The 72,089-nt window shown below is 39.8% G+C and overlaps 3 protein-coding genes across 3 annotated transcripts; 2 read left to right on the top strand and 1 right to left on the bottom strand.

The window, feature by feature from the left end:
• Nucleotides 1-6,031: 6,031 nt before the first annotated feature.
• LOC123788842 (olfactory receptor 6V1-like) lies at nt 6,032-8,021 on the bottom strand. The gene has a single exon (XM_045792455.2). The coding sequence runs from the start codon at nt 7,335-7,337 to the stop codon at nt 6,390-6,392; it is 948 nt and encodes a 315-aa protein (XP_045648411.2). The 5' UTR covers nt 7,338-8,021; the 3' UTR covers nt 6,032-6,389.
• A 41,008-nt stretch (nt 8,022-49,029) lies between these two features.
• On the top strand, nt 49,030-55,086 carry PIP (prolactin induced protein). Its single transcript, XM_045793627.2, has 4 exons — nt 49,030-49,172; nt 50,782-50,887; nt 54,427-54,541; nt 54,860-55,086. Exons 1-4 carry the CDS (start codon nt 49,078-49,080, stop codon nt 54,970-54,972), a joined length of 429 nt encoding a protein of 142 aa, XP_045649583.1. The 5' UTR covers nt 49,030-49,077; the 3' UTR covers nt 54,973-55,086.
• Nucleotides 55,087-69,751: 14,665 nt separating this feature from the next.
• Nucleotides 69,752-70,747, top strand: TAS2R39 (taste 2 receptor member 39). Its single transcript, XM_045793684.2, has one exon. It carries the CDS (start codon nt 69,782-69,784, stop codon nt 70,745-70,747), a length of 966 nt encoding a protein of 321 aa, XP_045649640.2. The 5' UTR covers nt 69,752-69,781.
• Nucleotides 70,748-72,089: the final 1,342 nt, after the last annotated feature.

The following is a 72,089-nucleotide window of genomic DNA, read 5'->3' as shown; positions in this document are numbered from 1 at the left end:
TATTTTCTCTAGTTATGCTCTGCTCACAACCTTGAAGAGTAAATATTTGTAGAATAAATGGAAGGAGGTAAAAATAATTTTACTGATAATAATTTACCTTTACATATACATGTACATATACCAACGGACCACTAAGTAAGCCACAACTCCAAAGCTAGACACTTACATGTACATGTATATTATATACATATGTGTGTGTGTGTGTGTGTGTGTGTGTGTATTATTCACACTTTACAAACCACTTTATACATGTTTTCCATTTGGTTTTACCCTCGATAATTCAATTAAATAAAGATTTACTGATCACTCACCATGAGCAATTCACTCTGCTTAGCACTGGCTATTAAAGATCAAAGAAATGTGGATTCTAACCTCAAAGTTATTTCTCCATCTGTGAGACAGAGGAAAAGCAATAATGAATTCTAGCATATTTTGATAAGGGGTTCTTCTGCTTTTAACAAGTGCCATGAGAGCCCAGAAGGGAAATGCGAATTCTTGGGAGGCAGCTGGGCAGCGTTTCTAACTCACTAAGGAATAGGGGAAAAATAGTCGAGAAAAAAAAAAGAATAGGTCAAAGTGACGGCAGAACTACAATCGAATCTGGTTCTTCAAACTTCTTTTCCATCTCTCCATCTTCAGAAATTCTTCTTCCAGCTTGATCAAAGTTGTATTAATTAAAAGTTGGAATCTCCAGGATCTGAAGCCACTCTGTATAGACTCCTCCAGCATCTTATTCACTGTAAATCCATCCAGTTCTCATCAAGTGTATACACTTGTAATTGTAATAATTCTAGTAACTTCTTCATAACAATAGTTGTATGTTTAATATCCATCACTTGAAAGAAACATACTGTCAGAAAGCAACTATAGCTTCAGTGTCATTTTTTAAGATTTGTGCTTCATTTATCATAATAGTATCCACAAACATTTGAAAGACAGCAAATAACACTTGTACATGCAAGAAATATTTTTATTCAGTCCATACATAATGTTAATTGCCTGGTAGATTCACACTTCCTTTGCTACACATGTTACCCCCACCCCCACCCACTTGCTATCTGAAAGTAGAGCATTCCTATGAAAACTTTCTTAAGTAGAGCTGGCATAAAGCAAAGAAACAAATATCATTCATTTGTATGAAAAATTTTTTGAGCATTCCCAGATGCAAAAAATAATCTCTTAGGCTTTTCTGATACCTTAGGACACATTTTGCCAACAGATGCTCAAAATAAATTGAGATAAAGCACAGATGCTCACTCAGTTCAAATCTCCGGCAGCTTAATGCTGAGCTGCGGAGTGTGGTTTCCGGGGAAGGAGTTCAGTGGCACCACGTTCACTGCCTGGAGTGTGAGCTACCCTGTAACAGCTCGCTGCAAACAAATGCTGATGCTAGTTTCACTTTTCACCTTTTCTCATCAAAGTGAAAATCCTCTTCCAATTCCTTTAAGTTAGTGAAAACAGGTACCAACATAGGTCTTTCGTAAAAGCGAAATGGTGCAATGCAAACTTGCAAAAAGCAAGGGATGCTTGTAATACCATGTTTCCCAGGAGGTGGGAACAATTGATTTTGTTGTTAGTCTACATAAGGTCATTTGATAGAAGGTCATCTGATAGAAGGTAACAGCCTTCTCACTCCACACAAGTAGCTTTCAATGGAACATAATTGCAGAGGGGTAGGAGGACAAGAAAGATTATAATACCCAGAACTCATTTAAATATAGGTAGAAACAGTGGCAGGATTCCATGACTCTACAACGCCTGCCCTATCCCAAGGAACCCTCCGTTTGTCTGGCATTCCAGCCCCAGAAATACCATGTTCTAGTAAGCAACCTTTAGAAATACAGGGTTCTGAATGGCTGACGTAAGAAGCAGTTGTCATACTTGTGAATTCCAGTGGAAGCCAAGAAAACAGATGTATTTCTTACATTTCGGAGGACAAGGGAGAAGAAATTAAGAGTATGCAAGTTTTGATGAGGGAAGATAAAGGGATTGAATCATTTTTTAAATGGGTCCTGCAGCATAAAGGACCTGCATACATGGAATTTCAGAATTTTGGTAACGTGTAAAACCCTGTAAGGCCAAGTTAGAAAATTTCAATGTTGTCTATAGAGGACCATGTTCACATCAATCTAGTTCACCAATTCTTTAAGCTTTCAATTTCCTAATGTAAATATGTTTCTTGCAACAATGCCTCAGAGATACTGAAGAAACGTGGCAGTGGTCCAGTGGTCTGCTGGTAAATGTTTAACCACCTCTCTACTTGGAGCATTTACTGACCTCCAGATTTGCCAATTTCTCTGGTGTCACTTTTACACCCAGCCAGTCCAGTTTCAAACTACTAATATGACACAAACAACTTCAGCAGCATAGATAAAAGTAAAATGTAGTGAAATACTTAGGAGTTTTGAATTTTTATTAACTTTGTTTTTAACATAATCTCCTTGATGGTAAGTGTCTACTATTTAAATTTTAATAATGGTTCTGTTACATTCTTGAAAACTTAACAATCAGTTCTCAAGAGGGCTCCAGAGCATCACTGTAGCATTCCTCCTCTGGGTGTTCCCTTAGATCCTGTTCCCCATCCAACCCAGCATCTTATTCATTCTCTTTCCCCTGAGTCAGATACGTGCCAAGTCCTATAGAAGCAAACCCCATGGACTTGTCCTTTAACAGAACTGTTCCTAAGCTCTTTCTGAACTTAGGTCATGTTCAAAACCGCAAGCAATAAAATTCCAGCACTGAAGGGAAATAGTACTTTTTGTGAATGCAGTATAATTGCCCTACCATGCAAAGGTTTCCACAACACTGCCCTCTGTACCCACTCCCAAGTTTGTTGTAAAACAGTTGTGTCCTGTGATTTCAGGGAGTGGAGCACCCTTCAGAGGACACTTACAGATTCCCCAAGAGACTTGGATCTGATTTGTGAAAATATCTGTGATCACTCTCCAGAGTCATTCATTAATTCCATCCCCCTGTGCTTACGTTGCCCATACAATATGCCATTTTTATGTCTACATTATCTTACGTATCAGTTACTTCTCTCTGGAATTCACATTTCCCCTTCTCAGCCTGTGAAGCTGTTCTCTATACTTCAAAGCTCAACTCAAATGATACCGTGTTTGAGAATACTTTCAATTTAACCAAAGAAACGCAAACATTCCCTCCCTGTATTCCCAGAGCGCTTTGCATATTTCAGTCATGAACACAGTTTTGTTTTTCCACAAGAAATGCTCCTCGAGTTAGGTACCATGCCCTACATACCTTTGAATCTCCTGTGCCTAGAACATAGTAGATGTTCAATAAATGCTGTTGTCTTTAGTAATGAAGTTTGCAGATGAATTTGGAATATGAATAAACACTTCAACCTAAAACACGAAATTCATCCTCGTCGATAGTAACAGAAGTGGAGCAAACAAAGCATGAGAAGAACTTAATACCACTGCACTCTATCCCAGTTAGTTGCCAAAACTAGTTCCACAACCGGCCTTAAGACCCCCATAACAACAGGGACCAGAGGAAGCAATGTGGATGGTGAGAGGTCTAGAAATAGTTCCCTGGTGACATCTCACTCTAATATTTTCTAGGGGAATACGTCACCATCTTCACCTACTTGCTATTCTGTCTGTTAACTCAAATTTGTAGAATTTGGAGAACGGGCAAATGTTAAGAGTCACACTGAGGCTGGACATAGGGTTTCATCTTAAAATTGAGACCACCTCAGCAAAGAAAGGGGCTGCCTCACAGCTGGGAGTGTGCCATCCCTAGACTTGGTTCCACCAGGGCCTCTCTGCCACCCTGAGAAGTATGCTGCACAGGGGATGCCTGCACTCAGGGGAGATGTGCCTGGGTGGCCCACACACTCCCTTGCAATTCCAAGAGGCAATGATTTAGTCACATCATGACTCTAAACCTGGGGAGACTTAACTACACCCACTTTGACTTAGAACAGGTGTCCTTAAATTCCTTCCAGCAAGATGGAAAAGTTTGTCATCGGTATTTTCTGGGTTACGTCTATCCAGGAGCCTCATCTGACATTATGCACACCCAGGGTCCCTGTCACATTAAGACAAATGCACGGAACCGAAACATTTCCAGGTCATGTCCCCACAGGATTTGCACAGCGAATCGGAGGCTGGACCATCGGCCTAAAGTCTCTCTGGAAGCTTAAAGTCAGACTAGGATGAAAATCTTGGGGCCTAAATCCTGGTTACTGTCTCCAAAAATAGGCCCTGGGATGAAACTCCTCAAGGAAGGGGGCTCCTCCAGTGCCCTTCGCAGTGTTGACACTGAGACAAGGACTTCCTTACACAATTTCCTGATTGAATCTTCCACCAGCAGACCGTCTAGATCAGTGCTCCTCAAATATTAATGTGCATGTGACTCATCCAGGGGTCCCATGAAAATGCAGATTCTGATGCAGCAGGTCTGGGGTGGGGCCCGAGATTCTGCATTCTGTATTAGCAGAGATGCCAAAGGTGTGCCAAGGACCTCACTTGGGGGAGCTGGGGACCACAGGTAAGTTTGCCGGGAATGTCATGCCTGTGTGATGCTGTGTGATGGGGTGATTACTGTGGAGGCCTGAGGCTAGCTACACCTTCCCGATCTGACCAGAGATCTCACTGCTAAGACAACGCAATGAAAAAGAGGCAATAGATGGCTGCAGACTGTTGACTATGTTTAATTTTTTAAGGGACTGTGCAGAAATGAGAGAGTAGCAGCAGGAAGGAGACTCTCAGGAGGAACATCTGAGTGGATTTGTGTGCTGATTATTTTAGGAGGAGAAGCTGAAGGAAATCGTTTGCATATCAGAAGGAGATAATTGCTTCCCATTTAGTTCTTCAGTTTCTCACAAAGTTTTCGAGGAGAGTAGGTAATTAGTCCCTTGAGGGGTGGAGGAGAAAAAGTTCTCAAGATGAAAAACTGTTTTCCCTGCTGGCCTTACGGCACAATCAAAAGTATCTGCCCCCTTATGGAGAGGCCCACGAATGAGAATGTGTCCAATTGCAATTAAAAAAAAAAAAAAAGGCTTAATTGGAGGTCAAACTTCCTGGTCATAACCAGAGATGCATGCCTCTGGGTGGCACATCCCTGGACGTTTCCCCCTCCCTCACCCCTTACCTCACAGCTGTGGCTCTGTGGGGTGGCCCCTACACTGGCCTATCCACACTGCACATAAGGACCAGGACCTCTCCTCTAGATATCCTGTGGGCAGAGCTAGCTTCAGAAGTAGGAGGAAGTTTGCATTTACTCTTTGTCCTATTCTGCAAATCCCAGCCTAGTCCAGATTCAAGCTGGTACAAGAAATCAGACACTAAAAAAAAAAAAAAAAAAAAAAAAAAAAAAAAAAAAAAAAAAAAAAAAAGAAATCAGACACTAGAGCTATTCCCACTCCCACCATCTCCCCCTAATTTCCTAAACCATTCCCAGATTGTCAGGGAAAGCCTTCCCTCCACAACTCCAGTCCCACTCCATTTCTTCCTTCTCGGCTGGCTTCCACCATCTTTGCTTTACTATCAGGGCCCCCCTTCCAGGAAAGCCAACCTCAGAGGGCCCTTCCTCTGGAGATGGCTCTAAGATTCTATAGGATAAGAGAGGTATTAGCACTTGTAAGGGGGAAGGTAGCCAGTCTGGGAACAATGATCTAGCTTTCCCTTCTTTCTTGAGTGTACCAGAAGGATAAAGTTTAGGCCTGGGGCTCTCATGACCTCTCTGTGTAAGGGGCTGAGAAAGTGGCCCCCAAAGAGTCATTTCTGTTTAAAAGCAAGAGATTTTGAAGGGCTGGACAGGAGCAGTGGGCAGCCTGGGTATAAGTAGTGCTTCTACTTCAGGAGCAATCCCAGAGAATGGGTCCCAACGGGAGGCACAAAGTTTTTCTATTTGGGGGATACCAGCCCTCTCTGCTCTTCTCAGAGAAACTCCCACTTTCAGAACTCTATCCTAGATTCTGAAGCTAGTTCATGAGAAAGAAATACACCCCCAAAAAAGTTGCAGACAAATAAATGAAAAGGAATGTAAACAAAAGCATACAGCCAGACTGGGAAGGAGAGATTTTAATAACACATTTTTATAATAAGAGCCACATTTACTGAGTTTTTCTGTGTACCAAATCCTGGACTGAGAGTTTTATTTGGATAACCTCTTGGTTGATATTATCATACTGTTTTCACTCCAAAGCTCCTTCAAAATCATCTATTCCTTGTCTATCTCAGGCTCACAGATACTTGCCTTTGAAACATTCAGATGATGTGAGCTCGTTAGCTCTCTGTAGTGAGCAGACTTCTGTGGGGGTGAGGGAGCAGGACAGACTGAGAAGAAGGAGACTGAGGAGCTCCAGTGTGGGCAGTGGAGGGTCCTTACTCCTGTGACTTAATAGCTGCTCTTGGGCCTCCTCATCTGTGGGCTGCTGCATCTTTCAAGAGGAGCCTTTTGGTCATATCTTCAATGACCTCCTTGACCTTCATATTCCGGAAGGTGAAGATGAAGGGATTGAGGAAAGGGGTCACCACTGCAGTCATCAGAGCAACCACCTTGTTGAGGTGTGTGGAGAGGCCCTTGCCTGGCCTCACATAGATGAAGATGGCACTGCCATAGCCCAGAACCACCACAGTGAGGTGGGAGGCACAGGTGGAGAAGGCCTTCCACCGCCCAGAGAAGGAGGGGATGTGTAGCACTGTGGCCACAATGAGGACGTAGGACACTAGGATCAGCAGCATGGTGGCCAGCACAAAGAGCAAGGACAGGAAGAAGTCCATGCGCTCAATGTGGTGGGTATCAGAGCAGGAAAGCTTGAGAAGTGGGGCAGAGTCACAGAAATAGTGGTCAATGATGTCAGGGCCACAGAACCATAGCTGTGTTTTCTGTAGGGTGGGAGAGATGATGGAGAGGAAGCCGACCACCCAGCAGACCACCACCAGCTTCACACACACTGGACCATTCATGATGGTTGGGTAGTGCAGAGGGCGGCAGATGGCCACGTAGCGATCAAAGGCCATGACTGTTAGAATCAGGAAGTTGGTGGAACCCAAAGAGAAGTAAAAGAAAGACTGGGTGAGGCACTCGGCCAGGGAAATGGTCTTACGAGTGGATAGCAGATCTGCCAGCATCCTAGGAACCACAGTGGAAGTGACCAGCACCTCCAAGAGGGAGAAGTTGCAGAGGAAGAAGTACATGGGTGAGTGGAGGCGGGCATCAAGGCATATGAGGGTGATAATGGCCAGGTTCCCCAGTACTGTCAGCACATATATTGATAGGATGAAGGCAAACAGGAGGATCTGGAACTCATGGAGATGTGAAAATCCCAGCAGCACAAATTCCCTGATGACACTGAAGTTACTCATTGCACTTGATGCCAGTTCTCTGTACTACCTGTGAGAAGCCAGGAAATCTTAGTGGGAAGTTTCCAACAACCCCTGTCTTGACTATGCTCCCTGATGGCTGGCCTGACTCCCCAAGCATACTAACGTGTATGCATGGTAAATCCCAGAGTCTAGGAGTTGGACATCTCCACATTATCAACACTCCTAAACTCTTTCTCTATTGTATTCCATTATTCATCATTCCATTCAGTGCATTTGTTAAGCTCCAACTCTGTATAAGAGATTTGGTGGGTCTGATAAATACTTCCTAACTCCCATATTTAATGATCATTCCATCATAATAATACTTGATTTTAGCTGGGTTCTTTCCATGTGCCCAGAATTGTGCTAGGTATCTCATACATTACTTCTCTTCATCTTTTGTGCTCAAAATCATCTTCCCTGTGGTCACTGTAACATTTTAGGCTAAAAATAACCCATTTTTTAAATTGTTTCCACCCTTGACTACAAGGACTTCCAAGTTCTCCAACAGTTCTCATCTTTCCTTGTCTGGCTCCTAGTCCTCCTAAATATGGATATCACCACATTTCTTGTTCTTCTTTCATCTATTCTCTCCTTCAGAAATCTTGCTTCTTGAGTGATCTTGAAAATGTAAATGAATCTCAAATCTGCATTCTTGTTCTCAACCCACATCTCTGATTGCCTGCTGACCACCACAGTGTACTCACCATGTATAAAAATATGCACATAATCCTCCCCTCCCCCCAAGCCAGCATCATGTTCATGGTTCCCCAAACCCCCAGCCATTCAGGCTTGTCACCTGGAAGGGATCAATAGTTTTTTGGTTTTTCCCTTCCTTCTTCTAAGACACTTGAACAACCATCCTTAGAAAAATTCTTTAAACCACACAACTTTCTTTTTTCCATAGCCCCCAAGTTCAAGAATTTGTCTTCTCTTAATCATTGCAACAACATTCTATTCTTTGGTGGGGAGGGGCAGAGGGACAGGGAGTGAGACCATATTTAGCAAGCTCCACACCCAATGCAGAGCCCGATACAGAGCTCAATCTTACAACCCTGAGATCATGGCCTGAGCTGAAATCAAGAGTTGGATGCTTAACCAACTGAGCCATCCAGGTACCCCTGCAACAGCATTCTCAATGGCTTTCATATTTGTAGCTTTCTCTATATCCAACCTACGCATACACTACTATTATATTTAGGTTTCTAAAGTGTTATTCCACAGGCTGTTTTTTTTTTAATAATCTGAGGCAATGTAATTTCATTTATGCATTACTCTCAAAATCAATTAATCAAACTAGCTAGCCATCTACCTCCATATAGAAAAAGGCTACCAGGATGTATTTTAAATTATTAACAGTGGCTATCTTGAATGTGGATTATAGGCAGTTCAATGTATATCTATATTTATATCAATCTTTATCTTGTTTGTTTTCTAAATTCTTTTCTTTTAAATGTATATTTCTTCAATGACCAGGAAAAAAAAAAAAACAAACTTTTTTCAACACCAACAAGATCTCTTCCTTCTCTTGTCTGCTAAGTCAAGAACACACTCCCCCTGGCAATCCCAGCCCTGCATAGCTTTACCCACCTACCCCTCCAGACTTACCCTCACCTCTTTCTTTCCACACACTTAATGCTATCACCAGACTGGACCACTTGCTAGTCTCCAAATGTTAATTCCACCCTGCTTTGACAAACTTTTCCTTATTGTTCTCTACGCTTGGAATATCCTTCCTGCCTTCTTCACCTAACAAATTCTTGCCTACCCCGTTCAGGGACTGTCTCAAATGTCCCTCCTTTATGAAGCTTCATCCCCCATTCAGATGTGAACTCATTCTTCCTGGAATTCCCAACTGGGGAAGTTAGCATGTCTGCCTTGCATTTTAGTTATCCTTGCACCAGCCTTATTCCAAACACTTGTTTCTTAGTGGCAGCGCTCTCTTTTCCTCTTTATAGCCTCACAATACCTAGCAACATCTGACACAATGTAAGTACTTAGTAAATTTTAATTAAACAAATAAATGAGTACCTCTATTAAGTTTTCATTCTTAGTCCTGAGAAGAAAAGTTTGCCCAATGGAAACACATTTTCTTTAAATGATTATTTGTCTGTGTGCATTGTGGGCTTTAACAAGGTAATGAGGCAATAATGACCTAACAATTTCTTATCAGAAAGGTAAGACGAAACCAGGTGGTTTTCAGAATCCAATCCCAGAGGGTCTGGGCAGCACCCTTTAATCAAATACAGTACTATTTCCCCAGCAAAATACATGAATAGTCACACCAAATGGAACAGATAGAGGCTATAAATAGCCCCATTTTGGTAAGTTCAGATCAGGTTTAGCTGCCTAGTTAGTTCAACACAAAATGAGAAAAGAACTTCCAGTTGTTAGGACATTTTTTGATACAGCCTTGAGGATATGGAGTGGTGAATGGGGAGACCCCACTCACTGAGTGCCCCATGCACTGGTTTCTGTGCTGTGACAAGGCTGGGAGATGATGACGATCTCTACATCACGGGTGATAAAAAGTGAGGCTCAGGATATTTAAAGATCTCAATCTTGAGTCATACTGTTCATAAATGTACATTTGGGATTTGAACCCAGAATTTTCTAACTCCATACTTATTTGTTTAGAGTAACCACAATGCCGAATATATGGAATCTTCAAAATTCTCAAACACCAGTGCCATATCAGTTTCTGGACACAGGATCCATAGCCTATTGCTTAGGTCTGCCAATGGAGAAAGTATTTAATAAATGGTAAATTAAGAAATGTATTAAAGAGTAAATTTCCATCATCAGCTGTTGCCTACCAGCGATGAGTTAGAGGCAGGGAGGGTGTCCCTTTCCTCGCAGAAAGGATCTAACCTGGGTCTCTAACACGATGGGACCAGTTAGAGGTTCAGCCCTCAGTCCTCCATGTCTTCTGGGGGGGTAACAGGGGAGGGCAGGCCCTCAGGAGGCTGCTACTCCTCCACTACCACTTCCCTGAATGTGATCTCTCCCTATGCGGCCCCATATTGATGTGTATCACACTCTGTGGGTGTCATAAATGCCTGAGCAAGAATGAGAAATTCAACCCATGGGCCTATTCTGGTTTATTCACCATCACTGCCACTTGAAGAGTTGTATATTTCTTACCTGACAAACATCTGTGACATAGCATCCAGAAGTTCCACAGTCTAAAACACTTGAAGTCCTGGAATCAGAGGTCAAAGAGTTGATTCAGGGTGACTCTGGAGTCGGGAATACTCCATTCAGTGCAGCAGGCTTTACTCTAACCCTAGCTAGCTGACATCCTTTGCAAACGGGCTTCCACACAGCCCCCATTATTACACCCTCCCACCAACCCATTTTGCCTTCCTCACCCCAACCTCTCACCAGCCTACTAGACATTTCATCTTAGACTTTTCTCTTCCTATTCAAGATTTTGCCTCCCCCACTCAGCTTGGATGACTGGTACCTGGCTATTTATCCATCATGCACTACCATCCCCTTCATGTTGCTTCTAGACTCTGGGCCACCACTCCCCCATTTCCAACTCAGCCATCTGGCCCACAGCTCAGGACAGACCCCCTGGAGTATGTTTTAGGACTTGATGTACTTATTGAATAATTTTACATCACAAGTTTTTATTTGTCAAAACTGATTATTTAATACAAGCCAAAATTCACATAAAGTTCAACATGAATGTACAACTAGCTTTCCTCTGTATCAGGATCTTCTGCAGAGCAGATTTTCCTCAGTGCAGCCTCTGCAGAACCCTCTGGAACATCCTGCTTCCTCCCTCGCTGCACAACACATCCTCTCTCAGGCCCAGGAGTCCTGCATCCCCTGGTGCAGGAAAACTCAGCTTCTCCAATTAGGAGACAATACAGCACCCCATCAAAACAGGCCAAAGGTAGCCTTAGCTATTGCAAGGTAGACTGGCCAATGCTTTGGTTGGCCATTTAGCACATGCTTTGGACTAGGCTAACATTATCTGTACTTGATAGTCTGGACTCCCTGGTGTGTTCTGTTTCCCTCACACATTCCTGGTAAAGATCCTCTCTGGTAAGATATCCTGTTCATCTCTATCCAAATCCTTCATATTGTAGGTTCTGTTGTTCAGAACTCTGTTACAGTATCAACTAGCAGAGAGCTCACCTGTCTCCATATAACAGCCCTCTAGAGACTTGAAACCCTTTTGAAAGCCCCTTCCTTGTTATGCATTTTACTGTCTCACCACATCAATCTTCTCAATTCTTCGGACTAAATTATCCCTATGCTTTTTGACTTTTGAACAACTTTCCCACCCCAGAAATAACTCTGTTTTTAATAATTGGTAATACAGAGGGGTTAGAAGTACTATCACCATGACTGTTTGTAGGACTGTTTGGTCACCAGTGTCCTGGGACATTCCAACCTTCTCAAGCGAATGAAAGAGCACGGGCCAGGAGTGGGACAGAGGGGTGAGCAGGGAAAGTAACTGAGTATCCCCTTGTGGTCCACAGGCCACCTGCAAGGGCAGGTGACAGAGGGAGGACACAGAGTAAACAGCACACGGGCAAGCAGACCAGTGGGGAGCAAGAATTTAAGGCTCAAAAAGAAGACAGACATGCATCAAGAAGGAACATAAACAGAGCTTCTCCTGAACCCGGGTCTCTTAGGGAGGGGCAGAAGGAGTGGAGTAGGACAGAAGACCATTAGGTCTTTCCCAAGAAGGAGAACAGAATGGGACCAATGCAAGGAGAGGAGTCCTGTCATGAGATTCATTGCTGTACCCAAATCAGCAATAGCACAGTGAGCAAGAGGACACAGGCAACTCAAATCATTCATCCATTCACTCATTCATTCAGGAAAGTATGATTAACAGCACCTGATACTGTTGGCGTTCAAGGGATACAGTGGTGAACAAAATAGTCCCATGCGTCACGGCCAAGTTGGAAAAAGTAAATAAGTTTAAAATGACAATCCATGACAAATGCTGTGAAAGTAATGAAAGGGCTATGAAAGAGACTGAGGGGAAGATAGGGAACTTACTAGTGATAGGTCCCATCCTGCCACCCAGGTTCAGATGCAGGACTCAGGAGGAGTGGGTGGCACCCAGAGAACAACAAGGCAAGTATAACGTATTGAATGGAGCCAAGAGGTTCCTCTCAAACTGCAGGCACAGTTTCCAAACTTAGGACCTCTGGGGGCAGTCCACAGTAAACAAAGATAACACAACAGCAGGATGGATACACTCCACCCTACCTGGGCCCCTCTCTGTATCCCCTTCCTCCTGCTCTTTAGGTACTACTGGTGGCCAATCTGAAACCAAAAGCCTCCAGTTCTTTTCAGTACCAATGGTGTGCTGCAGCAGGGTTGAATAGAAGCATGAGAGTGGTTCCCAAGGAGCAGCTGTCTCCACTGGGGCCTTTGGGCACCTCCCAGCACCATACTCAAGTTTGAGAAATGTGAGCTCCAGGGACGAGGCAGGCAACCCTGAGTCCACAGGGGCCTCCTGGGGGACCCTGACAGCTCTCTCTCACTTTCTCCTATCTCCTGTTGGCACAGAGCTCAGTGTGCCCCAACAGCCCTGGGATCTGGGCTCTGGGGTGAGGAGAAGAGAGAGTGAGGGCAAAGAGCTGGGCACCGGTTGCTTTAGACACAGACAATGCAGGAACAAAAACAGTGAGCTAAGGGTTCTCCTTACCTCTGGTCACCCCAGAAGGAAAAACAGGGTCCAAAACAGAGAGGCTGACATAGTAAAAACATTTCTTTAAGAAAATAGGAATCACCAGGACCTGAGCATCAATATATGGGGGCGGGGGGTTCACTCTCCTGCCTAAGAATGATCTCAGAGCATCTTCTCTCAGGGCCTCAGTCTGCCCACGGATAGCAGGGGACTCAAAATCTAAATGTACATTCCTGAGTTGGTTATGGAAGGAGAGAAACCCCTTGAAGAAGGAATCGTGGCCATGGTTAACAGAGAAAGATATTAACTGAAACCAAAACGAAAAATTGAGGACCTGTTTACAATTATGAAATGGTAATTATACATATGCACACACACACATACTATTTGTGATTTTGTAGATTACATAGATTTATGAAGAAATGAAAAAATATGGCAAAGAAACACTTAATAGAGTTATGTTCTTTGTGAATACCAAAGCCAAAGGGATTGTGTATCTCTTTATCAGCAAGACCAGCTTCCCTAACTTCTCCACCAACCTATGGACACGCATCACCTCCAGTGCCTAAGGACTCAGGAAATTACATAGTCCTTTCCCTTGTCACTTGCTCTCTCTCTCTCACAGCAATAACATCTTTATCATATGCTTCCTACAGGCATTGTATCATTTGATTTTTTCAACAACACTGTGAGTAGCTGTTATTGGGATCTTCATTTCCCTGCTGATGGGACAGAGGAAGCCCTTACTCTACACCTAAAGTTAGTGGTGACTGGGTTTGAACCCCAAATTGCAGAGAACAGGTGATCTTTGATTTGTGTACTTTAGACTTTTGTAGCACATGACCTTGTGCACATTCTATGCTGGCATACCTAATTCACCTTTCACACTATCAAATTCACATATCTGCTCATCTATGATATTTCAAGTATCACATAGAGCATCCCCTGCCACCTAACAGTTCAGTTTTGTCTGTGCTACTATTTAAGTTTTTTAATGAAAAATAATAAAAAGTGAAAAAGGAAAACTGAAAAGTAATGATGTCTGTGTTTTTCTTAAAAAGTGTAAGTCTTGTAAATGTAATCAAACAAAACAAAGTTGGTTATCATCAGGCAGAGTAAGAAGGGGGCATCTTTTAGCTTCAATCCATAGTTCACTGACCATAAGCTGGTTGACTGTATGTTCAAATATAAGAGAAAAGAACAAAGTTAAATAATATTTTTGAAATCCTGAGATGTATTATCTGAACCAGGATAGATCAGCTAGAAATAGTTTAAGAGCAGACAGTATCTTTTTTAGGTGAATTCATCAATAGAAGTAGAAAGGGAAGAAGACATCACACTAAAAATGTGCTGAGATGAACACAGGAAAAAACAAAACCATGAGCTTAATTGGAGATACATACTGTGTATATGTATTTTCTTAAATCTGAAATCAAAGGACATATTAAGCAGAAAAAAAAAAGTTCTCCAAAAACTGTGGTAAAGGGTAACCAGATGTGTTTTTTCATTTAACAAAGAGTTATCAAACCTCGCCCATGTACTAAGCACTATTTTAGGTACCCAGCATAGAGCACTGAACAAGCCACAGCAGCTTTTGAAAAGAATAGCCCACCTACTCCTTTCCATCCCAAGTGTTACAAATCAGAAGCATAACTAAGGAGAAGCAGGAAAGTACACTTTCCCAAGCCCATGCAACAAAAGGGGAGTCTAATAACACTTTTAAGGAGGAAATCTGTAGACATGATAGCTATTAAGGCCATGATGGCAAGAGACATATGGTACAGAGTGAGGGCAAGATCATGAGACATGCCCATGGGAAAGCTTCTCTATACTTGCTACCTCCCAACCAAAGACTATAGGCCACCCTCAACCGCACCCTGAGTACTGGAGATAACCACTGAGAAGTCATTTATAGATGTTCTACTCCATTTCATCACAAGAACAGAATAGGTATTTTTTTAAAGTAAATTCTACACCCAACATGGGGCTCAAACTCACGAACCTGAGATCAAGAGGCACATGCTCTATCCACTGAACCAGCCAGGTGCCCCCCAGAGTAAGTTTTTAATCCTGGTATTTAACTTCTACTGTACTTAACATTTTCCCTTTCTCCAACTTTCCTTAAATTCTTCTCTGTGGATACAGTTCTGTTATTCCAGGACTCCTTGAACTTTCTTGGCAAAATCAAAGAGAAACCTACTGTTTTTCCATTATTAAGTTTTACGTATATCCAAAAGATACAGTATGGCTGCACCTAGATATCATATCCTACGCACATACAATGACATGGTTTTGAATTGCAGGTAATAATAAACTTGCTGATTTTTCTCTAGGAATCCTACTTTGGACTCCACTGTTGATAATCAGAATTCCCTGCCAGGCTTCCCATGCTCCTTGTCTTTTCCTCTTCATTCTCCATCCACTATTCAAAACTCTTCTGCTTTCCATTCAGTTTCTCTTCTTTTGGTCCCCTCATCATCCTTTTTGCTCTTTTAACTCCCCATCACCTGATATAGAATACACCTTCCTACCCATGGGGTGCCTGGGTGGCTCAGTTGTTTAACCTTCCAACTCTTGGTTTTGGCTCAGGTTATGATCTCAGGGTCATGAGATCAAACCCCAGGTTGGACTCTGCAGCACAGAGTCTGCTTGAGATTCTCTCTCTTCCTCTCCCTCTGCCCCTCTCCCTGATCATGCTCTCTCTCTCTCTAAAAATAAATAAATCTTAAAAAAAAAAAAACAGAATAGATCTTCCCATCCAAATATCTGCCTTACAGAGTATGTTCCCCATATATCTGTAAGGCAAATATCCCAAGCTTGGTGAACTTCTATTTGCATAATGAATTTGCATAAGAATTTTTGGGGAAAAAATACAGAACATTCATCTCAAAGATTAGTCCCAGGATAAAATCCCATGAACATATGTCTAAGCTCTAAAAGAAAGGATATGAAGGTGGAATTTAAAGGAAATATGACAGTCATGTTTCTGTGAGATATCTGTCACTCTTTTTCTAGGTTTCTCATTCTTTTCCCCAGCCTATGGGAAAAAGTTTTTTTTTGTGATGGACCTACAAATATCTGCTTAAGTTCATGTTAAATATGGCGGCAGGCATAACCAACATCACTTTAATGTTCAAATGATGAAGTATTACAAAAATGGGGAGGGGTTTTGAACCTCTAAATTATCTGTAAGCAGTTTTGTAACATATTTTACTTGTATTTAGAAGTTGTGAGTGAGCCATCTGAAACTAAAGAAATGGCAGTAGAGAGATTGAGGTGAAATGGAGAAATTGGGGGCTTGGGGACTGTTTTACGGAACTGGATTTAGAAAGTCATCACAAAGAACACCGGAAGAGGTGAGGGAAGTAGAGGTGCTATGCTAATCCTGAAAGAAAAACACCAGACAGGATGGGAGAAGAAATGGAGAAAAACCACCAGAGAGATTCGGGTGTGTGGTGACTAAGGTAGGGTGCTTGGCAAACAGAACATAAATAACTGCTCAGAGTATCCAGAATCTGGTGAGACACACCTCAAAAGTCTGAGGAAAAATCTGAGGACAGAGCCTGTGGATGAATCTGCAGCTCTGGCAGGAAACACATATTTTTCTCATAGATTTGGGAGGAGGAGACAGCTAGGAAATGAGAGTGAAAATAATGAGAAAGAAACTACATGAGCAGGTAAAGGAGATCTTCCTGAGTGTGAGGGTGAGATATCCTAACTAGAAAAAATAATGACCCCAGTGCTGCTAAAGGGAGAATGAACGCAGGGTGTCTGCCAGTGACTGTCTACCTCTGCAAGCTTGTACTTAGTAAAGAGAGGCACCCGTAATTTATCTCAACTGTATGTAAACTCTGCCTACATTTTCCTTATGCTGTTTTGCCTGAGAGCAGATTCTGAGCTTGTTGTACTTCCTGGGGGGTGGTAGATATTTGGATAAACTGTAGATAAGAGAAACAGAATTGCAGGACCTTGTTTTACGAAAAGAAAATCACCCTTCTGATGTCTTCCCCCTTCCTATTTATTGTATAGGCAACAGACAATGTCCCAAAGCCAATGGGGTGAAAAATCTGCCTGGAAGAGAATCTTGTTGCTTGAGGATGGTTTGGTCAGTCTCTGGCCTCCTTGGAGGGGAATACTTGGTAGGTGGGTGAATGTCATTGTAATGTTACCTCGGGAATTTCAGAGAGCTGTGGGATGGTGGAGATGGGCCCATGAATGGGTACAGTTTTTATGCTCTAATTCTCATGGTGCTAATTACTCTATATTCTTGAGAACTTAGAACCTAAAGAAATAACTGGAAGCAATGATCTTCTCCGAGATGGAACACATCTTTCCATATTCCCTCCTTCTGAAATAATAGTCCTCCTTCAATGACCGCTCTTCCATCTGTGCATCTGTGTACACACACACACACACACACACACACACACACACACAATCCCATCTTCTCCCTGGGACCCTGGATCTTTCACCTATAGTGGTTGGTTTGAGCCCAAGACTGAGACATCAGATACCCTTCCTCCACTATTGTCCAGGTAACCTCAAGTACACGGCAGCTTCACGAGCTCAAAACTGATTTGGGTTCCTTATTAGCCCTCAAGTCAAATTCACAAACCTCACAGTGGCAGAAGCTCTGTTATATCTGCCCCCTGACCACCCCTTGATTCAACAACAACCCTCATCTGTGTTCCCATTCCACACACCAACAGAATCTCCCTTGTTATTCCAGCAAATCATTCACCCTCTTTATCATGACAGCTTCTCTCTCCTGGAATCTGCTGCTTAGTCATTTGCTCCCTTGGGAATGTTGTACCCCGTCCTCCTGCACCTCACATCCTACTGCACATAAAACAACTCACCGGTCTCCCTCCATTACTCTAAAATCCTAGCTGCTAATGTCATTTCATTTTGATCTTCCATTTAGCCCTTAGGACTTAGATTCCATAAGAGTCAAACCCACTTTAATATCTTACAGAGATTGGGAGGAAAGAAGAAAATGCAATTAGCAGGAAATTATAAACTGATGAGAATTAATAAAGGAGCTGGTATGCTGTTGTTCTTAGATATCCAGAAAATTAAATTACCCTGTAATGAGAATAAAGTGCTCATTAAGAATTCCTCATCCCAAGCAATCCACGGAACCTCCTAAAGAGGCAAGCCTCCACAGTTCCTCACTGAGCTCTCAGTTATTGGCCCCTGGTGCAGTTTCTAAAGGAGTGAAGCATCATTATCACCATATAGTACAGCCTTATGGTGAAATTGCTGTGGAGGAGCTCTGCTTTCCCAGAAGAGTGCTAAACACTTATCACAGCAAAATAATGTGTGTCTGACTGTACCTTCCTGGCAAATAATTGAACATTATGCAGGAAATACATTTAGAAATAAATGGAAATTTCAGGAATTCAAGGCAATAGCAGCTTTGGTTCAGGGAATTTAGGTTCAAACAATAAAACTACAAGTTATAGGATAAGAAGACTATGATTATGAGCAAAATTCACAAATGTCTTATAAACACAAAGGGCTTGTTGATTTTGTCCCTCCCTAACACATCTACCCTCCTCATGTAAGAGCTGAAATCAAAGATTATCTAGTAGTTACCTTTCCAGTCACCCATTCTCTCCTTCCAAAGAGGAGCTAAATGTAAACTATTGCCTCCCAACTCCCTACCTTCTTTCTCACCTCTTATAGTCTGTAGGCATTTTTTGTCACACTCACATCTAGGTCTTTTTCCCCAAACTTCTGAGCTCTGATAGTACTCTTTTTCTCTACCTCCTTTCTATTTGTCTAAAACCACCCGAGTCAAGACTAAGATGTCTAAAAGTGGTGGTAGTTAATATGTTAACAACAAAAAAGAAAATTTTTTTTTAGAAATCACTTGTGTTTTTTCTGATTACTGGAAGATAAAAATAAGCATCACCTGTTATTCATCTGACAAAGAATCTGAGGATTCATCCCCTACCCCCTTGGACATGTGCAGAAGGTCCCTGCAGAGAATTTCCCAGGAAATTTTCCATCTCTGTCTTCATTCTCTGTTTATTAATTTACTTTTTCCAAAGCATCAACTTTAAACATAGAAAACTTTTTTCTAGATTCAATTTATTATTCTTCAGTTTTGTTTAATGACAAATGTTGTATTAAAAATAGAATATGCTTTCAGTTCAGTTTTAGGTTTACCTAGCAGCTAGACAGTTTTGGAAACTTCACCCCATTCTTCTCTGGAGATGTGTGGACTAAATTTAAAAACAAATGAACATTTTTAAGCAAATGTTTTCCTTTCATACAATTTGTACTGCCTGTTTAGTGTTCCTCATTCTTTGGTAATGTATTTCATATTTCTTTTTTTAAATTTTTTTAAGGATTTTTTTAAAAAGATTTTATTTATTTATTTGAGAGAAAGAGAGTGAGAGTGTGTGAGTGAGAGAGATCACAAGCAGAGGGGTGGGGGAGAGGGAGAAGCAGACTCCCTGATGAGCAGGGAGCCTGATATGGGACTTGATCTCAGAACCCTGGGATAATGACCTGAGCCAAACGCAGACCCTTAACTGTCTGAGCCACCCAGGTGCCCCACTATTTCACATTTCTTTGCCATTTTATCTAGCCAAAGCAAAAACCATTTAAGGTTTGACTAAAGCAACTCGGAAGATGTTAGTGTAAAGAAGTAGAATTGAAACTCTACCATAGTCCCTATAGTTCACAGACTAAAGTCCTCATCAACTCCCTCATCTTTCTTGCTACTGTCTCAAGATAAAAGTATGCATCTGCAGGGGCCACACCCTCAAGCTTTAGTCTTCCTCAGGGGTGTATGAGTCTTAAATCAATAACCTAAGCTCCCACCTCAAGAAGCCAGAAAAGAAAAAGGTAAAATAAATTCAAAGGAAATAATAAACCAAGAGTAGAAATTGGTAAAATTAAAAACAACAGAAAAGCAATAGAAAATAAAACAATGAAACAAAGATCTGTTTTCTTTGAAAACATCAGTATATTGGCAAATTTCTAACAATGGGAATGAGAGAAAAAGAGACATGAACTACCAACATTAGAAATGAAAGAAGATATACCACTATAGACACTGAAAGGACAATAAGAAAATAGTAGGAACAACTCCACACACATAAATTTGACAACTTATTACACCCCCCCCAAAAAAAACACTTCCTCAAAAGACACAAACTGGCACAACTCACCCAATATGAAATAGGTAATCTGAATACCCCATTGCTATTAAGAAAGGTGAAGTCATTTTAAAACGCTCTAAAAAGAACTCTTCAGGCCCAGGTGGTTTAACTGGATAATTCTACCAAATATTTAGAGAAGAATTGTTAGTTCTACATAACCTTTTTCAGAAAATAGATTGAAAGGGGATTTTTGTCTCAATGCATTCTATGAAGCTAATGTTACCAGGGCTTACAGTGGACTTTGCATAGGTGAGAAAATATGAATGGATAAACATACCAAAATATATCACAACCAGATAAAGACAGTGCAAAACAGAAAACAACTACCCAATGTCTTTGATGATACAAACAGAAATCCTTAACAAAATGTTAATAAACAGAATTTAGCAATATGTAAAAAAGAATTATCACCATCACCAAGTGGGGATTATTCCAGCAATACCAAGCTCATTCAATATTCAAAAATCAATCAGTGTAATCCATCACATCAACAAGTGAAAGAGGAAAACTCACATGATCAAACCAATCAGTGCAGAAAAAGATTCTGACAAATTCAACATTCATTTATAATAAAAATTCTCAGAAAAACAGAAATAGAGGACAACTACCTCACCTTGATAAAGAGTACCTATAAAAAAAAAAATCCTACAAGGGCACCTGGGTGGCTCAATCAGTTAAGTGGCTGTCTTCAGCTCAGGTCATGATCTCAGGGTCCTGGGATCAAGCCCTACGTCCCTCTCCCTCTGCTGCTCCCCCTACTTGTGCTCTCTCTCTCTGTGTCAAATAAGTAAATAAAATCTTTTTAAAAAAAAATCCTACAGCTAACATTACATTTACTGGTGAAAGATTGAATGCTTTGCCCCTGAGATTGGGAACAACGTAAATATGTCTGCTCTCATCACTTATTCAACATATCACTAGAAGTTATAAACCACTACAAAAAGGCAATAAAAGAAATATATATTAGGAGAGAGTCAATGAAAAGTATTCATGTATAATTACTTTAAAAAGTAAAATATACAGGTATAAACCTAACAATATATATAACAGGACTTCTATGCTGAAAACCACACAACACTGATGAAGAGAATAAAAACAATCTAAACAAATAAAAAAACATTCCATGTTCATGGGTGGGAAGTCTCAATACAACAAAGATATCAATTTTTCCTAAATTGGTATACAGATTTAACACAACTCCTATCAAATTTCCAGCAACATCTTTAATAGATATCAGCAAGATTATCCTAAAACTTACATAGAAAAGCAAAGGCATTAGAATAGTTCAAACAATTTTGGAAAAGAAGAATAAAGTGAGAGAAATAGATCTACCCAATTTCAAGACTTATTACATAGCTAGTGTAATCAAGACTATGTGGTATTGGCATTGAAGTAGACACATAGATCAGTGAAACAGAATAGAGAACCCAGAAATAGATCCACACAAATATGGCCACCTGATTATTTTACAAAAATGCAAAGGCAATTTAATGCAGGAAAGACAACTTTTTCAACTCTCTGGTATTAGTGCAACTGGATAAGTCATAAACAAATAAAACTAATCTTGACCTAAGTCTCACACCTTATACAAAAATTCACTCAAAACGGATCATAGACTTAAGTGTAAAACATAAAACTATGAAATGTATAGGGAAAAAAGCAGAGGAGAAAATCTTTAAAAACTAGGCCTAGGCAAAAAGTGTCCTTAAACTTGACACTAAATCAAAATTCATAAAAAGAAAATTGATAAATTAGGTTTCATCAAAATGTAAAACTTTTATTTTGCAAGACTGTTAAAAGGAGCAAAAGTCAAGATACAGACAAGGAGAAAATATTCACAAACTACATATCCAAACAGACTATTATCTAGAATATATAAAAAACTATCAAAACTCAATATTTTTTAAAGATTTTTTATTTATTAATTTGACAGAGATAGAGACAGCCAGCGAGAGAGGGAACACAAGCGGGGGGAGTGGGAGAGGAAGAAGCAGGCTTCTAGTGGAGGAGCCTGATGTGGGGTTCGATCCCAGAATGCCGGGATCACGCCCTGAGCCAAAGGCAGATGCTTAACAACTGAGCCACCCAGGCTCCCCAAAACTCAACATTAAAACACAAACAGTACTGTTAGAAAATGCGAAAAAGACATAAAAAGGCACTTAATCAAAGAGATATACAAATAGCAAAAGAAAAAGCACATGAAAAGAGTTTCAACAAAATTAGCTATTGGGAAAATAGAATCACAACAAGATATAATCTATCATAGATTTACCTATCAAAATGCCTAAAGTTAAAATAGTAATAACACCAGGGGCTGGATGGCTCAGTCAGTTAAGCATCTGACTCCTTGAGTGCGGCTCAGGTCATGATCTCAGGGTGGTGAGATTGAGTCCTGCACCAAGCTCCACACTCAGCTCAGAGTCTGCTGGGGATGCTCTCTCTCCCTCTGCCCCTCCCCCCTGCTTGCTCATGGTCTCTCTTTCTCTCTCTCTCTCTCCCTCGCAATCAATCAATCAATCAATAAATAAATAAAATATTTTTTAAAAATAGTAACAACACCAAATGCTGGTGAGGATGTGGAAAATGCATCACTCACATTGTTGGTGGGAAGGTAAAATGGTGTAGCCATTGGAAAGCAGTTTAGCAGTTTCTTTAAGAAAAAACATGCAACTACTATGTGACTGAGCAGTTACAGTCTTAGGTATTTATCCCAGAGGAATAAAGACTTGTGTTCACACAAAACCCTGTACACAGATGTTTACAGTAACTGTATGTAAAATAGCTAAAAATTGGAAACCCAGATGACATGCTTCAGTGTAAATTATTAAACAAAGGTGATACATCAATACTATGGAAAACTACTCAGCAATTAAAAAAGAAATGATCTACTAATACATACAACCTTCATGAATCTCCAGAAAATTATGCTGAATGAAAAAAAAAAGCTAATTCCCAGAGGCTATATGCTACATGATTCCACTTTTATAACATTTTTGAAATGATAAAATTACAGAAATGGAGAACACATTAGGGTTTGCCAGGGGTTTAAGGAAGGGGTGGAAGAGGATGGAAGTAGGTATGACTAAACAAAAGCAACATGAGGGATCCTTGTGGTGACAGAAATGTTCTCTATCTTAATCGTCTAAATCAATATCCAGGTTGACCTTTAATGTGAACATCAGTTTGAACTTCCTATAAAGCCCATGGAGTTCCAGATATGGTCATAAGAAACCCATAATTAACTAGGTAGATATGCAAAATGTAGTTCCATTTTGACTTCAGGTGTCATGTATTTATACAACTGCTAATGGCTTTATGAAAAATGCTGGTGTTATTTTAATAGAGATTACATTGAATGTGTAGATAACTTCGGGTGGTATAGACATTTTAACAATATTTGCTCTTCTAATCCATGAGCATGGAATGTTTTCCATTTCTTTGTGTCTTCTTCAATTTCTTTCACAAGTATTCTGTAGTTTTTGGAGTACAGATCTTTTTCATCCTTGGATAGGACTATTCCTAGGTATCTTATGCTTTTTTGGTGCAATTGTAAATGGGATCGATTCCTTGATTTATATTCCTGCTGCTTCATTATTGGTGTATAGAAATGCAACAGATTTCTGTACCTTGATTTTATATCCTGCGACTTTGCTGAATTCATGTATCAGTTCTAGCTACTTTTTGGTGGAGTCTTTCAGGTTTTCTACATACAATATCATGTCATCTGTGAAGAGTGAAAATTTGACTTCTTCCTTGCTGATTCAGATGCCTTTTATTTCTTTTTGTTGTCTGATTGCTGAGGCTAGAATGTCCAGTACTATGTTTAACAACAGTGGTGAGAGTGGACATCCCTGTCGTGTTCCTGACCTTAGGGGAAAAGCTTTCAGTTTTTCCCTGTTGAAGGTGATATTAGCTGTGGGTCTTTTATATGTGGCCTTATGATGTTGAGGTATGTTCCTTCTAACCCTACTTTCTTGAGGGTTTTATCAAGAAAGGATGCTGTATTTTGTCAAATGCTTTTTCTGCATCTATTGAAAGGATCGTATGGTTCTTATCCCTTCTTTTATTAATGTGGTGTATCACGTTTACTGTCCTATAGATATTGAACCACCCTTGCAGCCCAGGAATAAATCCCACTTGGTCATGGTGAATGGAACAGTTCAGAAGAAGAGTTATTAACTCTTCTTTAAACATTTGGTAGAATTCTGCTGGGAGGCCATCGGCCCTGGACTCTTGTCTGTTGGGAGAGTTTTGATTACTGATTCAATTTCTTTGCTGGTTATGGGTCTGTTCAAATTTTCTATTTCTTCTTGTTTCAGTTTTGATAGTTTATATGTTTCTAGGAATTTATCCATTTCACACAATTGCTCATAATATGTTCTTATAATTGTATTTCTTCGATGTTGGTTGTGATCTTTCCTCTTTCATTCACGATTTTATTTATTTGGGTCTTTTCTCTTTTCTTTTTGATAAGTCTGGCTAGGGGTTTATCAATTTTGTTAATTCTTTTAAAGAACCATCTCCTAGCTTCATTGACCTGTTCTACTGGCTGTTTTGGTTTTTTTCTTTTTTAAATTTCTACATCATTTATTTCAGCTCTAATCTTTATTATTTCCCTTCTTCTGCTGGATTTAGGCTTTATTTGCTGTTCTTGTCCCAGCTCTTTTATGTGTAAGGTTAAGTTGTGTATTTCAGCTCTTTTATGTGTAAGGTTAAGTTGTGTATTTGAGACTTTTCTTGCTTCTTGAGGAAGGCCTACATTATTATATACTTCTCTCTTAGGACCACTTTTGCTGCATCCCAAAGGTTTTGAAGTATTGTGTTATCATTTTCATTTGCTTCCATGTATTTTTTTATTTCTTCTTTAATTTCCTGGTTAACCCATTCATTCTTTAGCAGGATGTTCTTTAACCTTCATGTGTTTGTGGTCTTTCCAAATTTTTTTTTCTTGTGGTTGACTTCAAGTTTCGTAGGATCGTAATCTGAAAATATGCATGGTATGATCTCAGTATTTTTGTACTGGTTGAGGCCTGATTTGTGACCCAGTATGTGATCTATTCTGGAGACTGTTCCATGTGCACTCAAAAAGAATGTGTATTCTGCTGCTTTAGGATGAAGTGCTCTGAATATATCTGTGAAGTCCATCTGGTTCCATGTGTCATTCGAATCCATTGTTTCCTCCTTGATCTTCTGCTTAGGTGATCTGTCCATTGCTGTACATGGGGTGTTAAAGTCCCCTACTGTTATTGTATTATTACCAATGAGTATTTTTTAAGTTTGTTATTAATTCATTTATATAATTGGCTGCTCCCAAGTTGGGGGCATAAATACTTAGAATTATTAAATCTTCTTTTTGGATAGACCGCTTTATTATGATACAGTGCCCTTCTTCATCTCTTATTACAGTCTTTGGTTTAAAATCTAGTTTGTCTAATATACGTATGGCTACTCCAGCTTCCTTTTGATGTCCATTAGCATGATACATGGTTCTCCATACCCTCACTTTCAATCTGGAGGTGTCTTTGAGTGTAAAATGAATCTCTTGTAAGCAACACATCAATGGGTCTTGTTTTTCTTTTTCTTTTTTTTTAAATCCATTCTGATGCCTTATGTCTTTTGATTGGAGCATTTAGTCCATTTACATTCAGAGTAATTATTGATAGATATGCATTTAATTCCATTGTATTACCTGTAAAGTAATTATTCCTGTAGGTTGTCTCTGTTCCTTTCTAGTCTTTGTTGCTTTTGGTCTCTCTTTCCTGCTCAAAGTGTCCCCTTTAGTATTTCTTGCAGATCTGTTTTAGTGTTCATGAACTCCTTTTGTTTTTGCTTGTCTTGGAAACTCTTTATCTCTCCTTCTATTCTGAATGACAGCCTTGCTGGATAACGTATTCTTGGCTGTGTATTTTTCCTATTTAGCATGTTGCATATATTATACCACTTTTTTCTGACCTGCCAAGTTTCTGTGGACAAACCTACCACTAATCTTATGTGTCTACCCTTGTAGGTTAAGGACATTTTGTCCCTAGCTGCTTTCAGAATTTTCTCTTTACCTTTGTATTTTGCAAGTTTCACTATGATGTCTTGGTGTTGACCTGTTTTTGTTCATTTTGAGGGGAGTTCTCTGTGCCTCTTGAACTTGAATGCCTGTTTCCTTCCCCAGATTAGGGAAGTTCTCAGCTATAATTTGTTCAAATAAACCTTCTGCTCCTTCTTCCTGCTCTTCTTTTTCTGGGACTCCTATGATATGGATATTATTTCACTTTATGGAATCACTAAGTTCCCTAAGTCTATATTCATTATCTAATAGTTTTCTTTCCCTCTTCTCTTCAGCTTCATTATTTTCCATAATTTTATCTTCTATATCACCTATTCACTCTTCTGCTTCTTCCATCATCATTGTAGTTACATCCAGTTTTGCATCTCATGTATAGCATTTTTTATTTTGGCCTGATTAGTTTTTAGGTCTTTTATCTCTACAGCAAGGGTTTCCCTGGTGTCTTCTATGCTTTTTTTTTTCAAGTCCAGCTAGTATTCTTATGACTATTGTTCTAAATTATTGTTCAGATATATTGCTTATATCTGTTTTGAGTAAATTCCTGGCTGTCGTTTCTTCTTGATCTTTCTTCTGGGAAGACTTCCTTCATCTTGTCATTTTCTCTAGGTTTCTGTCATTTGCATGTTATGAAAGCTTGTTATGTTTCCTGCTCCTGAGAGTAATGCTACATTAAGCAGGGGTGATAAACTGCCCAGGGCCTGGCATTTCAGGAAGTGTTTCTGCTGTATACTGTGTGTACTCAGCTGCTGTGTTTTGGCTGCTCTTTCCCACAGGTCAGTCCTCTGCAGAGTTCCTCCTTGCTTGCAGTGGGGAATGTTTGGACTTTAACTAGGTGTGTTTTGATTTGTTTGTTAAAATAAGCCAGACAAGGGTGGTGGGGGGGAGCCTGATCGTAAAAGGGGAAAGGAAATGAAAAAACAAACAAGCAAAAAAACTATAAGCCCTGGCATCTGGGTGGTTCAGATGGTTAAGTGTCTGCCTTCAGCTCAGGTCATGATCCCAGAGTTCTGGGATCAAGTCCCATATCAGGTTCCCTGCTCAGTGGGGAGTCTGCTTCTCCCTCTACCTCTTCCTCGATTGTGATCTCTCTCTCTCCCAAATAAGTAAATAAAATCTTTAAAAAACAAAACAAACTGAAAAAAACAACCATAAGCCCAATTCCAAAGGGGGAGGGGGGTAAGCCTGGTCCTATCCACCAGAACTGAAACTGATACTTTGGAGCACTCTGTAATGAGTAGACTTGATGCGTGTGGAGTGTCTGTGCTCATCATCTGGGAGAGAGGCCCACTGCCCTGGCTCATAGTCAGACCTGCCCTATTAAAGATGTCCCTGCAGGGCACAGGGGGGCAGGGCTTGGTGTGAGCAGCTTCGGCCTCCACTGGGGGTGTTGTGTTGCTCACTGAAGTCAGACTATGCTGGTGGTTGGGGGGGGGGGGTTTGGCATCACCCTCCCTGCCACCCCTCCCCTTGTCCCCAGGGAGGGGAGCTCACACCAACTGCTGTTCAGAAAGCCCTCACAGAAAAGTGAATAGTCTCCCCTCTTGTGTCCCAGGCTTCTCTCAGATCCCTGCCCTCAATCTGTCTGTGCCTGGGCTGTTAGCATGCCCAACATCACAGTTCTCCTGTGTTTTATCTCTGCACATAGCTGGGATTCAAAATTCCAAATCTTAAAGGATGGGCAAGATTTGGACCCACTCCCCTTCTCCAGAAGAGAGCCTCACAGCACTATATGTGGTGCTGCTTTGTTCCAGAAAAGCAGTCACAAGGCCACACAAGTACCCAGATTCTATGGTGAAGCACAGCAAAAAGCCACAACCAACTTATCTGCGCTTTGTGCGAGCTTCTGTCCCTTGCTGTTGAATGGCCACTCAATGGCACCCAGTGGGTCTTTTGTCCTTGGAGAGACAATATACCCTCTTCCAAATGTACTCCAGGAAGGGAACGTTCTCTCCCAGTGTGACCCAAGGGATCCCTACACCATGCTGTCAGTTGTCTGCTCCTGGGTCTCCACCCTCCTTCTCTCCAGAAGAACCATTGCCTGCCAGACTTGATTCCAGTGAATGGCATGGACTTCTAAAACCTCCGAATTTGCACTCTACCATTTGTAAAAACTTGCAATAGTCAGTTCCTTTTGATTTCCCAGTCAAGGTTTTGGGGGAGTATTTTTCTTGCATGAACCCAAGGTGCTGCTCTCTCTCCCCTTCTTTCTTTCTTTCTCTCTCTGTCCTCTCTCTGTGAAAAGGGGTCCCTCTCCTCCATGGCCCACATCTTCTTTTTCCCTCAATTCACGTCACTGCACTTTGTACCTGCCACATTCTTTCCCTCTAATTGTATAGATTGTTCTCTTAATCCTCAGATCAATTTCTTAGGTGTTCAAATGATTTTAGGTTGATCTAGCTGTGTTTGAGGGATGAGGCAAGCCCAGGGTCCCCATATTACTCTTCCATCTTTGCAGTTTGTCTGTAATCTTATTATTCTTATGTCTTAGTTCCCTTTTAAATTTTCTGTGATGTTTAAACAAAGAAGAGTAGAATTCCCTGCTAAGGGTTTTTAGTAGATATTTTAAATGAGAAATTACTGGAAAAATTGCTTGGAAGCTTCCAATCTAGAATTCAAGAAAGATTTTTATGTTTATCAACCATTTTCTGAGTGTATGAGGAAACAGAAAGTTCCACACACTCAGGCCCACCTGATCTTCAAGAATGTATTCAATTAACAAGCTTCTATTCACAACTGCTATATGCCAAAAACTGCATTAGACACTGGTGAAAAATATAAGTCACACACAATCTCTATCCTCAAAGAGCTCAAAATCTAGTAGAGGAGACAAGTAAACAGAAAATTACAACTCAACGTGGAAAGGAATAAATAAAGATATGAGCAAAATTCAGTGCGAATATATTGAGCAAAGTGTGGGTTGTAGCTTGTTCTGGTGGACTAAGTAGGACTGACATTCAAACTATTCTTAAAAAAGGAGTAGGTGTTTGAGTGACAGAGAGAAAAAGGAAGCACATTCAAGACAGACAGGGTTATGCCAGGTTTGATGACATGAGAGGAAACAGCGTCTTTCTCATTTAAGATTCCAAATCAGAGCTCTAGTTAGGGTTCTTCTGGTTGCAATGCAATCTAGGAAAATGTCTCAGCAAGGTAAGGAATCAAGGCATCAGTGAGGACCGGCCACCCTCCCCTGCCTGTGTCCCCCATATCATCTTCTTGCTTCTCCAGCTGCTCTTTCATCCTCTTCTCTCTCTTGTCCAACATCTTCTGAGTCCCCACTACCTGATAAATCTGTGATGATAATGACCCCATGCCCCAACTTATCTAACTTTCAGGTCAGGCATCCACCACTGCTTTTGTGTCCCCCTTCAAATTCCTGACAGAGAATATCTAATCAGCCCAGCTCAGTTTTCAGACATGTCTACTGAACATAAAAGTGTCACCTGGTGAGCAATTAGCCCAGCAGCTCATATCAACAAAGGAAACAGTCTCTCTTTCAATTCCTCTTTCTTCCCCCCCATTTATTTATTTACTTATTTATTTAAATTTTTTATTAAGTTACGTTAGTCACCATACAGTACATCCTTAGTTTTTGATGTAGTGTTCCATGATTCATTGTTTGCGTACAACACCCAGTGCTCCATGCAATATGTGCCCTCCTTAATACCCATCACCGGGCTAGCCCATCCCCCACCACCCGCCCCTCTGAAACCCTCTTTTAATGTCAGGTGCCTGGCTGAATATTCTGGGTCCATGTTTCCAAACTGAGGGTTCCATAATTTAGGTATTCTGCAACCTTGGCTGCATATTACAACTACTTCTAAGACATATTTAAAAATTCTGATGCCAAGACACCACCCCCAGAAATTCTGATATAATTGGCTGGGCTGCAGTGAGGCTCCCCATATGATTTCATTGTGCACACACATCAAGAACCATGAAGACTTGCATTTAGTGCATTGCAGGAGAATTGATGAGTGGCTCCCTCAGCCAGTGACTAATGGCATCCTTTCAGCTTTGGCCATCAGCCTCAGCCACAGATACAGAGGCTCTCTGACAACACTCAGATAATCCTCCATATTGTAGGGATGTGTTGCCAAAAACAGATGGTATTGCCTCAAAGGAAGGAAGTAGCTTATTTCCACATACCTGTATCTCTCCCTTCAGAAATGTAGAATTCCATTTAACAGAATAGGGAACGAGCTAATGGAGAAAGTAGGACAGTGTATAATAAGCTAAATTCTCACTGGAATTCCCAGATTCTATTAACTGGTGGTAACATTAGCTATATGGTTTATGCAATGATCCTGATGCAGCTGACTTTGACAAATAGCACCCTTCCTCCACACCATCTCACCTCCATGTGTATTTCTCCCTGTTTGGTTCAGAGCCAGTTCCTCCAGTGTTCAGTGAGGGGCATCTCCTTATCTCACTTTGTTCCACCCCCTAACAAGGTCATAAGATTAAAGAGACAGTCATTTCTCCAACTAAATCATCTGCCTGGTTGGAAAAATACTAGAAGGGGTATATTTATTGGGGTGCCTCCCTCAGGAGTTTAGAAAAACAGTTTCTTCTTCAATAGCTAATGGAATGACTCAGTCCTGCTCAGGCTGTTTCATGATCAGCAATCACAAGGTTAATTTTCTGTCCCTAAGATTCATGTCTCCTGAATCATCCAAAAACAACACTGCAGGATTAGCCCAATGTCCTAGTGATCTAGCCAAAGGCTTCCTGGCATGGGCCAGTAAGTTAGATATTTATCCTGGGCTTGGACTGCCAAGGGCATCATAGTTCTGGGGATGCACATGTTTGACATCCATACGTTGGAACTCACAGACCCACAGAAAGATATTGAATTATATTAGAAATGCCAACACAGAGACATATGTACAAGCACATCAGACTGTGGTTGCCAGCACTGAGCTAACATGTGAGGTCACACGCACATGTAATTTAAACATCATTCCCTACCCAGTGCCCATGACTCATTATCAATACTTGCACAAATTTATGTCCAAGGAGAATATGGTAAGCAGCTAAAACTATCTACTTCTACTCTTTTCACACCACCTTAGATATCACCCTTACATCCAGGGATATGGTGCCTTTGCCCGTGGAGAAGGAAGTGTACTTCCTTTAGGAGATGAGCTAGTCAATTCCACTGCTCTAGTGGAAGAGGGGGAGCTCCCCTCCTGGCATTGGAGAAACCTGAAGGTAAACCCACACAGTGAAGGTAGGAAGTAAGGCTCAAACATTGTGATGATGAGAATATTTTTTTTCTCAAATTCTCATCTCTGATGCTACAGAAACACTGGTCACCGTGGAGGGCGGAGAATACTAGTTCAACACACCTCTCTCCCTTTCACCCTTGTCTATTTATTGCTTTACTTGCCAAAGGTCATCTCATTCAACCCACTGCTTCCAAGAACTGGTGGTTGCTGCAGTGATGACAAGCATGCTATCCTGTCCTCTCCTTTCACCCCTCTCCAAGACCTCCCAGCAATCAAGGAAGTTTACCTGAGCAGGCATCAGTCACATGTCCATGCCTGCATGCTACAGGTGAGACATAGCCAAGATAATTCCAAGAATTGGACTTGGACAATATCCTAAGATAATCTTTATTTTCCTCCAGGGCCTGAGTATGGTGTTTAGTTTGAGACAGGCTGCCTAAAGTTAGGACCCACTCTGTGTCTTCTACTTTCCACCTTCTACAACTGGTTGCCTAGAGTTTACCTGAGGTACAGACTGGAGGGAGAGAAAATCAGGTCTCAGAATTCAGCATGATTCTTCACAGTTGGCCCGACCAGTCCTGAATGTAAGAAGTTGTGCCTTCCATGATTCAGCTCTCCAAGTTTTCAATGTTAGATCTCCTTTTGTTCTCTCAGATCTTCTGCGCATAGTCATCTATTTCATAAAGAATTTTGAGTTCTATTCTGTGCCAGAAACTGGAGATAGAAAGAAAAATATAGCACAGAACTGGACCTCAAGGATCTCAAAGTATAATGTGAATCTCCAAGCTCATATTCTAATAAGTGCAGTTTGGATTATTTTTCATTATAAGTATTCATTTTCTTTAATCATATCAATCTCATCAAATACTTTTTTCTCTATTCATTAATATTAAAAATTGTTCTTATAGTTAATAACCCACATCAATTTATTCACTATGTGGATAGAGTAGCCAGTTCAGTGTGAAGAAAGAAGATGCAGAACTTCAGGATGGAATTCTCCAGAAATAAAATGTTTCTATGTACTATATGATATGATACCTGACACGTAAAAATAAGTGAAAGGAATTTAAAATAGGTATATACAAGTTTGTGCATATGGAAAAACATGCTTTTATTTTTTAAAATACAGAATCAGAAAAAAGACTAAATCATACTTAAATCCACAGTGAATGAAATTTTCATAATAATGATATAGTCACTGATCACTACTTTAATTAAAATAGTACTAATTCAGGGGAGGATGAGAAAGAGAAGTGGGATCTAAAAGACTTAAATCAATATTATAACAGAAAATGGATAAAAAAATCTAAAATTGATAAGTCAACCACTAGCAGTATAAGCTTATCGTTAAGAAGTGTGAAAATAATTACCAGAAAAGTTTAAAGTGGCTTTCTCCATAAAATAGGACTGGATAAATGGGAGATAAAGGGAAGTGGCTTATAGTTTTCAGTATAAGCCTTTTAGCATAATTTGCTTTTGTAAAACATGTATATGTTTTACTTTGATTTATTTTTATTTTATTTTTTATTTACTTGAGACAGAGAGAGAGAGCACAAGTGGGGAGGAGGATCAGAGGGAGAGGGAGAAACAGACTCCCCACTGAACATGGAGCCCCATGTGGGGCTCAATCCCAGGACCCCTGGGATCATGACCTGAGCCGAAGGCAGACATTTAACCAATTGAGCCACCCTGGCACCTCTCTGTCATAGAGTTTAAATGGAATGTCCAGCAACACATCATAGATTTCTGCACCTTGAGTGACTGGTGTGAACCCAGATCAGCCTATTATGATCTGGCTCCAGTTTACTTTTTAACATTTGCTCCCAGTGTTCTCATTCAGAAATCTTATGCTCTATCCACACTGGTCTTCTCACTATATTCAAGGTATGTTATCTGTTTTTCTGTCCCCACAGCCTTTGATCACATCTTTAACTATCTCGCCACATAGATCTGTGCCTTCTCTCCACCTCTCTGAATGCTACCCATCTCTCAATACTCAGCAGATCAACTTCTTATTGCACATATGTGATATGCAGAGCACTGCTAGAACTGTAGAAGTTAGTCCCCTAAGAGCTTTATGTTTCATTAGAACACGAATGCAAGTTGGCAGATAACTATAATATAAAGTGAAGTAGATTCCATAAGAAAGGTATACTCAAAATACTGAGTGTTTAAAATGTGTATCATGACATCAATCTAGAAGAATTAGAATATATTTCATGCAGCAGAGAGTAATTGAAACACACCTCAAGGAATGCAGGTGACAAACAAATGGAAATACGAACTGTTCAAAGGCATAGTGGAAGGTTGAAGTATAAATAAAGTTCAATTGGCAGAGCATCTTAAGGGATCAATGGAAAGCCCACTGTGGCTAAGAAGCATGGTCTATTGTGGAGAGTAGGAGGAAGTGAACCTATAAATGCAAGTTGGTGACATGATAGAAGGTCTTGAATGTCAGGTTGTAGAATTTTTACTTACCCCAGTAGGTAAGACAGCTGTATAGGTTTTGAGAAATGAAGTGGCCCAATCAGACTACTCCTTTATAAAGATTAATTTAGCAGTAGTTTTTAAGATAATTTAAATTGGAAGACATAGAATATAGAGACAGCAATTAGAAGCTATTCAAGTAATTACAGTAAAAAATTTTGAGGATGTGAACTACTATGGTCAAGAAGTAAATAAAGAAGGATGGGTGGGAATGGGGTAGAGGAAGACCTCCAAGTCACTTGATGGCTGGTTGGCCCATCTTTCCATCTGTCTTTCTCCATACAAAGAAGACTCTACTTTTCATACCTGATAGCCTGGGGAAATGGTGGTAGCAATGGGAGGAATATGATTGTTTGAGTAGAACATGTTTTGGATACACTAACTTAAAGTGTTAGTAGCATGTCCAGATGGAAGTGAATTGGAATGGGGATCAGGAGCTGGACATTGAGATATTTCAGCACGAAAGTGATACTTGAAGCAGGGGCGGGGGGGGGTAGTATAAACAGAGAAGTTATACATAAATAACAACTTTTAAAAGTCTTTGTTTATGAGGGTGGGGAAAAGAGACAGATAAGAGAAGGGCCTTGTAACAAAGTGATCCCTCTCTTTTTGCTATGGCATTTTTTGTTGTTTGTTTGTTTTTCATAGAGAGAAGAAAGCAAACAAAGTGGGTCAATTTTGCCATCTTAAGCTGCAAGTCCATAATAGGAAAGATTCTAATGGAGATTTAAAGGATTGTATCTCAAAGGAAGAGAGTAATTATGGAATGGATTACTTAAGTACTTGCTTGGAACTGCCCTATTTCCAGCTCAGTTGAGGCCCCTGAAAATTATCCCGAGACCTGAAGGACATGATGACCTGGAAGATGATGATCTGGAAGAAGGGGAATGTTGGTGGTCACCATCTGATTTGCCAAGAACTGAGGGCTTTCCCAGCACACAAGACTTTCAGTGCTAAAATGGAAAGTTCTAGGCAAACCAGGCTAAGTTGGACCCACCCAAAGGGATGGCATGAAGAAAGTGGGCAGAAATATCATAGGTCTCATCTTCACATTTATAGGTAAAGTGAGTATAACCCAGATGGATGAAGTTCCTGGTTCACTGCAGGGGGCTTGGCGGGGGAGGGGGGTGTTTCTATCAGCAACCATTCGCCAATAGAACCAGAGCCCCAAGATCTAACCAGAGAGTGTCTGGGGTCCAATCTCTGCAGATACCACAAAGCAGAAGAGAAGGGTAAGAAGGCAGGACTTGGATCAGGACAGTGCTAGGCTGGCAAATGGAAAGTCAGCAACAATTGTTTCACATAATTGAAGTGCTTGATATGGTAACCAAGTGAAGGCAGGTGGATTAAATTGACCTCTGATACAAGGACACTATTTAGGCTATAAAACCAGGAAGAACAGCCCATGTCCTGTCCTGCCAACAAATTCATGACAATGTGCCACTGTGCAGATCCTGTTGACTTTCCTGAAGAAGCAGAATCTGTCTAAAAGGGTACCTGGAAAGGTTAAGAGGACATGTTGGGAAGCCCTGTCAAGTGGCCTAAAGAAACTCACAAACACACTCTTCCTCCTTTCCATCCCCTCAGAAACCCCAGAGGACAATGCTTATTCATCCTCCTGTGCTTAGCTGAACTACCAGGTTAGATATTGGTCCTGAATTCTAGGAGTAGAGGTTGACCACAAACATTAAACATCAGTAATTTTAAATTGTGAGGGGCAGCACAATAGAATGAGAAGGGGATGGCTTTTGCAAGTAGAGAAACCTAGACATTGATTTAGTCTGGCCACTTACTACCTGCATCATCTTAGCAAATTAATTTGTAATGTTGGTTTAATAGAAGGTATCACACAAGGGGTTTTGTGAGACAGGGACATAACCATATGAAAATGCCACTTGGCATTTGCCAATACATGAGAAAGGGAAACTCCCTTCTTCCCTCACAGAGTGACCCAACTGTGTGTGTGTGTGTGTGTGTGTGTGTGTGTGTGTGTGTGTGTGTGTGTGAGAGAGAGACTGTGTATATGTGTGGTTGTGTGTGTGTGTGTGTGTGTGTGTGTGTGTATGTGTATCTTCAGGTGATCCTCTGGCTTAGAATCTTACCCAGGAATAAAAGCCCTCTCTTCTTCCTCATCCGTTCTCAGGCGCTATATTTTAACTGGATGTTGCAGCTCTGATTCCAAAGCCAGACAGCCTTGTCTTCTCCATTTGTTCACACACTTACAACTCAAAACACACCAGTGGCTTCCATCTCATTGTAAAAAGGGGGCTGGAGCTTGTTTCTTTCTAATTCTGGAGGGACATAAAGCTATCTCTACCTCTGAGATATTCTGCTCCAACGTCCTTTCTGCCAGTATTCGATAGTTGAGTCAGAAATGTTCCCCTCCCCTAATCCCAGAGACTCAGTTCCTGTGATGAAAACGAGCTACAGTTCCTCCTCCCTTCAACCGCTCCCAGCTATCTCTCAATCCTCACCTCTGTTCCCTATTTTCACTTTGCTCCATACACAATGAGTTCATCAGGAACCTTGAAAGACCCCAGGGAAAGACGCCCACAGTAGAGGACCAGCATGTTTCTGGAAATGTTTGAAGAAATCCTTTAAAAATGTAACCTTGCAGGGGCATCTGGGTGGCTCAGTCAGTTGAGCGTCTGCCTTCGGCTTAGGTCGTGATCCCAGGGTCCTGGAATCGGCCAGCATCGGGCTCCTTGCTTGGCAGAGAGCCGTTTATCCCTCTTCTCCCTGCTTGTGCTCTCTCTTGCTATCTCTGTCTCTCTCTCTCAAATAGATAAAATATTTTTTTTTTAATGTAAGCTTTACAGCATAAATCTGTGAAAGGGAAGGAAATCTCAGCCCTTCCAAAAAGGAGGGTCTAGAATTAGAGAACTTCATTTCTCCATTTCCTCTCATTTCTCCTGGTCCTCTGGCCTCTTTGTTGCTGAGCACGGGGAAATGGGTAAGACCTGATTACAGAACCATCTGATTCATGTGTTTCTAGAGAGTTAAACCTTTGCTCCAAAGTTACTGACGAAAAGAGCCAGGCTCTAGAAGGGAATTGGGAGGAAGGGGTGGGCATGAAATAAATAAGGCCCCTGCCAAAGGTAGCGAGCCGGCCCCATGAACAAGATTAATAGAAGGTTCTGTTCTGCTGGGCTGGACTGGCTGGAAAGGCAGGAAACTTAAGGCTTTCTTGAGTATTCCATATTTGCACTGGACAATCACTCAATTCCTTCTCACTGCTGTCCTCCTTTAGTGTGAATAAATGTAGGAAAACTGCTTGCCAGCCAAAATGGATCTCAGCTGCAGGGTACACAGTTTTCAGCAAACACCACCAGGTGATGCCAAAAAGCTGCCAGGTTACATTGAAATTTTAAGATTTACCCATTCTTTCTCCTAAACTGAGAAAATTAATTCCAAGTTTTCAAGAAATTTAAATTCTTAAAAGAGTTTATTCACTCATTTATTTTTTTTACTAATATTTATTGATAACCTACTATTTGAAAGTTACTGTTCTGTGTCTTCTGGATAAAGCAGGAAATGGGTGATAGGAATTCTTTGCCCCTTGAGATGTTCATCTTATTGGAGGAACAGGCAAATCATAAAGAAATATATAGTAAAATGCTGGGTTGTAAGTGCTACGGAGAAAAATGAAGCAGGCAAAGGGGTGAAAAGAGTCGAGGGTGATCATTTAAACAGGAAGAGCTCCCGGAAAAGGAAACATTTGAGCAGAGTGAACCTGCCATTCATGTATGTACAGTAGAGGTTGCCAAGAAGAGGAAACTGCGAGTACAACTCCTGGGACAGGAGTTTGCTTTGGTGTGCTTAAAGAAGAGCAAGAAGGCCAAGGCAAGTGGAGCAGAATGGGGAGAAAAACAATAATAGAAACTGAAATTGGAAAATTTTGTAGGGCTTCCTAGACCATGACTGGGGAGGGGCAATGAATTTATTCTACATATAATGCAAAGCCATCAGGAAGGGCTTTGTTTTGTTTTTGGAGGGGGGAGTACAAAATCTGCTTTATTTTTTTAAAGGATCACACTCTGGCTGCTATCGGTAGAATAGATTATGTAAGGGCACAAGCAGAAGCAAGAACAGTTAGGAAATGTTGCAGTAGTCCTGGTGACAGGTGCTTGGGGTTTGACTAAGGGGATGGAACTGGGGATGGGAAACGAGATGGCATTATAGATACTTTCACCGTAAGATCACAGGATTTGCTAGGAGACTGGGTGTGGGTTGCAAAAGAAAGAACGTTATTATTGATGACTCCAAAGTTTTGACTTAGCATCTGAGTACTCAGAGATGCCATTTACTAAAATGTGTGCCATGCTGTGGGAGGAGGAGTTTGGGAATGTGGAGAATTTAAAGTTTTGACCTGGATATGTTAAATCTGTGATGCTTTATGAAATCCAATGAAGCCGTTATGTAGGCTATTAAATGAACGTGTCTGGAATTCAGGGGAAAGGTCAGGGCCGGAGATACAATTTGGGAGTAATTACCAGAAAAAAGCCATTATGACAGATGATCCTAGCGAGTGAGGGTCATCCAGCAGTTAGAGGTTAAGGATGAGGAAAACCTTCAAAGGAGACACGATTATTATAATCAAAGAATAAAATTCAGAACACAATTCATGACATAATATAATGTAACAGGAAAAAAGATGTTTGTTGTTTGAGTTAATCACTCCTAGTTGGTAAGAATGTGGGATAACTGGCAATGGCACGCACTGCTTGTAAAGGTGTCATTTTGGAAAAAGCAGTTTGGAATTAGAACTTTTTAACCTAGTAATTCCACTTCCAGGAATAATGATTTACTTATTCTTTTATTCATCTACTATTTATTGAAATTTTTTCACTCCAAGCTCTGTTCCAGATACTGAGAACACAGTCGTGAAATAAACCTCTGTTCTAGATACTGAGAATACAATTGTGAAATATATATATATATATATATATATATATATATATACACATGTATATATACATGTGAGCATGTATATATATATACATACATGTATATTCTACAGTGAGCATATACATGTGTGTGTGTATATATATATATATATATATATATATATATATATATATATAATCTTCACCCTTACAGTGCTTATATTCAAGTGAGGATCTTATTACAGCATTCTTTGAAAGAATTATAATTGAAGAAAACTAAATGTTTAAATAAGGGATTGGATAAGTAAATAATATCTGTTCATACAATATATGTTAGGTAGCCTTTAAAATATGCAGAAGAAATCTAAGTATAGTGGCAAATATTTATAAACTACTGCACAGTAAATAACGATATTATGAACAAGATATACAGTACAGATTCATTTATAAGTCATATGTCCTGTGTGTGTGTGCACACATATACATGAGCATACATGTGCCAGGACAATTCACTGACAATTGCTGTTGCTGCTATAGGAATAAGTGGGAGAAATCATTCCCTCCCCATCCTAATATATGTTGGTGTGCTGAGTCTGAGCTCCACAGTTTACATTATCTCTTAGGGATTTGACAGATCAGGGCATAAGAGTGAGTGCATAGGCCCAAAGGAGGCTGGTGTAAGGGTGGGAGCTACATGATAGGAATCTAGATTCATGACCAAAATGGAAGATTTCCAAGTCTAGTAGACAGGGCTCTTCTGGATGTATTTGATTTTGACAAATAAAAAGAATTCTCTCATATCTATATGAAAATTATAAATTTATAATTCTATAAATCTTATAAAATTATATTTTGGTCAATAAAGAATAAAAAAGAAATAGAAACGGTTGAAAGCTGTACTAGAATGATAACAGTGGTAAAACTATGATTGATTTTTATTTTCTTTGGTTACATTTTTTTTCTACAGTGAGCATTTATAATTTTGCAATGTATTTCAAGTACAGGGAGACCTCAGAAGAAAGAGGTATCACTTTGGTTAAGACTATCAGGGAAGGGGGCACCTGGGTGGCGCAGTCGTTAAGCGTCTGCCTTCCGCTCAGGGTGTGATCCCGGCGTTATGGGATGGAGCCCCACATCAGGCTCCTCCGCTATGAGCCTGCTTCTTCCTCTCCCACTCCCCCTGCTTGTGTTCCCTCTCTCGCTGGCTGTCTCTATCTCTGTCAAATAAATAAATAAAATCTTAAAAAACAAAAAAAGACTATCAGGTAAGATTCTTTGGAGAAAATGGGATTTGAGCATCAGAGTCCTATGGATAGAAATAGGGATGGGTGAATAATCCAGGGGCAGCCAACCCATTCACAGATGCAGTAGGTCACAGGGACCAAACCAAAATTTGGTTTGTTTGGAACACACATTCTGTATATGGCATATGCACAGGCTGTTTTTAACATCCAAGGTTGTTGCCTGAGGGTGGGGTCTATATGCAGGACACTGGGGAAAAGCATGTAAAAATGCTTCCCTTGTTACCCTTCCTACATCTCTCAGTCTTGTTTTATATGGTTTCGTTCCTTCAAAATCGTGCAATAATAAGGTTCAACTATTTGCTTAACAAACATATACTTATTTGAAATATAAGTAAAATCATTTAAATTTTAAAATGCCAAAACCCTGCATACCCAGAGATTTTGATTTGGTATTTCTAAGATGGGCCTATTATTTTTGTTTTTGCTCTTTGTCTGCTCAAGCAGTTCTTCTTTACATAAGGATTTGAGAACCCATGGTCTACTCCTCATTAGAGCTTCAGCCTGAATTCATAACAAAAAACTCTTTAAAACCCACTTCAGTGCAGTATTACAATATCTTCAGGCTTGTTTTAGAGCATGTTGTGAAATGTCCATCTTCCTGGTTATCTTTATCTTTTCAGGTTTCACTCAAACCACTGCTCCCTAAGAACGTGGCTTTCACCCCTAAACTATATATTTTAGGATCTCTATATCATTGATGGCATCTCAGAATCTCCTACAGGGCTTTATTTAAAAAAGCCAAATTCCTACATCATTTTATCAAATTCCTGAATCAAAATCTTTGGGCATGGAGGCCAGCAATCTGTTTATTTTTATAGCTATACCAGAGATTTGGATGCAGCCAGCCCAACACTTCTCTACTGACCATAGAGTTCACCAGAGTCTCTCCTCTGGTCTACCAAGAGTCTGCTGGACTTAGGTTCTTCTGGGCCTGAGCCATTCAGACTTCTTCCTTCCTGCTATGACCTATTTATACCTTAACCTTCTGCTCCAGGCTCACCCACCTAGGTACTCTCCAGGTTCCCATTCCCATGGATAACATAGCTCTGAAGTTCATTCATGAAGGAATGAACGAGATACCTTTGTATAACTCAAAGCGAGGAATACAATTTTCTCAACCATGGGCACTAAAATCTCTGCTAACTGGTTGATTAAAATGTTCCTATAGAACATCTTTAGTAACATCAACTTTGAAGTGCCATATGTCTTGGGGATGATGAAAAAACAATAATTTGAGAGGAATTTGAACACTGTCAAATGATATATTTAAGTATAATGGCCCAGAAAGCAGGAAATGTTAGCGAGTCAAAAAAACATGACATCTCTGGCAAGGAGCAGCCCGGGGCTTATGTTAATCCTTCTGACTCCTGCATCACTAATCCAACAGCAACAGCACATGAATGCGAGCTATCGTTACTCCAAGGGAAGGTCAAGATTAAAAATCATCCTGAACTGAAATGCAACATGTGACAGTTTAAATTCTTTCTTAATAATTCAAGAGGGAACAAGGAACATACTCAATCCATGGAGTGAGACAGTACCCTATTCTCACACAGTACCAGATATGGAGTCCTGAAAGGTCAATGTCATGCTCAGGAAGATATAAATCCTTGAAGCAAACCAGTGCCTGGACTTAGTCAATAACCAGGTGGAATGTATTAGTCTGTGAGGGTCAGGTGCATTGAGAATGACAGCTTCCTCTCTTCTAAGAAATCTGCAAGAAGAAATCTTACAGATACTTGTAAAATATTCATAGAAGCACAATTTTTTACTGAAAAGTAAGCAAATACTCTTGATTTCATTATCAAGGGACTTTGCTACATTATTCGGCCTAGAAACTCCTTCGCAGTTGGGATCCTGTAACACCAATTCCTATTAAATATTTGACCAAACACCCAAATTTGAGAAAGGCTCCGAAAAACCTTTTGCCATAACTATTCTGGTTCCAACTTCAGATAAATTACCCCCATATATTTTCTTCATGAAAATTAAGGTACATCCATGTGATGAAACTACATGCTTCAAATCAAAGGTAGTACTAAGTGTCATTTTTGAAAAGAAATTAGTGCAGAATCACACTGCTAGTTAGAGGCAGATCTAGGCTTTAAATTCAAGTCTATCTGATTTTAAGACCTGTGTTCTTGACTACTCTACTACTTTGCCTACTTCCAAATGCGTAAGAATTGATAATAATATGGAAAAGACTTATTTAGGTATTTTTTCACATTTGGTGTATACAAGTGGGGAATAAGCTTATGATAATGGCCTCATTATCATTAGTCCTTAGGTAAATACAAATACAAACTACAATGAGATTCAACTGCACGCATTCCAGAATAACTAACAACAACACAACAGACAAAATAGAGTGTTGGTGAGGATGTGGAGCAACTGGACTTCATACACATTGCTGGTGGGATGAATATTGGAAATTCTTTTTGACAATAGCTAAAGCTGAACAACTGGATACCCTATAAATGCTGGATACCTCATGACCAGTCAGTGCCATTCCCAGATCCAGTCAGTTCTGCAATAACACTTGTTTTGAAAACTTGAATTTGTTTCAGTTTGATTTATTGGGGCATAATTTGAGCATAATGAGAATTTCAAGTATCCTTACCAACAGTTTCACAAGATAGAAACATAAGATGAAGTAGAAACTATACCCAGCTGAACCAATGCATGAGAGAATATGCAAAACACACTCACATACCTCAAACATCCACCAGCTCCCTCAGTTCACTGGGTGTGTTATCCTACAAGGCTGTATTTTATTACCCTTTTGTAATTGCAAACTTTTCTATATAAACAAACATACACTCAACATCCCAAACATATCTAAGTGTCCTGGTTCAAGATGCCAAGCACAATAAACAAGAAACAACAACACTATTTATATGTGAGTACCTTAAACAAGTCCTGCAGAAGTGGCTCCTTTTAGTGCTATTAGTTGCTGGTTTAGTGATTTCAAACATCACTATGATTTCCAAAACCTTCAGCTCTCAGGTGAAACCACAAGTGCAGATGAGAAAGCCACAAATGGATCTCTAGCAGTGATCCTAAACGTAATTGAAAAGGAGGGCTACACATTGGAACAACTGCAATTTTGATGAAATCGGCATGCATCATAAACCTTGATGGACCCACAATACTAAGGCAAAAGAAAGACAGAGAGAGAGAGAGAGAGGAAGGCAAGAAGGCAGGAAGGCAGAAAGAGAGAGAGAGAAAGAGAAAGAAAGAAAGAAAGAAAGAAAGAAAGAAAGAAAGAAAGAAAGAAAGAAAGAAAGAAAGAAAGAAAAAGAAAGACAGACATGCCCAAGGATTTAAGGGTTGTGAAGATCAGGAGTCAACACCAAAGCAAGGACAAGTCATTCCCAATCATATCTGGTGTTACAACTTTCCATTTGACTTCAGATAATCCTCTGCCCACCATTTCACAATAACTCACATGCTGCCACCCTTCTGACACTCATTTCCACAAGCAAATGTCATGTCTTTCTCAAGATAAAGGGTCACATTTTATTGTTGCATTTATATATTTCTTAAATATGTGACATGTAATACTACACAATTTTAAAAAATTAGGTCCTTCTTTTTATTTTTTTCTATCACTGAAAGTATTTTTAAGTGTTGTGCCTTGTTCTGATTTTTCTCATAAGTTTTATGGGATTTACTGTGACATTTTCCTTAGATTTCTAGGAACACATACATTATAATATAACAGAACTGACTATATACCCAAGATAAATGAGTGGGGGGCGCCTGGGTGGCTCAGTCGTTAAGCATCTGCCCTCGGCTCAGGGCGTGATCCCAGGGTCCTGGGATCGAGCCCCACGTTGGGCTCCATCCTCTGCTGGGAGCCTGCTTCTTCCTCTCCCACTCCCCCTGCTTGTGTTCCCTCTCTCACTGGCTGTCTCTCTCTCTGTCAAATAAATAAATAAAATCTTTAAAAATAAATAAATAAAAATAATAAATGAGTGGACATTTGTACTTAAAGCATGTACCAAATAAATAAATAAATAAATAAATAAATAAATAAATAAATAACAGTTTTCTTAATGTTCATTAATAGTAGAATGGAAAAAATGGTATATTTAGATAATATTTAAAAAATAATGGAAGAGATTTAATTACTGCTAAGTGCAACAAACTACATAAATCCCACATAAATTATGTTGAGAAGGCAGTCAGAACCCAACTAGTATATGTATGTATGTATTTTTATATATATATATATAAAATATAATCACATATATAATCTTATATACGTGATTTTATTGATATGAAGTTCAGGAAAAGAAAAAAATAGTCTTTGGAGATAGAAATAGAAATTTTGGCTTAACATTGGGGGTACTGACTTGAAAGAGGGCACAAAGGAGGTTTCTGGTGTACAAGAAATAATCTATATCTTAATTTGGGTAATGGTTTCAGAGGGTTATTTCTTTATAAAAAGTCATCGAGCTTTACTTAAAATCTGGTCATTTTTTGTATATAATGCCTTAACAAAATTTTGTACAGAAAAATTTAAAAACATGTAAAATATATATAGAGAGAATTAAAATACACAGCAACAATGGCATACAAAGTTGGGGATAGGAGTAATAGAATCAATTGATCTAGGGCTTTGTATTGCTCAGAGTTGATGTAATTAGTATTAGATTCTTTCATGTTACATATGCATATTAAAATTTCTAGCCTAACCACAAAAAATACTAATAGATTGTATAACATAAAGCTAATACAGAAGATAAATTGAATAATAAAAGAATTACTGATTCTAAAGAAGGTAAAAAAGAATGGAAAAAGGAACAATAGAGGTAGGAAAAATATAAATTATATACTTTGGTAGTAATCAAACCCCAAATATATCAATTATTATGCCAATGATAATTGCATTAAAGGTCTAAATTAAAAGACTAGTATTTTCAGGGTTGGGGGGCATTTTTAAAGCTCTTTCAGAGAAAAACATGCAGCCAAGGATCCTCTATCCAGCAAGGCTATCATTCAGAATTGATGGAGAAATAAAGACCTTCCAGAATCGCCAGTCATTGACCAATTTCGTAACCATGAAACCAGCCCTACGGGAGATATTAAGGGGGGTTCTATAAAAGTAAAAAGGCCCCAAGAGTGATACAGAACAGAAAGTCACAATCTATAGAAACAAAGACTTTACTGGCAACATGGCATCATTAAAATCATACCTCTCAATAATCAGTCTCAATGTAAATGGCCTAAATGCTCCCATAAATGCCACAGGGTTGCAGATTTGATAAAAAGACATGACCCATCCATTTGCTGTCTACAAGAGACTCATTTTGAACCTAAAGATACATTCAGACTGAAAGTAAAGGGATGGAATACCATCTTTCATGCCAATGGACTTCAAAAGAAAGCTGGGGTAGCAATTCTCATAGCAGACAGATTAAAACAACAGCATAGAGATCATCAAATATCCATATGGAAAAATTCACCTTAGTCCCTCCTCAACATCAAACACAAAAAGCAATCTATAAATATCTAATGAAACAACAACAACAAAAAGCCTTCTAGAAGATAAAATGAGTATTTTCATGAACTTGAAGCAGAGAAAACATTAACCATAAAGGAAAAGATGGATACATATAAACACTAAAATTATAAGCTTCTGTTCATCGAAAGACATCATTGAAAGAATAAAGGTAATATATACAGAAATCCTACAATCAATAAGAAAATACAAGCAAACCAGTTGAAAAATGGGCAAGACCCTGTATAGGTACCTTACAAAAAGGAATATAGGATATCCAGAAAATATGTGGTAATCACAAAAAAATCAAAGTAAAATCACAATAAGTTCCACTTCACATCCATTAAAAGAGCCAATAAGATTAAAATAATTGACAATATCCAATATTGTTGAGGTTGTAGTGAAATGGAAATTCTTACACCCTGATGGTGTGCAAACTGGTATAACAACTTTGGGAAACATTTTGGCATTATCTACTAATAATGAACATGCACATATTAAATCTCTGTTGATTTTCCTTCCCTTAAATGTAAAATGTTGTTACATTAAGAGACAGCAAACTACTTAAAAACTTAGACTCTGGGAGTGCCTGGATGGCTTAGTCAGTTGAACATGTGGCTCTTGATTTTGGCTCAGGTCATGGTCTTGGGGTCATGAGATCAAGCCCCACACTGGGCTCCATGCTCAATGTGGAGTTGCCTTGAGATTCTCCCTCTCCCTCTCCTTTAGCCCCTCCCCCTGCTCCCAAACTCTCTCTCTAAAACAAATTTTTCAAAAAAAATTTTAAAAACCAAACTCTAGTATCAGACTACTTGATTTTGAACCCTAACCCTGCTAGTTACTAACTTTGCAACCTTGAGCAATTTACTTTCTCTCTCTAGGCCTCAAATTCTTCATCCTTAAAATGAGGAAAATATTTAAGTTATATGATCATTTTGGGGCACTTGGGGGGTTCAGTTGGTTATGCAAGTGTCTGACAGCTTGATTTCAGCTCAGGTCATGATCTCAGGGTCCTGAGACCAAGCCCTGGTTCATCCAAAGATGTATGCATGGTAAAGTTAGTGATGTGAAGCCTCAGGGCCCCTTACTTACAACCTCTTCCAAAATTCTGTATCTGTATTTCATATTTGAAAATTGCATTTTACTTCTGAAAGAGGTTCCCACTATTGTAAAACAAAACTTTTGGATTCCACAAAACATGGATCCAAACTTGGCTCTACCAGTTACTGGCTATGTGACTTGGGCTTAGCATATTGATCTGCTATGTGCCTCCACTTCTCCATTTGTAAAATGGAATAAAGCTGGCAATCTCCATAGCATTGTTTTGAAAATCGAGTAAATACATGTAAAATGTTTAGCACAGTCAAGCACATAGTATGCGTTCACTGTGCATTGGTTTCTTTAACTTCTTTTTTCTTTAACTTCTTACCTTCCTCTTTCGTGAGCCCTGTCGGGTCTAGGATCACCTTTTTCTTTGCAAATTTAGCCTGTGCCAGGCTTCTCTTTAATCCTTAATCCCTTCCGCTTGCACCCGTACATTCCCTTCTATGAGCCTCTTGAGTTGTTTACAATCTGATTTTATCAACCTCTATTTGTTTTCTGAAACCTACCACACCTGTTCATTAGTTAAAGGACATGACAATTTTGGTTTCATTTTCTCCCCTAGGAGCCATCTGCTAGATTAGTTTTCTAAACAACAGCATGGAGAAGAAAATGATATTATCCTCAAACTTTGTCATAATAACATTCCAAAAACTTTCCAACATACCATCTATAGAACTGCAGCAGTTGCTTAGATTCTATCTTCCCTCTGAAATTTTTATCTTTTCAGATATATTCAACCCCATGAATACTGATGCCTCTGAGTTAACTGTGGAACAGACTTGGGACACATGGATCTTTGCAGGTGGACTTGCCTAGTTCCTAAAACCAACCTAAAACCACGGTTTGCCTGATACTGCTCATCTCCATCCAGATCTTTAATGCAGTGTGGGTAGCAGTTGAAGAAATTATGTTGCAATGATTTATTGGCTTTTTGGCCCTCAAACCATAGCAGTTTCTAGAATAAATATCTATTTCCAATTTAGCCAATTGTTTAACCAATATCTGCAAACATTTATATCAGGCTAAAATACCAAGAAATTCTATAATCAAAAATACTTGATGGAATGAAAGATTAAAATACTTCCTACTAGCCTGTAAGGCATCCTCACCATATTCCATTATTCTATGGATATCACTTTTCATGATATCTCTGACCCAATACATGACCATCACTTAAAAAATAATGATTTTTTAAATATATATGTAAATATCATCATGCAATGCCTCTCAAAATTATGTTCCATAGGCAATAATCTGTCTTATATCCCAGGAATTTATCACCTACTGAAGCAACACTGAAGCATCTTGAAGCCCAGCAAAAATGATATCAAGAATTCCGTACAACACGCCCATCTGCCTTATCTTCTCTACTCCGCATCTGCCCTTCCCATCTGAAATGCCTGCTACATCATGGGTTTAGAAAACGATTTCACCCTAAAGGTTCACATACATTTGCAACCAATATGGGTTCCAACCCTTTCAACATTTATTGTCCCTTCTCAAATACCAGCTGAATTAGGATTCTCAAATAAAATCAATAGAGTGTGTGTGTGTGTGTGTGTGTGTGTGTGTGTGTGTGTGTGTTCGTGTTATAGCCCATGAAGTTAAGGACTCAACAATCACACACATATTTGTGACACCCAGTTTTATGGTCTTAATTCACCAGCATCCAGAGCAGCCTATCTCTAGTTTTCTCCCCTGTCATGATTGGTGGTGGCCCCTAGGAGAATCCTGATCACCCTGGCAGCCCTGTGAAATTTTTTGAAGAACATCTCCTCTTGAACTTACTATAAAGGGATCAAGCAAAGGTACCCTACAGCTGTGATCTGAAATCTGCTACCACAGCTGGGTTCTCTGTCTCTAGAGACTAGGGGAGCAGACTGTTTTTAAGGCTACATACAGCAGGCATATGATTACGAGGGGAAAGAAAACATTTTTTTTCTTTTTTTTTTTTAAATAATTTTTTATTATGTTATGTTAGTCACCATACAGTACATCCTTAGGAAAGAAAACATTTCTGTAAGCTAGGAAAGAGCTGCTATGTCTTTTGAGGTCCTGGCTATTCTGAGAAACTCTGGTATACTAAGTAAATGAGGAAGGATAATCTAACTCCTCTCCCAGACTCAAACACTGCAGCTGAATGTCGACTTTTTCCATAGAAAAACAAACTTCAGCTCAACAAGGAAAGAGCATGAGTGGGAAGGATAATTGGGTAACTGACCACATGGATCCGCTTGGCAGCTCTCCCACTTCCTTGATCTACATATAAAGAGTATGCTGGGCCCTTGGGACAGTACTTCTCTAGGACGTCACATTCTGTCTCCTCCAACATGCACCTTCTCCAGCTGCTGTTCAGAGCCGGCCCTGGCATCCTGCTCCTGGTTCTCTGTCTGCAGCTGGGGACCAACAAAGCTCAGGAAGACACGTAAGCCAAGCCTTTTTCTTTCTCACAAAAAATCCTTTCAGGAAGGGCTCTTATCCTAGCCTGGAAATCTATATAACCCTTCCTGAAAACTTTTCAACATCCCGGAACTCTAGTCCCAGGAATGCTTATAAACCCCATGTCAAGTCCCACTTCTCTCCTCTTAGGAAGTCCTATCAACTCCCCTCATATTTCTACTGGATGCTTCTAGGTTGTCCATGGAAATACGGCACAGTGTGCATAAAGGCTGTAATTAACGATCAGACTTGCTCTATGGCTCTGATCTACATCCTGTTCATAGTATACACCTTTGTTAGATTTCCGCTCTTTATGTTCTCACACCTTGTCACCTAGAACAGAAGGTTTAGCAGGTCTGTGAGTTCCAATGATAGCTTTGAGCAATTTTGGAAGGATTCACTAAAGGATCAGAGGCATTGATCATTGATTTTGACCCCATGGTCTAAAGTTGAGCTAGCCCAGCAACTTAGACATTCTTCCTATTCTGAAGCCCAAAGACAAAATCAAGTACACACTCACCCACCACCCACAGTAGGACCCAGGAGCACAGGTTCAGAAGCCAAATCATTGAGGGTACATATTTGAAGGAAGCAGGAAAATTGGGCAAAATGAAGTAGGAAATGGAGCCAAGGTCTGGGAGAAGCAGGGACACTCACCGAATCTAGGTTTTCTTCACAGGAGTATGGTTTTGAATGATGGGTTTTTGGATTGTGTTTCTGATGGGCATGACCTCTGTGGCACGACCAGATATCCTGTCCTGGAGTAAACCATTCAGAGTTTTGACAAGTTGGTATAGTGGAGGCCAGTATCCTAAGAAACCTTGAGTAGAGACAGGTTCAGATAGAGTTGTCACCCCATGTAGCCCTGAGATGGGGCCACAAGTTGTTGATATAAGCTGTACTAATTAGGGTGACCAGCCATCCCCATTCGCCCAGGAATTTCTCAGTGTTAGCACTGAAAGGCCCTCATCCCAGGAAGCTCCTCACTTCTGGGCAAGCTAATCTGATCACTCAGTCTAGCTAAGCTGATCATTTTATCAATCCTAATTTCATTTACAAATCAGAGGAATTTTGGAGACACTTAAGTCTTCATACCCCTTTCCTGTGCACTCAGCAGTAGAGCAACTCTCACAAGAATGGAATAGCCCCAAAATCTGAGATGTTTTACTCTAGGAAAATGGGACCATGAAGCACTGTAGCCAAAAACCTGAATTTCCTTCTGTCCCACCCAACACCAAAGGAGCTCACCCAGGAGTATCTGGGAGAGATAAAGTAACTCTCCTGGTCCTAAACCCAGTTTTGTACTTTTATTCTTTTTTCTTTACATTTATTTTTTGTCAGTGGAAAGAACGATGACGCTCAGTTTTAAAGAAAGCATCAAAGTTCCTTTATTAAACAAAACGAAGTCTGTAGAAAACCACCAAATCAAACAAGGATCAAAGAATCCTAGGGGTTCTGACACTCAGCAAATGATTCAGACCCCATCATCCTGTTCCCCTTGCACCTTCCCTGTTCCTTCTGCTCTGCACATTGTGCCCCTCTCTCTTGTGGACAGATCTCTGATCTCTGCCCTGCTTCTCTCTTCCCCAAACCAGCCGAGAAGTGATAAAATTGAACTTGACGATGTCCAAAACAGACAATGCAGATGAAGAAGTCACTGCGGAGCTTAAAGTTAAAACGGAGTTGAGAGAATGTATGGTGGTAAGTAGAGGCCTGGGGAAATGAACTCAAGAAAAATCTGACTCCTTAGTTATGAGTACAATCAGATTAACCTCTCACTTTAATGTTGCATATTATACTTAATAAAATGCTGAATAGCTGTCCTCGTGTTCCCAATTCTCATATGTGTTATGCTACTTGAGCCTCAGAACAATCATCAGACCCTGGGGCAGATTACTATTCTCATTTTACAGATGAAGGAACTTGATCCAGAGAGGTGTAGGAAGGATGAGAAGGAAAGATGGGATGAGTAGTGAGAAAAGCACAGCTAAGAGGGAGAGGAGAGGAAAAGTCTAAGAGCTGGGGGAGAAGAGGTAAGAGCTCCTCAAAAGTCCCGGGCATGATTGTTTGAGATGAGGGGTAGGATAAGGGGTTCTCACAAGGAAAACTGCAACCCCATCCAGTAGACTGAGGCAGGTGGGCGGAAGAGCTATGGTTCAGAGAGCACCTGGTGTATGATTCCCTTGTCTGCAGTAAGCTCTGAGCAGAGGCTATGTTCATTGCCCTTCCCTCTGCCCTTTTGCTCTACCATCAGAAGTTCACATTTGTTCCAGCTTCCTCTCCCCAACAAGGAGCCCACCCTCTCCTCCCCACTTTCTCCAATTCAGCAGTTGTGGGAGGGAGTCCAATCCCTTTACTAGGTCAGAGGTTCCCAAATGGAAATGTGTGTTAGACTCACCTATGCATTATCACTCTTGTTTGGCTGCTCTGGGCCATGAGGAAAAGGGGTTTGTGTGGGTTTAACCCACAGAGGCTCTTCCTCAGGGAAGAGTGTGTCTTCTCCTCCCTGCTAGCAGCCTTCTCATGTGTTGTTACACACACACAATTTGCCCCTTGTTAGCTACCACTGTTCTAGGGCCAAGACCCAGGCATCTCCCCACTGACTCCTTCCAGAAGGGCACTCTCTCACAAGCATTTTTCTATGGCAGGAGTTTCCTAACTCAAATTAGATTTATGTATGATGATTAAATAAAAACAAAATTGGGAGCATGAAGACTGTTATTCATTAGAATAAGTTCTAGAAATGTCCCCATACCTGTAAGAGAAAGATTTCTGATCACTGAGCAAAGAACAACACACCTGCTTTGTCAAATTTGTCTGTTTACAGTTCAAGAATATGAACCTTGTATGTTAATTGGGGGTGGGAGGGAGGCCACATCATAATTTTTCAATTTTGTGTTTTGTTTATCATAACCACAGATGACAAAAGGAATGAAAATTTGTGCATAAACATCTTGTGATAATGGTAGTTTCTGGTAATGACAGATAATGAAAGTCCATTTCCACCCCTGAGAAAGTGACAGGTGTAAAAAAGTGTATTTAATCAACAAAATCACATGTGAAATACTTTTGTGCTACTATAATTATAAGGACTATGTTGTAAGGACAATGTTAATAACAATAAAATAAGGCAATCTTTTTTAAAACCTACCCAAGTACAAGGAATCTCATAAAATAAATGATATTGCAAATTAGAAAGAATTTATGGGAAATTTTCTTAGTTTTGGTCAACCAACTTTTATTTGTAGCTTCTAATATTTAAAAAATATGTATGGCTATAAAAACATCTTCATATTTTTAAAATTTTAGGAAAATATATTTTTTTATATGTGTGAAGATTCTAGTACTTAATCCCCATTTTCTAACAATTATAATGTTTTTGCAAATAAATTTTTGATTAAGTGAGGTATTAGGATCACAAATTTAAAATTAAAATTGATTAGGTGCACCTGGGTGGTTCAGTCAGGTCTTCAGCTTCAGGTCATGATCTTGGGGTCCAGGGATAGAGTCCCAGGTCGGGCTCCCTGCTCAGCGGGAAGTCTGCTTCTCTCTCTCCCTCTGCCCCTCCCCCTGCTCACGCACTCTCTCTCTCTCTTTCTCTCTCTCTCACACAAATAAATAAATAAAATCTTTTTAAAAAATTGTATTTGAATACAAAGACTGTATAATCTTTTAAAGTTGAAGAGAAGTTGTGGCAAACCACAGTGCTTAAACATTTGCAGTATGAACCATTTTGCTGGTCTCATGAAGTCTAGGGAATGCTTATCAGAAAATTGCTTTTCAAAGTGACTAAAATGCATTGGATTACACAGGAAAACTACCATATTGAAAAATAGTGATAGGATTCTTTTGGCCAGTGTGGAGCCTACTTAAAAATTAAAAAAAAAAAAAAACTTTTGAGACAGCACTATTTACATTTCTATATCAACATATTAGCTAAAAAGGCAGTATGTTTAAAATATAGGTGTTAAATTTTATTTTATAAAAATTATCTATGTGATAACTCATGTTGCTCAGCTTGAATAAGTAGCTTCAACTGTGCACTGGTTTTTGACAAGTGGATTCCAATGGATTTGGATTTCTGTTTTGAATATTCAAGTGTTGAAAATTCTGATTCATTAGGATAAACTGTTGTAAATGCCATAAGAAGATAAACCAGGCAAGGGTAGGTTTCTTGAACAAAACACCAGGATCTTCAAAGTATTCTGAGTAAAATTCCAATGGTGAGAATGCTTGAATTTCCCGTTTGGAGCTAACAGGCTATTCGGTGCATGGTTGCCAGTGACCTGGGCGAGCTTCAGGAGATAGGCAGATGTCCCCGGCCATAACCATGCAAACTCATGATAATGTCCCTGTATTCAAGGTAGCAATGAGCGCAGGCAATGTTTTGAGACATATAAACCTGTAAAGTAATACGAACATATCTATGCTTCTCTTCATGATAAAATCATACACACTGCTAATGCCACTGAGGATCATGACATAACAGAAGGAATACTCAATTTCAGTGAGACATTAATAAAATAAAGAGGCAATTTCTTTCCATCTGAGTTCACAGGCCCTCTAGGTCTATGAACTACAGGATAATACCCCGGTGCTGAATACTAACCAGACAAAAGCTTCCTGATGCTGCTGAAACTTACATATCTCAAGTTGTAAAGCCCTCTCAAATTAAAAAAGGAAATTTACCTTCAAGATTTCATTTGTTTATCTTACAGCCAAGTTTGGTAAGTAACTGTTTTCCTCTCACAACCAAGGAAGGAGAGACTGAGAGATGTCACTGCAATCATCAAAGGTCACAGAGTTTGAGAAGAGCACGGTTCTGGCAAAAGACCTGGTTTTGGCCTCCACACCCAAGAGCCAAGCTGTGGTCACAGACCAGTTCCAGAAAGCCCTAGCCAAGGAACCACAGCAAACCTGCTCTCCAGAGGAAGGTTGCCCCAGAATGAGTTATCCTTGCCCTGTCAATTCACTAACTCTTCCTTTCAGCGCCCAGACCCATGGTGGCGCTAAAGCGGGAATTTGAGGACACGTTGACAGAAAACCTTCTGACCCAGACTTTGGTTCCCAAAATGATACTACAAAAGTGGACTCCACAGTGCCTCTGGTCTACATCCATCCCTGCTCTTTCCACATGAAGGATGTTGTCCTCCTTCTTCTTTGCTCTCTCTTGCCTTTCTCACCCTTTCCCACTCCCCAGACTAACACAGGGTTCTCTCTGCCCACCTCCTCCTCCACAGATTAAAACTTACCTCCAAGGCAGCCGTCCAGTGGATGGTCCGTTTACCTACCAGTACACCGCCTGCCTCTGTAAGGATCATCCAAGAACTTTCTACTGGGACTTTAAGGTTGATCGTAAGTATAGGGGTCATCCAAAGTAAGAGCTATCCACTAGGGCAGGGGAAACCATAAAGAGAAATGTGACTCTGGATGTGGAGTAGAATGTCGGGGCAGAAGGGTGGAGAGAAAGGAGGGAAGAAGAGGGTAGAGTGGATGGGGACTATGCCCACGTCTGAAAGTTGAGGGGTTGTGTGAGAAAAGCTTAAGGGAGATACATTTGTAAATGATTTGGGGAAACTGGGCCCTAGTAGGAAGGTGCCTGAAACTAGTAGAAAAGCCAGGAAATGGGGTTAGGGTGTTATCAGAAAAGATTTTTGTCCTTGTCTCTTTCAGGCCGTATGGCAATAGCAGCAGTGGTCCACATTACTGAAAAAGAAGGTATCTGCCCTGATTTGTCAGTGGTACCCAGTGGACAAAAAGATTTTTATACCATTGGGCACATATAGAAAGTCTGATCTTGGTGGAAGACTTTGTCTAACGACCGCCCCCAGGGTGGTTCCTTTAAGAAAACTTGGCTGGAGTATCTGCTGCGGTCTGTAAAATAAACTTCTCACAAACTTCTCTGTGTTCTGTTGTGTCTTCCCTTCCAAATCTATCCCAGAGGAGCCTCAGAGCACCCAGAATTTCTAGAACTTTGTTCTCTCAAAGAACTGTTACTGAGGAGTTTTGGGTTCTCATTGCCCATTGGTATAAAGAATGAGAGTTGAAGAAATAGAGAAGACTCACAGAATCTGAAATTCTCTGGGCTCCTAAATATGATGCCCCTTCCCTGTACGCATGCCCTGTGTTTCCTTACTGTAGGGAAAAACTCAGAAATCTAGGTAATACTGGGTGTTAGTGGAAAATGAAGGGCTATGGGAGCCATTAAGCACTGCTGGTGGCCTTTTGGAGAAGCATCTGACATTACGTAATCAAATAGATTCTGCACATACCATATGAGCCAGCACCTCCACAACTAGAAGTGATGGTAAGAGACCCTGGGTTCCTAGGCCAATATATTCCAGCTATCAAAGACAAAGCACCAGTAGATAACCATTGTTCTAAAATATAGGCCACATCTTGAAGGACATCACCATAACCCTAAACAGTGTGATCTCCAAGCTATCTCCTTAGCTGCTCATTTATGAGGTTTTTCTAGCATACTGTAGGTGACCAGTAGTTTCCTGATGATGCCATTAATGGAAAACTGGTAGATTCCTTGATCATGTGCCCATTGTGACAACTCTTTCATTAAAATAAATAAATAAATAAATAAATAAATAAATAAATAAATAAAAGATTCCCTTGATCTAAAGAGATATTAGATGAGATTCCATGTCTAGAAATCAGATACTCTATAAGCTGTCAGATGGCAGTGCTGGCCAAGACACTACAGGCAGGGAGGACACATCCATACCTAGAATACATATCAACCTCAGTAGAGACAAACTATTGCCCCCTCAAGAGTCAAAGGGCTCAATGTAACCAATGTATTTTCCAAATGGTCTCCCTGCTGTTGAGGTCTCAGCATTTGTCTCTGAACTAAAAGGTTGGCAGCCACACATCTAAATCACCTATGGTGAAAGGCACATGCACAATGTCGATGATCACTGCCTCACTGGCCATCACCCAAGCATTGGAGTAGCTGAGAACAGAAGCTGCCTTATAACCATGGAACCAGTCATGCTATCTAATTAATTAATTGTTCAATGTTTCCTCTGTGTCAGATACTTTCTTATGAGCATTAACATGAGACACAAAGAACCACATACTTAGTAGTTCATATTCCTTGGTTCATCCAGATAGCCAACTCATTTGTGAACCACACCTGGGTGTTTTATCTCTAAAACCCAGTTATAAGAACTCCCCCATCCATGAGGCTGCAGGACAATCTGGAGGAGGAGTGTTAGTGCAATGGAAGCCGTTGACATGAGATATGAACCACATTTTCTCTGTAACTTAAGCCCTCTGGAGCAAGTTGGATCCAATTGCAACTGTGTTATTTCTATCATATGATGAATTGCTGCTGTACCCACCCAAATTTATAATTTGTGGGTCAGCCAATACCTAAGTTCTCATGGGAAACTCTGGCCCCATAGTCACTTGGTGTTTAATGGTCAAGTATTAGGTTTCTATAGTGCCCATGTGCTCCTTTTCAAAAAAAATAGTTCTTCGCTGCAAATGATAGGGCCATATTTCAGAACCCTATTGGTCTACTCTGCAACTCTCCTCCTATGTCTTACCAGAGACTACACCCAGTGTCTTTAATCTACCGTAGGAAAGATTAAAACACATAGCATATAGGATATGCCAAGTGATATGGCCAAAAAAAAAGGGACTTATTTTAGTTTACTGAGACTGCCATAACAAATACCATAGTCTGGGTGGTTCAAACAACAGAAATTTATTTTCTCACAGCTCTGGAGGCAAGAAGGCTAAGATCAGGGTGCCAGCATGGGTCCTTGTGAGGGCCCTCTGGCTTTCAGACAGGCACCTTCTCACTGTGTTCTCACATGGTGAAGAGACAGATCTAGTGTATTTCTCTTCTTATAAAGGCACCAGTTCTACCTTACCAGGACTCCACCTTTATGACCTCATTTAACCTGAATAACTCCTTAAAGGCCCTACCTCCAAAACAGTCATGTACAGAAGGGTGAGTGGGGTTAGGGCATCAACATGTGAATTTTGGAAGGGACACAATCCAATCATAGTAAGTAAACTTTTTCTCATGCCAAAGTTTGAACCTGCTACAGAAACCCTTTTTTGCTCTGATACCACTCAAAACTGGTGTCTTTTTGAGTCACCCAATAATGTGACTGAATGTATCATTTGCAAGTATAGAAAATACTGCTTCCAAAATCCAAGGTTTTCCAAGTACTGTCCTTTTTTAGTGGTAGGTTATTCAAGGTGCAATAACTTTCTGGAAAAGAAATTCTAGAGATGCCCGTGTGGCTCAGTCAGTAAAGCATCCAACTCTTGATTTCAGCTCAGGTCATGATCTCAGGATTGTGAGATCAAGCCCTGCATTGGGCCAGCGTGGGATTCTCTCTCTCCCTCTCTAAAAAAAAAAAAAAAAAAAAAATTCTAGCATGCCCCAGACCACTGAACCCCTAAAAACTTTACCAATGGTGAATATGTGCATTGTGCAGGTGTCTTACTTGAATATCTACAGTGCTTGCCACTTCCTGCTCAGCAGATCCAATTAATACAATATCATCAAAATATGGACCAGTATTCTGTTCAATGTCAGGATGATTAAGGTACCCATATTGTAACAGGCATTAGGAAAGTTAATATAGTACCAGGGTAAAACTGTGAATATGTATGGCTGCCCATCCAGGCAAACATAAACTGCTCTTGATCTTTTTATCTGATGAGAAAAAAAAGGAGCATTAATCATATCAGTAGCCACATAGTAAGTGCCAGAGACTGTGCTTATCTATTCTTATAAACATACCACATCTGACATGGCAGCTGTCAAGGGACTTTTTGTGTGTCTGTTCATTTGTTTGTTTACAGTAGCCAACCATGGCCCATTTTCATCCATTTGACTTTGCCTGAGCCAGACTGCTGAAGTAATAGGGATATAATTCTCATCACCGCCCACCACCTTTTAATACTTTAAGGGTGGCACTTATCTCTACTATCCCACTAAAATGAATTGTGACTTACTTTCTTAGCTTAGGGATGCAATTTCACCAGATCCCACTTAGCTATTCCAATCATAATAGTGCTTACTCCACAGGTCGGGGAACCAATGTAAAGGTTCTGCATCTGTTTATTATATTCATCCGTTTATGCATTTAGGGACCAGAAACATAACCACAGCATAAGAAAAAATGTACTCACTGTGAGATGGACTTGGACCAGGACCCCACTTATCTCTTGGCTTTCATAAGCCTCATTATACCATGAAGGCATGATAGCATTTGGTGTCAGCCTCAGCTTAGAACCAGTATCCAACATCCTCAAAAGAATGGTAGTTCCTCATTTTCCAGATATAATTATTCTGGCGAATGACCAGAAGTCTCTTTGGAGAAAGACTGAGGTAATATACCCTACAAACACATGCTGTGATTTTGCAGGTTACTTCCTCAAGGGGACCCAGTCTCTCTTTGAATCAATAGGCTCTAAGAGCTAACTCTGGTCTGGAAACTAGAAGGATTATGATTTGCCATTATGTTTGCCAATATCACCCTTCTGCTTATTCAGTCTTGAACTTTTTGTATATATAAGTTAAACAATCCTCTGCTGTCTTTCCACACATCCTTCTCCTATAAATACCATTGTCTATTAGCCATCACCAAATAAACCTGTTGGCAAAAGTTTCCATTATAATTTTGGCCTTGCTGCCAGTTACTTTAATTATGACACCCCTGTCTCCAACAGTGAAGTGCCAGTTCCAGGCCTCTGCTAGTTCAGAATCCTATAAACGCAGAATGAAGGGGGGGGTAAACAGAAGGGGAAATGAACCATGACAGACTGTGGACTCTGGGAAACAAACTGAGGGCTTCAGAGGGGAGGAGGGTGGGGGAGTGGGATAGGCCAGGGTTGGGTATTAAGGAGGGCACATATTGCATGGTGCACTGGGTGTTATACGCAAATAATGACTCATAGAACATTACATCAAAAACTAAGGATGTACTGTATGGTGACTAACATAACAAAATAAAAAATTATTATTAAAAAAAAAAGAATCCTATAAACGCCACTGATACAAGGGAATGTAGATCTATAGCAGCATTTTCTACTCCACTCCAACCTAGAGAGGACAGTCACCAATGAACTTAACAATTCCAGTGCCCTACCCTCCCACTAGCATTCCTTACTGTTTTACCAACGGGTATGTCTTTTAGGATTTCTCAAATGGTAAAGTCATCTAATGATTCTCTGGCCTTGTATAATACATCCACTCTGGCATGCTCTCCTCCCTGAGTCTTCTGAATCCTTCCTAAGTACTCTGACCAAACAGTTTGAGCATATCCACATTATTTTCTTTAAGTAGCCACATTTCCAAACTTTAAGGGGCCACCCCAGCAGAATATCAGACTTGTTCCAGGTATTCTTTGCTAGGAACTTAAATCCTGAGTCATGGGAGAGTGGCTCTCTGTAAGCACCTTCCAAAATCCAAAATCCCAATGATTCCTACCCCTGACATTCATGCTTTTGTGTGATTCCCTTCCCTTGAGAGCAGGCAGGAGCAATGACTTCCTTCTAACCAGTGGAACATAGCAAAGGTGATGAGATGTCACTTATCTACTCAGGCCATGGCAAGCAACAAAAGCTTAATGGGAGACAAAACAGCAAGAGCGACCTGCAGTTTTGTGCTACTGCAGCTCTGGAAAATACCTGGTCTTACCCAACTCAAGCCCCAGGCGGCCCAGACTGGCCCACTAACAATAGAGGAACTAAACAGGCAAAGAAAGCCATTGCAGACAATTGGACTGAAGGCAAAAGTGGCTCAGCCACGACAGTAGGGTGCATACAACACACAGGAGACAACCTGAAGTGCCAGGTTCTGGTGAAGAGGGGACATTGCACCACAGGGCACTACAGGACCTCTTCTTCATAAAACCACTACTTTCAAAAGCAGGAGAGATAGCTGACTTTACTAACACATAGAAACACACAGAGAGTGTGTTAGACAAAATAAGGAGACAAAGGAGTATGTCCCAAATGAAAGAATAAGACAAAATCACAGCAAGAGAGCTCAACAAAATGGAGATAAGTAATATGCCTGATAGAGAATTTAAAGTAATGGTCATAGGGGTGCCTGGGTGGTGCAGTCAGTTAAGCATCTGACTCTTGGTTTCTGCTCAGGTCATGATCTTGGGCTCATGAGACTGAGCCCCATGTTGGGCTCCACACTGAGCTCAGAGTCTGCTTAAGACTCTCTCTCCCTCTCCCTTTGCCCTCCCCCAAATAAATAAATAAATCTTTAAAAAAAATAAAGTAATGGTCATGAACATACAAACTGGACTCAAGAATGGGTGGAGGACCTCAGTAAGACCCTCAACAAAGAGATAGAAAACATAAAAAAGAACCAATCAGAAACAAAGAACACAATAACTGAAATTAAAAATACATCAGATGGAATAAATAGGCTAAAGGAAGCAGAAGAACAAATCAGTGACTGGAGGATAGAGTAATGGAAAGCAATCAAGCTGAACAGCAGAAAAAGAATAATAAATAATGAAAATAGATTAAGGGAACTCAACAACACTATCAAGTGTAACAAGTTTCACATTATAGAGATCCTTGAAGGAAAAGAGAGAGAAAAGGGAGTAGGAAATTTATTTGAAGAAACAATAGCTGAAAACTTCATGAATCTGGGGAAGGGAACAGAAATCCAGATCCAGGAGGCACAAAGAGCCCCCAGCTAAAACAACCGAATGAGGTCCACACCAAGACACAGAGTAATTAAAATGACAGAAAGTAGTGATTAAACAGAGAAGTTTAAAAGCAGCAAGAGAAAACAGTTATATATAAGGGAAACCCCATATGGCTATCAGCTGATTTTTCAGTAGACACTTTGCAGGCCAGAAGGGAGTGGCATGATATATTCAAAGTGCTAAAAGGAAAAAATGCAGCCAAAAGTACTCTATCCATCAAGGCTATCATTCAGAATAAAACGAGAGATGAAGGGTTTCCCAGGCAAGCAAAAGTTAAATGAATTCATGACCACTAAACCAGCCCTACAAGAAATGTTAAAGGGGACTGTTTAAGTGGAAAGGAAAGACCATAAGCAGGAGTAAGAAAAATAGAAAGAAAAAAGCAGTAGAATTAAGTATATCTATAAAAATCAGTCAAGGGAATCACAAAATAAAAGGATGTAAAGCATGACACTGTATACCTAAAATGTGAGGGGGGGTAGTGAGGAGTGAAATTTTAGTGCTTTTAGAATGGGTTCAAATTTAAGTGACCATCAACTTCGTATAGACGCTAGGTGCCTAATATGTTATGCATAAACCTAAAGGTAATCACAAATCAAATACTGGTAATAGATATGCAAAAAATAAAGACAAAGGAATCCAAGTATATCACTAAAGAAAGCTAGCAAACCATGAGAAGACAGCAAGAGAAGAAAAGAACAGAGAACTACAAAAAAACCATAAAACAAGTAACAAAGTGGCAATGAGTACATACCTATCAATAATTTCTTTAAATGTAAATGGACTAAACACCCCAATCAAAACACATAGGGAGATGCAATGGATAAAAAAAGCAAGACTCTTCTAAATGCTGCTTACAAGAGACTCATTTCAGGCCTAAAGACACATGCACGTTGGAAATGAAGGGATGGAAAAGCATTTATCATGCAAATGAAGGTGAAAAGAAAGCTGGGGTAGCAACAATTATATTAGACAAAAATAAACTTTCAAAGAAAGACTGGGACAAGAGGCAAAGAAGGACACTACATAATCATAAACAGAACAATCGAACAAGAAGATATAATAATTATAAATATTTATGCACCCAACATGGGAATACCCAAATACATAAAGCAGCTAATAAATAAAGAAAGTGATCAATAATACAATAATAGGAGGAGACTTTAACACCCCAATTACATCAACGGATAGATCATCCAAAAAGAAAATCAACAAGGAAACAGTGGCTGTGAATGACACTTTGGACCAGATGGATTTAACAGATTTATTCAGAACATTCTATCCTAAAGCAGCAGAATACACATTCTTTTTGAGTGTACATAGAACATTCACCAGAATAGATCACAGGTTAAGCCACAAAATAAGTCTTAACAAATTAAAAAATCATACCATGCATCTTTTCTGACCATAACACTATGAGACTAGAGATCAACCACAAGAAAAAATCTGGAAAGAACACAAATACATGGAGATCATACAACATGCTACTAAACAATGAATGGGTCAACCAAGAAATCAAAGAGGAAATTTAAAAAAATACATGGAAACAAATGAAAATGAAAACAAACGGTCCAAAATCTTTTGCATACAGCAAAAGCTGTTCTAAGAGGAAAGTTTTTAGCAATAGAGGCCTACCTCAAGAAACAAGAAAAATCTCAAACAAACAACTTAACCTCACATTGAAAGGAGGTAGGGAAAGAAGAACAAACAAAACCCCAAACCAGTAGAAGGAAGGATAAAATAAAGATGAGAGCAGAAATAAATGAAATAGAAACATAAAAGAACAGTAGAACAGGTCAATGAAATCAGGAGCTGGTTCTTTGAAAAGATCAACAAAATTGATAAACCTTTAGTCATATGCATCAAATAAAAAAAGAAAGAGAGAGAGAGGACTTAAATAAACAAAATCAGAAATGAAAGAGGAGAAATAACAAACACCACCACAGGAATACAAAGCATTATAACAACATTATGTAATATTATATTCCAAGAAATTGGACAACTTAGAAGAAATGGATAAATTCCTGGAAACATAACCTCCCAAAACCGAATCAGGAAGAAATAGAAAATTTTAACAGACCAATTACCAGCAACAAAATTGAATCAGTAATCAAAGAACCCCCTACAAACAAAAGAGAGAGAACCACAGGCCAATATCTCTGACGAACATAGATGCAAAAATCATCAACAAAATATTAGCAAGCTGAATCCAACAACAATACATTTTTAAAAAAATCATTCACCATGATCAAGCGGGATTTATTCCCAGGGTAATTCAATATTTGCAAATCAACCAACGTGATACATCACATCAACAAGTGAAAGGATAAAAACTATATGATCATTTCAATAGATGCAGAAAAAACATTTGACAAAATAAAACATCTATTCATGATAAAAACCCTCAACAAAGTATGTTTAGAGGGGACATACCTCAATATAATAAAAACATGTTTCAACATAATATGAAAAACCCACAGCTAACATCACATTCAATGGTGAAAAACTGAGAGATTTTTATTCCTCACTTTTATTCAACATAGTACTGGAAGTCCTAGACACAGTAGTCAGACAAGAAAAAGAAATAAAAGTCATCCAAACTGGGAAGAAAGAAATAAAACTTTCACTGTGTACAGATGACATGATACCATATATAGAAAACCCTAAAAACTCCACCAAAAAGCTACTAAAACTGATAAATTAATTCAAAAAGGTCAGAGGATACAAAATCAATATACAGAAATCTACTGTATTTCTATACACTAATAATGAAGTAGCAGAAAGAGAAATTAAGAAAACAATCCCATTTACAATTGCACCAAAAATAGTAAAGTACCTAGGAATAAACTTAACCAAGGAGCTAAAAGACCTGTACTCTGAAAACTATAAAACACTGATGAAAGAAATTGAAGATGACACAAACAAATAGAAAGATATTTCATGCTCATGGATTGGGAGAACTAATATTGTTAAAATGTCCACACTACGCAAAGCAATCAACAGATTTAATGCAATCTCTATCAAAATACCAATGGCATTTTCACAGAAATAGAACAAATAATCCTAAAATTTGTATGGAATCACAATAGTCCTTGAATAGCCAAAGCTATCTTGAAAAAGAAAAACAAAACTAGAAATATCACAACTCCGGATTTCAAGATATACTACAAAGCTGTAGTCAATACAGTATGGTACAACTCTCAAAGAAAACAAGAGAAAGTTTTTATGGCCTTGGGTCTGGCAGAGTTTTCAATATAACAGCAAAAGCACAATCCATTAAAGAAAAATTGATAAATTGAAACTTACAAAAATATCAAACTCATTCTGTGAAAGATATTGTTAAGAGAATGAAAAGCCATGGAGTAAGAGAAAATATTTGCAAAGCATTTAGGTGATGAAGGACTTATAACTACAGTATATAAAGAATTTTTAAAATTCAACAATAAGCAAGCAACTAGATTTTTAAAAATAGGCAAAAGTCTGTAAACACTTTACCAAAGAAGATACACTTATGTCTAATTAGTATATAAACAGATGGTCAACGTCACTAGTCATTACGTAAATGCAAATCAAAATCACAATGAAATACTTCACATCTAAAAGGACTAAAAAAAACCCTAAACAAACAAACAAAGCCCTGTACACATAACACCGACAATGTTAGGTGCTAGTTAAGATACAGAGCAACTAGAACTCTCACACATTGCTGGTAAAAATGAAAAACAGGAGGTGCCTGGGTGGCTCAGTTGGTTCAGCATCAGACTCTTGATTTTGGCTCAGGTCATGATCTCAGGGTCGTGGGATTGAGCCCCATGTCAGGCTCTGCACTTAGCAGGGAGTCTGCTTGAGATTCTCTCTCTCCCTCTGCCCCTCCTCCTGCTCGCACACTCTCTGTGTCTCTCAAATAAATAAATCTTAAAAAAGAAAAAAGAAAAGAAAAAGAAAAACAGTACTACTACTCTGGAAAATAGTTCAGCATTTTCTTTAAAAGTTAAGTGCTTACTGTACAATCCAGAAATCCTATTTCTAGAGATTTGCCCAAGTGAAATGAAAATGTTGCATGTAAATGTTTATAGAAGTTTATTCATCATTGTCAAAAACTGGAAATCACTCAGATGTCTTTATAAGAGAATGGATAAACTGGTATATCCATATAATGTAATACTACTCAACAATAAAAGTGGCTGAACTATAAAATCATTTAAATAGTTAAATTTTTAATATATTTGGCAAAATAGAAGAAGACAGACCCAAAAGACTACATACTGTATGAATTCATTTATATGTCATCTAGAAAAAGCAAAAGTATGGGACAAAAAACAAATCAGTGGTTGCTAGGGACTTTGGGGTTGGGCTAGGGAGACACAGATAATTCTAGGGTTGGGGTAGGATGACTGGAGCACCATCCCATAATGCCTGAAAGTAAGGAAATAAAAATAAAAATGGAGTTGTATCAAAGACATAGAGCCTACGTGAAAGAGTTCCCAATTACCAAAGCTTGAACAATTTGAGCAACATTATAAATAAATATTAGATTGCAACAGAATATAAAATCCATGAATATATACTAATGCAAATTAATGTTTGATTAAATAAATAAATGATGTGAAAGAAAGAAAACTCTTCCTTACAGAAGAATTCTAACTAATACCAGTAAAAGGAATGAAGAAAATAAAAAATTAGAACAGCACAGTAATGTAATAATTGTTGCAGTCAACATCTGCTAATGAATGCTGACATTAGTGGAGAAAGGTTTAAGGAAAAACAAGATATTTGCATAGCTTCAAAGTATCTCCTCCAGAATATTACTGTGGAGGTTGTAAAATACGTCCACAAATTCTTTGAGATTCCTCCTTCCAGGAAGCAAAGTTTAATTCTTCTCCCCTTGAGTATGGGCTAGATTCAGTGATTCACTTCAAATGAAGAGATTATGAAAGGAAAAAAAAAAAAAAGAGTAACTTCTTGGTGGACAAAACTGGCAGACAGATGTCATCTTAACCAAGGATGCTCAAGTTTCCCATCACCACTAATAAGACATTGGCATCATGTATCCCCTGCAATGAGAAGGGTACCTCACCTTTGCAGTATTTCCCCAAATCCATAATTCCAATCTAATCATGAGAAAACACGAGACAAACCCAAACCAAGGACTACTCCACAAAATACCTGGCTAGTACTCTTCAAAATGGTCATGGTCATGCAAGAAAAGGAAAGACCAAGAATCTATTACAGATTGAAAGAGACTAAAGATACACAATGATAAATGCAACATGGTATTCTAGACTGGATCTCGGAACAGGAAAAGGACACTAGTGGAAAACTGGAAAAATCCAAATAAAGCCCATAGTTTAGCTACTAGTATTGTAACAATGTTAACTTCTTAGTTTTGGTCATTGTGCCATGGTTATGTCAGATGCAAGCATTAGGGACAGCTGGGTGAAGTGTGCATGGGAATTCTCTGTACTATCTTCACAATACATTTCTGTGTCAAAAACTATTTCAAAATAATAAGTTAAAAATATACCAGGGGCGCCTGGGTAGCGCAGTTGTTAAGCGTCTGCCTTCAGCTCCGAAAGTGATCCCGGCATTCCGGGATCGAGTCCCACATCGGGCTCCTCAGCTGGGAGCCTGCTTCTTCCTCTCCCTCTCCCCTGCTGTGTTCCCTCTCTCGCTGGCTGTCTCTCTGTCACATAAATAAATAAAATCTTTAAAATATATATATACACCAAATAAACTGAAATTTTAAAGCCATTTTCTCTGTCTTCAATGGTTTAAAGTCTTCATGAGTTTTCCTTGGTTAGATATACACTTGGATATATTTAGCAAACTGGGTATGTCATTCGGGTTCTACTAATCCCACTGGTTCTACTTTGAAAAATCATCTCTTCGCCTAGAAAGTTCTCCTCATCCCACTTCAGACTGCCCCTGGAAGTTCCTATCAACAGCATTCTTCTTTCCATCACAGGAAGCAACCACGCCATAAGCTGTGACAAACAGAGCCTCTTATGAAGTGCCTCTGATGATGGCTGTGGCCCCTGCTCCCGCCCACTGCCTCTGCACAGCTCCCCAACACTGGGAAGTCTAGCTGCTGGCTGAGGTCTTGTCCCTTCCTCTATCCTATTCCCCTATTCCATCTCCCACCAGTGTTCTCTCACAGAAACACAGAGAACTGCTGTGCTCTCACTCAACCTTGCTGTTCACACTCCCACACTTGATTTGGGCATCAGACCTGCAAAGTTCAACATTTATGGGTGGTGGAAGGTCCCTCTCTGTATGCCAGTCATTACAAGGAACTTACCTGAGCTGAGGGCCATTGATACGATCATTCATTAACCAGCAAGAATCTATACTGCCTCCCAGGGCATCAGGCACTGCAGGCTAGAGCTGGGAGTGGGACACAGTGGTGAGCAAACAGATGAGCAAAGGGTCATCCAACTCTGAAGAGAGCCTGTTCCATTCCCCCTCATAGTTGGAGGCCTGGGTCAGCAGGGCTAGGGAAGAGCCAGTGACAAGAAAAGCATCTTAAAACCGTATCAGAGGTCCTGAGCTACTAGTACAAGGGGGTAGAAATAAGCAGAGTTGCTTATTACACTGTGCTCAAGGGAAATATTTGGAGTTCAAAAATAGGGACCCAAAGATGAGATGGTAAAATTCGTAACAACTTGTCTGAAAGAGTTCATCAGGCCAGAAAACCTTCATAAGCTTTTTGACTTTTTTAAAAGAAGCCTTAAGTAAGAAGAAAACCAAATTTAAGATTTTCAGAAACATCTCACTCACCACCCTTGTCTTTATTAGAATCATCACTCATTATGTACATTCACAGAAGTCCATTTACTCTGAATTGGGAAGTCAATTTTATCATTTGTCCTATGCTTACATTTTAAAATCAGAAGCAACCACCCCAAGATAAAAGTGACTCTTTCCTTCATCTCTTTGGTTTTAATATTCCAAAATAGATTGGGTGACTTGGGTGCTGTTTTTACCCTAATGTTGGTTAGCCTACCTTGTAAAGGAATGGGAAACTTTTCCTTTGTTAATGAAACAAAATTCAACCAAGTACATTTAAACTAACTGGCTTTATTAAACGATTGATGAACTGGGCCACACCTCACCTGGCAATTACAGAGGCACTCAGAAGAGTTGTACAAAACGGAAGGTTCATATAGGAAGGAGGATGCGCCAGGAAGTTATTAGGGAAAGAAAAGAAAAGATTGCTCTGGGCAAGGTCACTTTGTTTTAGGGGAAAGGGGGGAGGATGTGATCATGCAGATTACTTCATTTTCCTTTAGGGGACTGAGAAAGCAAGTAACAAATTACTTCTTTAGTGCTGACTGATGAGGGAGCAGAAGGCTGGCTGAAGACAAAGCATAAGCCTACACCCCGCAACTCCCCCACCCTCCCACTCCGGGTGGGCTATGTGAGGTTCCTCCAGGAAGTTCCCAACTATCTTCCTGTGAATGCCTTGCTAGAGGGAAAAACAACCTTAACTTGACAATGGAAAGGCCTCCAGTATCCTGTGAGTCTCTTTAACATATGAAAATCCTTTTGAAACCTCCCTTTTTCCTTAGTCCCCCAACCCCATAGTATATAATCAGCCACCCTTCACAACCTGGGGCAGCAGCTTTCTGCCCACGGGTCCTGTCCTCCTGCTTTAATAAACCATCATTTGCACCAAAGACACCTCAAGAATTCTTTCTTGGTTGTCGGCTCCAGATTCCACCCCACTGAACCTCACCTATATTCCACAACCTCATCACTGACCAGAAAATTCCTGACTGACCAGTTAAGGCAACATTTCTGGGGTAGATTGAAAGTTACCAGGTAACTTGGGTTAGAATCCCAACTCTGTCTCTCTCTAGGTGTGTGACTTTGGCCTCAGTTTCCTCATCTGCAAAATGTAGATAATAAAAGCACAGTTTAAAAAAAAAAAAAGAATGTTCTTCATTGGGTTGCTGTAAGGCTTAAATGTGATAATATAAAGTGTTTGAAAAGTGCCTAGCACATAATCAGAACTATATGTCTCTATCTCTATATGTCTTTGAATTTATTATTATTACTTTTTTTTCAGTCAGTTCCCTGAGGTCACAAGTGAAACTAAGTTAAATGGTGACTTGGTGGGGTACCTGGATGGCTCAGTCATTAATTATCTGACTGTGGCTCAGGTCATGATCCCAGGGACCTGGGATTGAGCCCCACATCCGGCTCCCTGCTCAGCTGGGAGTCTGTGTCTCCCTCTCCCTCTGCACCTCCACCCAGCTCTCACTCCCTATCCCTCACTCACTCAAATAAATACATAAAATCTTTTTTAAAAAGAATGGTGACTTTGTGGGGTGCCTGGGTGGCACAGTCGTTAAGCATCTGCCTTTGGCTCAGGGCGTGATCCCAGCATTTTGGGATCGAGCCCCATATCAGGCTCCTCCGCTAGGAGCCTGCTTCTTCCTCTCCCACTCCCCCTGCTTGTGTTCCCTCTCTCGTTGGCTGTCTCTGTCAAATAAATAAATAACATCTTTAAAAAAAAAAAAAAAAGAATGGTGACTTTGTGGGCAAACGTTCAACTTAACTGGTGCAAATCAAGGCCATGGCTCTCTCAATGCCATGTTAGTGGTTTATAAACAAATGTCTATTCAAGTCCTCCCCTGGGCCCCATAACTGAACCAATACCAACAAATCCAACGGACACGAAGAGGATTAGAAAGCAAATCCTTCCATCATTTGCATCTCCAGATTTAGAGCTAAGAATTCTGAGATAAACAAATGGAGTGAATTTGGAAATGATGCATCAAAGACTTCCTCCTGTGACATGAAGAGTGGAGCTGTCAAGGATCTGCCTAACAAATGCTAGAGACATTTTCCTGCAGACACCAAAGAGGCGTAACAACTCAAGATGACTGAAACCTGCAATCCCCCAGAAAATGAATTGTCACCATTTTACATGCTCTTGATTTTAACAATTATAGGAACTGAATGCATCGTTGGTATCATTGCAAATGGGTTCATTATGGCAATAAATGCAGCTGAATGGATTAAAAATAAGGCAGTTTCCACAAGTGGCAGAATCCTGTTTTTCTTGAGTTTATCCAGAATAGCTCTCCAAAGCTTCATGATGCTAGAGATTACCTTCAGCTCAACATGCCCACGTTTTTATAATGAAGAACTTATATATGACATGTTCAAAGTAAGTTTCATGTTCTTAAATCATTGTAGCCTCTGGTTTGCTGCCTGGCTCAGTTTCTTCTACTTTGTGAAGATTGCTGATTTCTCCCACCCCCTTTTCCTCAAGCTGAAGTGGAGAATTTCCAGATGGATGCCCCAGCTTCTGTGGCTTTCAGTGTTTATTTCCTTGGGCTACAGTGGGCTCTTCTCTAAAGACATCTACACTGTGTATTGTAACAATTCTTCTATCCCCTCCTCCAACTCCACTAAGAAAAAATACTTCACTGAGACCAATATGGTCAACCTGGCTCTTCTCTATAACCTGGGGATCTTCATTCCTCTGACCATGTTCATCTTTGCAGCCACCCTACTGATCATCTCTCTCAAGAGACACACCCTACACATGGAAAGCAATGCCACTGGCTCAAGGGACCCCAGCATGGAGGCTCACATGGGGGCCATCAAAGCTACCAGCTACTTTCTCATTCTCTACATTTTCAATGCAGTTGCTCTATTTCTCTATATGTCCAACATCTTTGACGTCAACAGCTTCTGGAATATTTTGTGCAGATTCATCATGGCTGCCTACCCTGCTGGACACTCCATTCTGCTGATTCAGGGCAACCCTGGGTTGAGAAGAGCTTGGAAGCGGCTTCAGCCTCAAGTTCATCTTTACCTAAAAGAACAGACTCCATGACTGACACCCACAGAGTACAACAGCACCCAGCCCAACCAGCTCTGCCTTTCCCTTACCTAGACCCCTCTCCTCCCACCTCCTTTCTTTCCCAAACCTGATCCTTTTACCTGATGTGTTTTTTTATACAGAAGGCTGATTTTCATTTTTCTCTTTTGCTTCATGGGCACAATCATAGCAATGTTTGACATTATTTACCTGAGCGTTCTATTTCTACCTCCCCTTGCTCCATCTAAAGCAGTGATTCTACACGTTAAATCTCTGGGAGAAATTTTTGAAAATATCAACATCCAAGCCTGACCCCTAAATTAAGTCAGAATTTTTGGTTGGAACTGAGACAATTCTTTTAAGTTCTCAAGATGATTGTTTTCTAAAACCTAAAACAAAATTTTTTAAGATGCTCAGACTGACGTATAACAAGAGGAAAATTAAAACTACTTTGAGATGTAAGTTTTCACCTATCAGATTAGCAAAGGTCAAAAAGTTTGGTAACACATTGTGTGTGATTATGAGGACCAGGCAATCTCATAAATTGATGAAAATATTAATTGCTGCTTTCTCAAGTACAGTTTAGTAATACTTATGAAGGTACATACTTTTATTTGGCAATTTAGCTTGGGGAAATTTGTCTTATAGATATATTTCAGTACATAAAAATTGATAGGTACCCATTATTTATTGCAATATTCTGCATCTAAGATGGCCATATTTGTTATTAAATGGAGCCACATTGAGGGTAGCAACTAATGTTGAATCACCAATCTTCAATCTATATTAAATTCACCAAATAAAACTTACTTTCTCTTCCTATCTGTAAATAACTGGGTTAAATTCATCCTGAAATGGAGACACTGTTTCTTTTTCTCTTCAAGAAGATACAGAGACTCTTCTTAAAGGGTCTTGTTTTCTGAACTTCTATGTCTATGGGCTTCTAAGACAAGATAAATAAGGTAAAAGAACAAAATGTGAGGAAGACCTTGAAATTTTGAAATGTTCAATCTAGGAGATAGATGCTACCACTTGAATCTATTCAGGGCAGGTCTGGACTTTGGGCTGCTTCGTTACTCATGACCCATAGTGGAAAGGGCTACCCTGAGAGAATTACCCTCCCCCATTTCATAACCAGTCTATAGGACAATCTGTAGTCCTCTGAGTCCTCACTGGGCCAAAGACTTAACTGTGTTGGCCAGTGCTCCTCACATGTGCCATCCTTAAAAGTTACCAGCAGCTGAATATGACTTGCTATTGAAACCACGAAAGTCTTCCAGGAAGGAACATGACTGTTTCAGGTGTGAGTGTTAGACATTCATGACTGTTTGTCATTTAATCTTTATCAAGGATTTTG

This window comes from Ursus americanus, chromosome 3 (genome assembly GCF_024610735.1).
Source record: "Ursus americanus isolate L20-20 chromosome 3, mUrsAme1.1.p, whole genome shotgun sequence".
In the NCBI taxonomy this organism is placed as follows: domain Eukaryota; kingdom Metazoa; phylum Chordata; class Mammalia; order Carnivora; family Ursidae; genus Ursus; species Ursus americanus.
This window is presented reverse-complemented; position numbering and strand designations above follow the sequence as displayed.

Coding starts and splice junctions, on each gene's coding strand:
- LOC123788842 (XM_045792455.2), bottom strand. CDS start 7,337: ATGAGTAACTTCAGTGTCATCAGGGAATTTGTGCTGCTGGGATTTTCA.
- PIP (XM_045793627.2), top strand. CDS start 49,078: ATGCACCTTCTCCAGCTGCTGTTCAGAGCCGGCCCTGGCATCCTGCTC. Junction 49,173..50,781: donor AACAAAGCTCAGGAAGACAC/GTAAGCCAAGCC, acceptor TCCCCAAACCAG/CCGAGAAGTGATAAAATTGA. Junction 50,888..54,426: donor AGTTGAGAGAATGTATGGTG/GTAAGTAGAGGC, acceptor CCTCCTCCACAG/ATTAAAACTTACCTCCAAGG.
- TAS2R39 (XM_045793684.2), top strand. CDS start 69,782: ATGACTGAAACCTGCAATCCCCCAGAAAATGAATTGTCACCATTTTAC.